A 72,089-nucleotide genomic window follows, 5' to 3' on the forward strand; every position below is an offset into this window, starting at 1 on the left:
CTGAACTTGATGAGTTTCAAACGTGATCCATCACAGATTCATGTGTTTAAATGATTTTTTCTAGTGGATGATTGCAGGTCAATCAGCGAGCCTGGCTTTTCTAGGTTCAGGCAGAAAAATCCCATTGATCTGCACTAAAACAGAAGGATGATCAGGAACAAAAGATTTGACCCAAAAACAGTTCAAATGTAGTATTATGTAATTAATACGGTATAATCCAGTATAAAAGGACTTTTACGATTTTTCCTCAATATTCTTTTTGCTCTGTGATTGAGAAATACCAGACTGGAATGCCTTAAAAACTTACAACTCACTTAACTATTTCTTGATCTGATCTGACAGAGAGAGAGCATGGCCCTCCAGTAGTTATTCTTTAAAGCTGAGCTATTTGAACTAACGCACCGTAAGGAATTCTGACAGTGTCATATATATTTATCTTCTGAAAGATGGGCAGTCATGCAAACAATATATCATCTTAAGAAACAATCTATACGGTGGTGTTGGTTGTTAACAGCCATTGAGTCAGCTCTGAGTCATGGCAAACCCATTTATAACAGAACAAAGCAATGCCGGTCCTGTGCCAGCCTCACAACTATTGGTATGTTTGAGCCCATGTTGAGTTTATACATTAGGATGTTTTTAAAATACTATTTTATCTTAACTTTATGTATAAGCTTCTGCCTCTCACTACTGTGTGGTGTGGAAAAGTGATTCATCTCTGAGGTCCTCGTTTTCCTAATTTGTAAAATGAAGAGTTGATCAGGATCACACTTTAGCTTACTTCCCTCTCTAACTGCTTAGAGATGGCAAAGGAGCTTCAAATGTAGTGACTTCTTCAGAAATAGATGCTAATGTTTCTGGTTATATTCTTTACAAAAGATAAATTCAAACTTAGTTTGGTGAGGTGAAGAAGATAGTCTGGGCCTGAGTCCCAGCTCTGTCACTCACCAGCTGGGTGACCTTAGGCAAGTTGTTGAACCTCTCTGTCTCCCGGTTTTTGTCTGCAAAATGGGTTGATGATAACTTCTAACCTATGAGGGTGAGGTGAGGGTTAAATGAGGCAATATGTATAAAGTGCTTAGAATAGTGCCCGTCACACAGTCAGGTGCCCAACACTTATTCTATTGATTTGTCAGGCGTGAATGGAACCAGATAAAGCAGGTACCAAAGATTTGTTTTCTGGATCACTTTCTTTCTGCAAATTGCCCTCATGACCTGAAGGAGTAAACATATCCAAAACTGGAGCAATTCACAAACATCTCACTTGTTGGCTTAGGGCTTTCTTAAATCCCTGCTGTAAAATTCTACAAGAATTACTTTTACATTTACCACTTGTACAAAGTTTACTAAAAAAAAAAAAATCGAGAACGATTCATCAGCAGTGAAATGCCAGATGTGTATAATAATTATTTTTATGAGCAGAGATGATTTACATATATATAGAACATCAGTCCTGCAGACAGTCTATTAATGTTTTGAATAACGTCAAGGGAATTAATTGGTACACCATTGGGTTACTCTTATTGGAAACTAATGATGATAACATTATAGATAAGCAAACTATAGAGATAATTTTTAAAAAGTAGAAGAATTTGATGCAAAGTTCTCTGTGAACTATGAAATTACCTGTAAAGAAATCAAGTAAGATTTCTAGAATGGGAATAAAAGGAGAGTTTATCTGAAATAGAATGCTTTTTGTCTTTTTTGCTTCAACATCCCGAATGAAGTATGAGTCAGCATAGGAACACTCTTTGGGTGATAAGTAAATTACAGTAAGATCATAGTACTAAGATCATTTGGAGAAAACTTTGTCAACAAATAAAAGCCCAAACCTAGGGCATCCCAACCCCTTCCTCAAAATCAATTCCTTGAACTGCACCCTAGGGTCATATTAGGAAGCAAAGGATCAGAGTCTCACTGAAGACTCAAATTCTACTGTATTTCTTGGAAACCCTACGGTTCAAATGAGGCCCAAATTGATGTGGGAGGGAGAGATGACAAGGGACTTCTTAAATACTAATTGTTGAGCAGCATTGTCTCACTGGCTAGAGTAGATCAGACTTATAGACCTTTGTCACAACCCAAGGCTGAAGATGTATCTGAGCGTGGTAATAAGGCCATCATGTTAGGATAGCTGCATGATAGCCCAAATGAAGGTCTATTTGGGGGACTACATGGCCATGGGACTTTATTAAGAACATCAGACACCAAGCTTGGAAGTGAACATTTATTTCGTTTTACATTCCTTTCACAGCTAAGAAAACATAGAGAAAGGGGAAATTAGATATCTCTGACTCCAAAAACTATACTATCTTCCCACTGCACTACATTATATTTCCTTATATATCTTAGGCAATCTGTTCCATTTCCAAAACAATGTCGTTTTTATATCCAGATTCTAACTACTTCTGTAGGTGATGAAAGAGTTTCACTGGCCTGGTGCCTCAGTGGTTAAGAGCTCGGCTCCTAACCAAAAGATCAGTAGTTTGAATCCACCAGCCACTCCTTGGAAACCCCATGGGACAGTTCTACTCTGTCCTGTAGGGTCGTTAGGAGTCGGAATCGACTCCACAGCAATGAGTTTTTACAGGTGGTTAGGTTACACGGGAGGAACTTGCTTTGGGCTGATAATCCTAGAATGGAGGAGGGGGCAGTTTTTGTTTGTTTTGCATACTTGCTTCTATTGTCTTGTTCACTGCTACGTATCCAGCACCGAGAAGAGTGCCTCGTAGAACACTCAATCTATTCATTGAAAGAATCAATTATGATTTTTCTCTGATTCCTTTTAGGTCTCAGAGGTGTCAAGTTTATTTGCTTTCAAGACCGCCAGTGGCACAGCGATTGCTTTAACTGTGGGAGGTGCTCCATCTCCTTGGTGGGGGAAGGCTTCCTGACCCAGAATGAGGACATCTTCTGTCGCAAATGTGGTTCTGGGGTGGACACTGACATCTAGATGGAGACAGATGTCCCTACTCGGGCTTCACATTGCCTTTGTTCTCACTAAATCCAGAACTTGGTTGACGTAGTATGTTTTTGACTTTGGTTTTAGAAAATATTAATGTAGAGTTTAGAGCTGAAGAGTTTTTGCACACATTCTGATTGAACTGTATTATAAGGGCTAGAAAAAAAAAGCACAGTTCTAACAGAAATCAATATATACTAAATCATAAAAGCACATCTCCTTGTAAAATACTGCACTCTGCTGTTAGGAACATAGGACACTGTCTCTTCACTGGAATCAAGTATATGGCCTATAACTAGGAGTCATGGATGTTATTTCTGAAAAACTGATTTTTTCCCAAAACTTCAGAGTAAAGGAAAACTAAGATATCAAATTGAAAGGCATTTATGAGACTAATGTTTACACTCCTAGGTAGTTAGTTGTACATAACGTGATAGATTGGCTCTAACTGGTAGAACAAAACTGATTAGGGAAAATTGATTTAAGATTTCTGTCATCTTTATCATTCTTTTATTGTTCACACATCCTGATTTTGGAGTTGAAAAAGAAAGCTGCAGTTTTCCCTCATACACACTGCTTCCACAGCTGGTTGATTCCCATGTTTGAACAATAGAACTTGAAAATTGACGTCACTATGGTTCTCATACTCTACATAGGTATAAAAGGGATCATTTCTACGTAGGGATAGCCAAAGCATGGTTTTCAGCACATTTGGTATTAAATGTATATTCAAAGGCCACAGTGATTTTTCTAAATGCTTATAGTTTCCATGAAGTGAAAAGTCTATGCTTTAAAGTGGAGCTAACCAGGATAATCACTGTCCCTACAGGCAAACTTTTAAAATAAATAGATCATTAAATCATCTCTTGTGGAAATGAGTTTTAGGGAAGGGATTGAGTGCTGGAACATGATTTTCATCCAGATATCTCAAGGCGTAATAGAATGCATAATTAGCTCTGAGCCTCATGCATTTTGCCTTCTAAAATTACATAGATGATTAATGGATAGACATAAAAGTGAGCTTTAAAGAAGTCTAGTAATAATAAGAACTGAAAAAGAATAATTCACTGCTGAGAATTCAGGACCTGCAAAGCAGTGCAATAGAGTAATGTAAGCTGTAGATAATCTCTCCCTGCTTTCTTCTACACCTGGACCACCCACCTCTTCTTGAGTGAACCGTGCTCCAGAACTTTAATTGACTGCATGACCAGGAGGTGCACTCCTAGCCTTATTGGTCCCAAAGGAAGTAACAACGTTAGTGAAAAGTCTGTTACTATATGTTTATCTTTATATAGGAATAAACCACCAGATATCAACTAATGATGACCATATCTAGCTGCCCCTGAGCAATATTTTCCGTATTATGTGGAACAAATGGAAAGTAACCTCTGCTTTCTATAGTCAGTCATAATCCTTGGTTTAGTGTCTCAGGTAGGATAGGCGGAGGCCAAGAGGAAACCACCACAGAGACATGATATTTTTGTAAATGTCTACTCTCAGATTACTGCGTAGCATTAAAGTTTCTGATTGAAATCTAATTATATGCTGTGGCTGATTTTAATGATAAAATAACATCACCGGAGATGCCATTAAAATTATCGTGGAAACACAATTTTTGAAATAATTTAAGATGCAAAGACATTTGGAGATGCTAAACAATTTAGAGACGATAATAAAAGGTGAGGCTACATAAACTACTTGAAAAAGGTATTTGTCTTTTTTTGGATTGACAATGCCTAGGTATGTTCTGATACTTGTATTGTGAAACATAGGCAAAACTGTCAATATATTTTCCTGAATTATTTGAAATTGCACATACAGAACTAAATAAGCCAATTTTTCTAAGATCTAGAAAATGGTAGTGCATCACATATTTAGAAAACCAAACCATTTGAAGTCTGGATAGATTTACAATATGTAACATTTTCTCAGTTAACCAATTACAGATAGTTATACCACATGTGACTTTTTTTAGTTAACCAACTGGCAATGTTTGAGACATTTTGCTGTGTGTTGTAGGTGAGTATGCACATGGTCAGGCTTGCATTCAACCTTTATAATTAAATTTCACAGAATTATTTTTTAGGTAGAGATCTTGTTACTCTTTGACATCTCTATCTTAGCATATGTGTTTTCACATGTAAATAGTACCATATTTAGAAGGTAGCTTATTAATCAAATGTGTATTAAACATGTGCTGAGCCCTGGTGGTGCAATGGTTAAGCACTTGGCTGCTAACCAAAAGTCGGTGGTTTGAACCCCCCCAGTGGCTCCATCGGAGAAAAGACCTGGCAATCTGCTCCTGTAAAGAATACGTCTTAGAAAACCCTGTGGGGCAGTTCTACTCTGTCCCATAGGGTCGCTGTGAGTTGGAACTGACACGACGGCACACAACAGCAACAGCAACATATAAAGTGAGAGTTCACCCTATGTGGTTCTGGGGCGTTGGGTGGGTAGATCAAGGTATGGAAACGTGGGAGGGCCAGATGCAGAGATCCTTTCCTAGAGGTTAAAAAAAGTGTCATCATAGACATATCACAGACACGCAAAACTACTTGAATGTGTGTAGAATGACACACACAGATAAAAGTAGAAATCATATACTGCTGTTGATCACAGTTCAGTAAAGACAAACGCTTTCTAACTGACATATCCAAAGATAGAAAGGGCTGTCTCAAGAAGCATTGGGCTTCCATTGATTGAAGAGGTGACATCTGCATAGGCAGGAAAGCAGCAGAAGCAACTTCTGTGTGTTAATAACAACCAGATGGCTTGGAAGAATGAGAGAGACTGTGCCAAAGGGCAAGAAGAAATGGGAGTGGTAAAAGAGAAAGGGTCAGTTGAAGGAAAAATATTAACTTTTAGCATAAAAGGTTTTTATTTGATATTATAGACAATCGAAAGATACCAATTGTTTTTTAAAGAGAGAAGAAAAAGGATTAAGACCTTTGTGTTTAAGGTTTGAAGAAAATTACATAATGATTCTATATGGAAGGGAAGGGAAGAGGGCAAGATTTCAAAGTTTAGGGCTCTTGCTAGAGTAGCAAGTTTGGTTAGTGGCTACAGATGAGGAAAGAGAGAAAATGCAAAAGGTAATGCAGGCCAATGCTAGATTTGTTGATACAGGTGAGTGTACAAATAAATCAAAATATTTCATGTTGTTGATTAAAGATGGAAAACAAAAAAGCAGAAAAAAATTTCAATTTCAACTTAACAAAATTATTAAAATGTTACATCTGGGCAACTTAACTCCCCTGGTTAAGTGAAGTGTGATAGTGATATGGTCATGGGTTCAAACCTTGTAAGTCACTATAATGTTGAGAAAAGAAACATCCCATTAAACACTGGATTAAGAGATTGGCCAACCATTGTGAAAATATGTAACATTGATCACAAATGGAACTGACTAAAAATCACTGCAAAATTCAGTAGTACTAATGAGAATCAGTGGGAAAAATTTGACCCAAGTACTCTTTTCTCGTCTGTGACATGGATCGTAATTCTGTCACAGCAAGCTCTTTCCTTTCTTAACCACAGAGGTATCCAACCCAGTCATTCCAAATACAAATAAACCCTGTTATTTCTTTTATAGACTTTAACTTTGAGCATGAAACTTTTCTGTTTCTTTTCTCTGCTTCTTGATTCCTAAATTTAGAAATATTTCCCACTCTCCCATATTCAACAGAGTATCTGGGCATAAATATGGGCGGCATGGAAAATTCAGAATGGTCAGAATTCTGAACAAGAATTTATCTAATTTTCTCTGGATGATGCATTTTTTAGCATCATCTAGAAAACCACATGAATGTCTGAATGGTCTGACTCATTTCTAATTTCTCATGAGTAGGATGGTTCAAATGAATACTCTTGATATCTTTGCTCCTTGTAGCACTAATGGAGAAATCAACCAAACACATATGTCTGATGCTATTAACACCATTTTTGAATTTAAGAAAAAAGTATTTTTAATCTATTTGGTAAGTATTGATAATGATTACTATTTTTTAAATAAGAAAGCAATTATCACAGTGTATGCTTTAGATTAATTGAGCATTTGAATTATTCTCAAATATGTTTATAGATAGATGTTTATTATTGAAACAATACATATTTTTTCCTTGTTTTAAAAATTGTAGTTTTCAGTAGTTTCTTATACTGAAGAAACTTGCCTTTAAGAGAGTATATATATATTTCAGAAATTGATTTTACAAATTTTTTTTTCTTTAATTTGTAAAGAGAATAGCTGTGGCTTAACTTTTGTGCTGTTTTTACTTTTATTACATAAGGGGACATGATGACTTTTTTTTTTGGTCCCATTTATCACACCCAAATAAACTCAGATGATTCATATATCATTTCAGGGCATTCATAGAAAGACAACTTAATATTATTGTATTTCATCCAAGTAGTAATGCCACTCATGTTAAACTAGGAGGACCACATCAGTCACAGTGCCCACATTTTAAAACTTTCTAAAGTAAGAAGAATTATTTCATTTCTAATTATGATTTCAATGATTCTCAAAATATTCTATTAGAAATAGCCCGCCTTAATTGGATTTTCCTGCTTTGACTAAGGTAGTCTTTCCAATTTATTATTTACTTATTTTTATATTGGAGAAATTATTAAAACTCCTAATGGTTTTATACTCTTATTTATTCTGTCTAAAGCAAAATTTGTGTCAATAACACAAACTTTCATGAAACTTTAGCTAATCTACACTATAAGCATCAGTTACTTTCCCTTTGGAGATATATAAGATTCTCAGTTCATTCAATGTTTTGTGTTCCACAAAAAGTTATTTGGAAGAATACCTCTCACCAAAGATTTCTAGTTCATCTCTTAAAATCACATGGTTTTGGAAGATAATAAAATTCTTGTGCATACTTAAAAGATAAATTTCATGTTTTGGAGTAGAGTTTCTCCAACCGAAGGGTTAGAACATCACTGGAAATTACAGTTTCCAGGATGTTACTTTTATCCTGAGCCTTTTCCCCCAAAAGCATGAGACCTTTAGATCTTCATTATTCTACCAGAAACATCCCAAGAGTCAGCATGGAGTCACTGTAAAGAAATATTTTGGGAATTTTGAGGTCCTCTTTCTGGGGAGAGGTAAAAGAGACCTTTCAGGACTTAGACTTGGCCTTACAACTTCTCAGAAATTGCTGTATCTGAATTTGTTATGCCAGTAACAAATATATAACAAAGGGATACCAAGGAGCAAAGATATCAAGAGTATTCATTTGAACCATCCTACTCATGAGAAATTGAAATGAGTCAGACCATTCAGACATCCATGTGGTTTTCTAGATGATCCTAAAAAATGCATCATCCAGAGAAAATTAGATAAATTCTTGTTCAGAATTCTGACCATTCTGAATTTTCCATGCCGCCCATATTTATGCCCAGATACTCTGTTGAATATGGGAGAATGGGAAATATTTCTAAATTTAGGAATCAAGAAGCAGAGAAAAGAAACAGAAAAGTTTCATGCTCAAAGTTAAAGTCTATAAAAGAAATAACAGGGTTTATTTGTATTTGGAATGACTGGGTTGGATACCTCTGTGGTTAAGAAAGGAAAGAGCTTGCTGTGACAGAATTACGATCCATGTCACAGAGGAGCAAAGAGTACTTGGGTCAAATTTTTCCCACGAATGGTAATAAACTTAAGAAGTGGATTTCCATAAAGGGTTCTCTGAGTGAGGAACGTTAATGAGCGCAACAGACTTCCACTCAATGACTCAAACAGTGACATTAAATGCTTTTCCCACCAAACACAAAAACAAAAATCAAGTTTGATACTCATGGAAGTCCATACACTGAATCCCAGAGGCTTTTTTTGTTTTTTTTTCCTTAAGAATAGCCTATCAGCCTGTTCTGGCTTATCTCTGTAGCATCATTGATGAGACCGTTTATCTTAGCCAAGAGCTCCAACCCAAGCTCTTCACCAGAAAATTAAGAAGTGCAAATAGAAGAGAAATGGAGAAAGAAAAGAGAGTATTGATAAAAATTGTCATTCCCAAATAAATAGGTAACTAAAATGAATTTTTAAAACGTTTGCATTCCCTATGTAATAAAAATTTTCCCAAACTAGAAGGCATTCACAGGAAGCAAAATAAATGGACAGAAAAGAAAAAAACTTGATAAAATTTTGGACTTGATATTTGTTATCTGTCTCCTCCACTCAACGGGAATTACTCTCTCTGACGTCACCAATGGATGTTTAGTTGTCAAAGCCAATGATCTTATTCCTCAACTTTCTATGCTGCTGTGAGGTATTTGCTACTGTATACCTCCCCTTGGTCCTTCAAAATCTTTTTGCCAATATTATTGTTATTAGGTGCCATTGAGTCGGTTCCAATTCATAGCGACCCTATGGAACAAAACACTGCCCGGTCCTGCGCCATCCTCACAACTGTTGTTATGCTTGAGCCTATTGTTGCAGCCACTGTGTCAATCCATCTCATCGAAGGTCTTCCTCTTTTTTGTTGACCCTCTGCTTTACCAAGCATGATGTCCTTCTCCAGGGACTGATCCCTCCTGATAACATGTCCAAAGTTTGTGAGAACAAGTCTCACCATCCTTGCTTCTAAGGAGCATTCTGGTACTTCTTCCAAGACATATTTGTTCATTCTTTTGGCAGTCCATGGTATATTCAATATTCTTCACCTACACCATAATTCAAAGGCATCAATTCTTCTTTGGTCTTCCTTATTCATTGCCCAGCTTTCGCATGCATATGAGGTGATTGAAAACACCATAGCTTGGGTCAGGCGCACCTTAGTCCTTAAAGTGACGTCTTTGTTTTTTTTAACACTTTAATTAGATCATTTGCAGCCAAAGGCATCCATGATACCATTCCTATATCTCTGCCTCCCTCACTGGTACTTCATCCTATACCCATTTCTTTAAAAAAACAGATATTCCTAAATAGTCTCTCCTTAAGCTTGTTGCTCTATATTCTCTCCCTCTATAAACGCACCTAGTTTCATGATTTCAACTGTCTTCTCTGTGTAGATGAGTCCCAAGTATATGTCACCTGTCCTAAACTCTCTTGAGTTTAAACTCCCAGGCTCAAGTTTTTTTGTTGTTTTTTTTTTACCACTTTTTTGACATCTGCAATTCCATGTCATGCATACAGCTTACAACAAGTTTATTATCCTTCCTACAAATTCCACTTAATTTCTTATGTTTCCCATCTAGTTAATGCATTATTCAAACAGAGCCTTTAAAATTCATGTTAGTCATTAGAAAACTGTAGATTAAAACCAAAATGAAATACCATTTCACACCCACTAGAATGGCTATAATAAAACAGATAATAAATGTTGGCGAGGATGTGAAGAAACATGAATCCTCATAAATTACCAGCGGGGATGTAAAACGATGCAGCCACTTTGGAAAACAGTTTAGTAGTTTCTCGAAAAGTTGAACATAAAGCTATCAGATGATCCAGCAAATCCACTTCTTGATATCTAACCAAGAGAAATGGAAACATACGCCTACATAAAGACTTGCACATGATTGTTTACAGCAGTCTTATTATAATAGCCATAAGCTGGAAACAACTCAAGCATTCAACTGATGAATGGATAAATAAAATGTGGTATGTCCATATAGGGGAATATTATTCGGCGTCGATACATGCTACAACATGGATGAAGCTTGAAAACAGTATGCTAAGTGAAAAAAGCCAGACATAAAAGTCCGCATATTTCATGACTGCATTTATGTGAGATGTCCAGAAAGGGAAAATTTATGGAGACAGAAAGTAGATTAATGATTGCCTACAGCTTGAGGGTAGGAAAGGGGATTAACTGTTAATGGCTGTGGAGGATGAAAATGTTCTAAAACTAATTTACGGCGATGGTTGCATCGCTTGGTAAGTTCACTAAAATTCATGAATTGCATATTTGAAATGAGGGAATTGCATGATATGTAAAATATATCTCAATAATTTTTTAAAAAATAATCTGTCTTGGCTCTTCCCTTTCCCCAACCCCTTACATCTAAGTCTTGTAAGAATAGCCACAACTTTTCAATTTTCCTTTGAAACCTGCTTTTGTTGCTCCCAAAATACCATTTATTTTCATTTTTCTGTGCTCCGTCCATACTATTTCCTCTGCCTCAGATTCTCCTCCTCTCATCTGCCTGTCAAAATTTTAATGAAACTTTGAAGTCCAGATCAAAGTAGCCTCCTATGTGAAACCTTCACTAATATACCTCTGCAAAATTTAATCATTTTCTTCAACTTCTTTTATAATTCCATCAACAGTTTAAACATCTTCATTCATATTACAGTTAGGAATTAGAGGCAATCTAGTTAAGAGAAGATAGTCTTAGTGCCAAAAAAACGGGTTGAGATCCCAGCTCTGCCACTTGTTGGTCATGTAACATTTGGTAAAGATACTGAACTCTCTGAACTTTGGCTTTTTAATAATTTAATTGAGGGATCTATAAAATAAACTTCAAAAAGCTGCTGTGAATATTAACTAAAATACATGCAAACTGCTTCACATCTACCTGGTACATACTAAACAGTTTAAAAACATATTAAATGCCAGTAATCTTCATCTTCCTTCCCACTTTCACTTCGCCCCTACATCACGAGCTTATCCATCTTTTATAAACCCACTGCTTGGTGAAATGTCTGGCACTTGGTAGACTTTCAATACTCACCGAATTAAATTCTAGTTGTGAATGTATTATTATTGCTATAATCTCTCTGTGTTGACTGAGTCAATAACTAGATTTAAACATGTAAATTCTTCTTGCTGCTCACCCTTGATCGTGCTATATAGAGTTGCCCACGTGAGAAGCGGCTAGGTTTCAAATCGATGCCTGCAATTTCAAGCATCTGCTTTGAAGTTTTTAATTTGACACCACTGTTTTCTCTGTCCATAGACGCTTAATGTGTAGGGCAGGTCTCTCTCAATCAGCATTCACATGGGTGTCTCGAGACACTTAATTTTCAGGTGCTCTAGAGAAAAACTGCCGATATTTGAAGTTTCCTCTAGGGCCCTCAAAGTGGAATTTGCGTATACTGCATAGCTGTTATGTTAAGCCAGACCATCCCAAATAAGCCTGCCAAATTTGGAGACAATCTACGCAGCAAGTTTTGTACCATGTGCTAGAAATGTACTTACTTTGCTTCTACTGCAAAATGTATTTTCTCTGTCCCTCAAAAATGTAGACAATTTTACTTTAACCTACTGCTGAATATGTGTAGCTGTGGGTATCTTAAATTCTCTTATCACACCAGAACAGCACTCACGGACTGCCTCAGCCCTGCCAGCATGCAGCATTTCTCTCCTTGCTCTTTACTAAGCTTCTCCTTTTCTCGACACTTTCACCCCTCATTTTAGTGTTCTCTTTCTCCTAGTATGTATTAATTTCCTTGGGACACAAACTCAGACTATTCACATAATTACTTCCGATGGAATTCCAGAAAATAAACATCTAGACACATTTTTTAGGGGGAGTGGTATCTGGTTTTGAACCAGCACCCACACTCCTACTTCCTGAAGCCTCTATAGAAAACTCTGTATGTAGCTCCTAAGGATGGGATGATGCAAGGCAAAAGGACCTAGCAAATGGTCAAAGACAGATTCTGAGGTTGGGGAAAATAAAACACTCTGGATATAGACACTGTAGTTTAATTCTCATTCTTTGTCTTTTTCATGAAATCTCTCTTTATTCCTCATAAGAGAGATTTTTTCCAGCTGCCAAAGTGAGGTCTTTGCCAGTTTAGGAAGAGAGTGATACTACAATCCACAACTACTTTGATTCCCAAATGAAAAAAATTAAGTCCTTTAATTATGCTTCACATTTTAATGTGGAATAATTGTTGAAAATTCTCAATTAATTATCCTCTTTGTGGATTACTATCAACCTTTTAAGCTGAGAGTGACCTCGCCTTCAAATACTTTTGATGTTAATTGCAGGCAAGTGTAGGGGACTCTGCCTTAGCCATCTTTAAACAAACAAACAAAAATGGTGCGCTCTAGTCGATTCCAACTCACAGAGACCCCACAGGTGTGAAAGTAGAACTGTGCTACATAGGGCTTTCGATGGCTGATTTTTCAGAAGTAGATCACTAGACCTTTATTCCCGTCCTTCTTCAGAGGTACCGCTGGGTGAACTTGAACCGCCAACCTTTCCTTAGCAGTCTAGCACATTAACCATATGTGCTACCTTCCCCCAACAACCTCCAGGGTTGAAGACTCACCATGTTCCCTGTAATACGGGAAATGCTTTCCTTTATTTTCCACAACAATCTAGCAAGGTGGTATTTTTAATTATTCTCATTGCAATGATGAGCAAATTGAGGTTTAAAGAGACAAAATATCTGGCTCAAGTCACTCCAATACAGTTGGATCTGACTGCAGAATCTACGCTGCCAAGGATGCTGGTAACATACCATGCTGCCTCTCTGCGGAATCCTAGTGTCACCATTTCTCCTTCCCCACGTAACTACTTCCTGTGGTTCCAACCCTACTCCACCTGTTGGATGTTTTATAAGTCTATTTTCTCCTTTTCTCTTCCAAGGTCCAAGACGTCCTTACCTCTTACCTGGAATCTTTAAATTACCTCCCACTGAAATATGTTTCTGTGCCTCCACTTCCTCATTCTTTAATCATCTTACACACTTCCCCCACCAGATAAATATTTATCCAGTGCAGGCTTTCCTGCTCAGCAGCCCTTGTTGGCTCCCCACTGAGCCCTCTCCAAAACCTGGCCCCACCCTCTCTCCCCGGTCTGCTCTCTCAGTACCCCTGATGGATTTTCTGTCTATTCTTAGCGTCACATCTGTGTCACCTAGAACAGAGTGTGGCACAGAGTAGGTGTGTAAATCCATGTGAGTGAAAGAAGGAAGAAGCCTTGACCTTTAGCAGGATCTTATTACTCATTGCTTCCTAAATAAATAAATCTTAGATTTTTTCCACCTGCCTTCCTTTCCTCCAAATAGTTCCCTACCTGGGGCACTCTCCCTACTGTCTCCACTTATGCAATTTAATTTCCGTTAGTATATATCTATTATTCAAGATAGCAGATCATAAGTCAACTCCTTCAGCTGGAAATATCCTCTCCCTCCTCTGCACTTTGTTTATAATAACTCTGCTCTCACACTTATTGTATTTGTTTTGAGTTATAGTTAATTATCCCACATAAGTTTGTGAGAACATTGACTCAAAGACAGGGCCATGTCGTATTCAGAATAGCTTTGTATTTTATTCCCTATAATCTTGAGTATTAAATAGGCCTAAATAAATGCTTGTGGTTCTTAAAAATGAATTGTGTCACTGTATAAGTCACTTCTGAACCACTTCCTTGTAATTAGTAAATACTAATAGATACACATGTAAACAATGATAAAAGCAATTAAAAAAAAAAAACCCCACTGCCATCGAGTTGATTCCGACTCATAGTGACCCCCTAGGGTTTCCAAGGCTGTAAATCTTTATGGAAGCAGACTGCCACATCTTTCTCCCTCGGAGCCAGTGGTGATTTCGAACTGCAAACCTTTTGGTTAGCAGCTGATCACTTTAACAACTGTGCCACCAGGGCTCCTTGATAAAAGCAGTAGTGACATTTATTGAACAGTAAGTGCTTTGCAAGGCTATTTTGGATTTAATCCTTCCAGGTACCCTATGAGGTTGGTATTATAATTATCCTCATTTTATAGATAGGGAAACTGAGACACAAAGTGCTTAAATTCTCCAAGTTCCCACAGTTAAACACAAGGCAGAGCCAGTATTTTAAGCCAGGAGGTTTGTCGTTAGGGACTATGCTCTTAACCTTGGATTCGGCTGCCTCCAATGTTGGTTAGGAGAAATTTTTAAAAGAGCCACATATAGGACTTATAGGCACATTTTTCTGTACCACAAGTCTCTAAGTATGCAAACACCTAGAAATTGAGCATATATGATTTCTATTTCATGTAAGTGTCCACATCTTCTAGCAATATTAAGAAAAGCAATAAGGCATAATGAATTTTTTTACATTAGAGCAAATAAATCAATAAAACCTCTGAAAGACTACCTTTGAGGCACAGTTTATAGAAAACTAGTTGCTTTTCTAACACAAAAACATTTCCTTCCAGCAGCAAGATACTTAGAAGTCATATAGCTTTTTGATAATACTTTTTATTGTTTGTTTAAAGACATAGTTTATTTTTTGAAATGTCCACTAGATGGCAGAAAATTGTTACTGTCCAAAGCAACGTTACTGGATTAGTCCAGGCTCATTTCTGAACTCCAGAAATTATACAAATTGCTTTCACCTCTTACCCCTAGCAATGTTGGCATTTTCACATAAGGCATTCAAAAACAAACCACTATTTTAAAGTTGGAAAAAAAAATCAGAGGTTTTCACAGTAATAAATATTAGGTATGAGCATACTAATTATATGTTTGTGTTGTTCTGCTTTAATGTAGTAGGAACAGATGCACAGGCAGTTGGAAGAAGGGCTAAGAGCCCACATAGAACGATCTTCCCAGGTGTCAGATATTAAAGTTAAGTTGAAAAGCCTCCAGCAGGACAGTTCTCTGTTACTAATGACTTTAAAGTCATAGTTCTCATCCCTGCTGCTAATTAGACTCAAGCTACCAGTTTGTGCTTGACTACTAACCTAAAGGTTGATGGTTTGAGCCCACCCAGCAGTGCTGCAGAAGAAAGACCTGGCCATTTGCTTCCGTACAGGTTACAGCCAAGAAAACCCTATGGAGCAGCTCTACTCTATAACACATGGAGGTGCCATGAGTCAGAATCGACTCGACAGCAACGGGTTTGGTTATTTTGGTTTATCCCAAACCCCAAATCTCTGATGGTAGAGCCTAAACCAAACCAAAACCTGTTGCCATCGAGTCGACTCTGACACATAGTGACCCTATGAGACAAAGTAGAACTGCCCCATAGGGTTTCCAAGGAGCAGCTGGTAGATTCAAACTGCCAACCTTTTGGTTAGCAGCCAAATGCTTAGCCACTGCAACACCAGGGCCCCATGGTGGAGCCCAGACATCAGTAATTTTTCAAGCTCCCCAAATGAGTCTAATGTGCAGCCAGGGTGGAGAGCCACTGCATTAGAAATTTCCTCTTTATAGATTGCCTAGCTCCAAAAGAGATTTAAGGTGGATTTAAAAATATACAGCAAGATAAAAAGAAAAACAACAAGCAAATAAATCATGGAAATGAGAAAATAAAGTTACAAATCAGTAGTTTCTTTACTAAATTAAAACCTTCACTAAAATCACACACAGACTTCATGTTCTTAATAGAAGCATGGGCTTTTAAGTAAAATTAAGGTTATATCTACCTCTCTGAAGCAGGGGCTGTTGTGCTAACTTGGAGGCAAACTGAGAATCATTTCAATGTTTTTCATGCTCAAGAATGACAAATTAAAAAAAATATTAGATCTCTGGTTTAAGACCAGGGACGTTTTCCCCAGAATTTGTTTGCTACTTCAATGAAGATGCAGAGATATCAAGATTCAAGTCAGAAGACAAACATTAAAGTGCAGTGACAGCGTAAAATTAAACCCTGTTCTTTGTTTAAGTTTACGACTCACCTCTCAGGGCTGTAGGGAGGGAAAGGAGGAGGGTAAGTCATGTTTTGTAAGCTATAACAGACAAATAGCTCAGGCTATATCCCAAGGAAACTCTCTAAACATCCCAAAGGAGAGAAATAACTTTCTGATTCATCAAACTCCAGAATTTCAGTCTTAGCGGCCAAAGCAGAAGCTGAAGGTAAACGTGCCTTTTTCGTGGCTGTAAATCCCTAATGGTACTGTGAGAAAACTTGTCATTATTGTGTTGATAGTCTGACTTTCTCTGAAGATTTTTTAGTAATTTTCTTAGCCTGCTTTGTTCTCTCAGGATGAGGGCCAAGCAATGAGGTGTGAAAGTCAGAGTGCAAACCCATTCCACTGGAAAAGCTGCCCTGAAACATGAGCTGCATTAATGATAAATCAGTGGTGTTTTTCTGTTTTTGTTTTTGTATATGATAAAAACTGCATTTATTTGAAGTAGAGACCAGAAATCTCTTCCTTAATTCACTGCTGAATTACTAAAAATTTTTCCACAATAAGTCTACTAAGTGATTCCTTATTTCCAATTATTTCTTAAAATAAATTTAGAGTTACATTCTACTGGAAAAAAATATTGGCATCTAGATATTATACCAAACTCAAAAAATCCATAAAAGCTTTAATACAACGTAGAAAAAAATTAACAACATAGTGTCAATGCTAAGAAAATATTACATTTTCCCAAGAATTTGTAACTATGCTTTATTCAAAGTAAGTTATAAAATAACAATGCATAAGCACCAGATGAAGTCCTTGGGGGGCACAAACGGCCAACCACTTGAATATTAACTGAAAGGTTGGTGGTTTCAACCCATCCAGAGGTGCATCAGAAGAGACCTGGCAATCTGCCTTGAAAACTCTATGGAGAGCAGTTCTAGTCTGAAATACACAGGGTCACCATGAGTTAGAATCGACTCGGAAACAACTGGCTTGGTTTTTGGTTTTGTTTTAAGCACCAGATGGTCTAGGAGCATGAGCATCTATATTACCAACAATCTTAGGCTGGGTTCTCTAGAGAACCAAAATCAGTAAAGCGTATAAATATATATAGAGAGAGATTTATATCAAGGAAATAGCTCATGAGGTTGAAGAGGCTCGAAAGTCCCAAGTCACACTTGAAGCTTCCCCTAACTCACCTACCTGCAGAGGCTGATGAATCGAAGATCGACAGTTCAGACAGCAGGCTCTGGCTCACAGGCTGCATAGTCCAAAATATCCCCAGATTGGCAAGGAAGACCACAGGTAAGCTGCTAGCTGAAGTCCAAACAACCAGCGGTCAGACGAATAGAAGCCAGCTGCAGGATCAAGAGCAAGCAAAAGCCCATGAGCCTTGCCAGAAAGTCCACCTATATTGAATGTAGGCCACACCCCAAAGGAAACCCCCTTTCAACTAATTGGCTACTCACAGCAGATTCCATCATGGAGATGATGACATTATATCAGATCTCATCATAGAAGTGATTACATCATTATATGACTACAAAACTACATCATAACTGCCAAACCACTGAGAATCGTGGCCCAGCCAATTTGACACACAACCTTAACAATCACACCAACATAAAGAGAAAATTGTCTATGTTTTTCATGGTGACACAGTTTAAAGCCCTTATTTTATACATACTGTTTAATGAATGCATTTACGGTGTAAAGCAATACACCCCAGTAAACTGAGCTTAGTACTGGAAACTCATCCTCTGCCACATGGGACATATGGATATTGTCCTGTGTTGGGTTCAGGGAACTAAATTCTAGTGTTTTTACTACCAAGTCAGCATGTAACCCTGAGGAAATCATTTTATTTTTCTGGTCTTTGAGATTCCTCACTATAAAGTAAGAAGATTAGACTAGATAAATCTAGTCTTTTTTTTCCAGCTTTAATATTCTAGAATTGGTACCTAATAACATATCTATTACTATAAGTAAACTCCATGAGTGTAAGAGCTATTTCTGTTTCAGATCCTTTATGAACATTAGCTTACTTAATCCACAACACAGTGAAAGAGCTGGAAAAAAAATGAGTCAACAGAAGAGTTACATAACTTGTCCAAGGCTACACAGCAAAAGGGAAAGTTGAGATCCAACCCAGGCAAGCTGGCTCCAGATTCTAGATATTTAACACAATGCCATAATTCCCTCATAAATAGTTGATTAAAAAATTAACTATCTATCCATCTCTGTACATATTTATCTATTTATATCTAAAAATGTGCCAGCACCAGCAATACTGGTCCCTACCTTGTTATTGGAGCCCTGGTGGCACAGTGGTTAAGAGCTCAGCTGCTAACCAAAAGGTCAGCAGTTTGAATCCACCAGCTGCGCCTTGCAAACCCAATGGAGCAGTTCTACCCTGTTATTTAAGTTGTAGCTGATGACGTGGTTGGAAAATTTGCATGCTATATCTGGGAGCTGTTGTTGTTGTTAGGTGTCATCTAGTCTGTTCCAACTCATAGCGACCCTATGTACAATAGAACAAAATGCTGACTGACCCTCTACTTTACCAAGCATGACGTCTCTCTCCAGGAACTGGACCCTCCTGATAACATGTCCAAAGTATGTAAGACGAAGTCTCACCATCTTTGCCTGTAATGAGTATTATGGTTGTATTTCTTTCAAGACAGATCCGTTCGTTCTTCTGTCAGTCCGTGATATAATGGCTTAGGTCAGGTGCACCTTAGTCTTAAAGTGACATCTTTGCTTTTTAATATTTGAAAGAAGCCTTTTGCAGCAGATTTGCTCAATGCAATTCGTCCTTTGATTTTTTGAGTGCTGCTTCCATGGGTGTTGATTATGGATCCAAGTAAAATGAAATCCTTGACAACTTCAATCTTTTCTCTGTTTATCATGATGTTGTGTATTGGTCCAGTTGTGAGGATTTTTGCTTTCTTTATTTTGAGGTGTAATCTATACTGAAGGCTGTGGTCTTTGATCTTCATCAGTAAGCGCTTCAAGTCCTCTTCACTTTCAGCAAACAAGGTTGTGTCATCTGCATATTGCAGGTTGTTAATATGCTTCCTCCAATCCGGATGCCCCATTCTTCAAATAGTCCACCTTATCTGATTATTTGCTCAGCGTATGGATTGAATAAGTATGGTGAAAGTAAACAATCCTGATGCACATCTTTTCTGACTTTAAACCATGCAGTATCCCCTGGTTCTGCTTGAATGACTGCCTCTTGGGCTAATTACAGGTTCCTCCTGAGCACAATTAAGTTTTCCGGAATTCCCATTCTTCTCAATGTTATCTATAATTTATGATCCACCTCGTCGAATGCCTTTGCATAGCCAATAAAACACAGGTAAATATCTTTCTGGTATTGTCTGCTTTCAGCTATGATCCATCTGACATCAGCAATGATATCCCTTTTTCCACATCCTCTTCTGAATCCAGCTTGAATTTTTGGCAGTTCCCTGTTGATATACTGCTGCAACTGATTTTGAATGGTCTTCAGCAAAATTTCACTTGTGTGTGATATTAATGATATTGTTCAATAATTTCCGCATTCTGCTGGATCATCTTTCTTTGGAATAAGCATAAATACGGATCTCTTCCAGTTGATTGGCCAGGTAGCTGTCTTCCAAATTTCTTGGCATCGTCAAGTGAGCACTTCCAGTGCTGCATCCGTTTGTTGAAACATCTCACTTGATATTCCGTCAATTCCAGGAGTCTTGTTTTTAACAAATGCCTTCAATGCAGCTTGGATTTCTTCCTTCAGTACCATCAGTTCTTGACTATATGCTACCTCCTGAAATGATTCTTTTTGGTACAGTGACTCTTTGTATTCCTTCCATAGGAGCTGTGCTATGGCAAAAACCAACTCTAAAAAATCAGTATGTTTGAGAGTGCTTTTTTTTTTTTCTGGGTGAAATTGTAATTTAACTTCTTAATTCCTGGCATTTTGCAAAGCAGGAGCATTTGAACTGCACTTATTAGAATTGTCGGGGAAATTCGAAGTAAGTAAACCTTATAAACATTTATTGACATGGATTTGACTCTGTGGTCACGGAGATTAATAAAAACAGAATTCTACCCCCTCTGTCCTCTCTTTTTAGAACTAGGGCTTTGAACAGTTCAGTTCTGTATCAAACCCCTGCTGAGAATTTGTGTTTCTAACAAGTTTCTAGGCAATGCTAATGCTGCTGGTTAGGGACTAAATTTGAGAACTATTAGTAGAGCACCTCTCAGTATTTATTATACATAAGAATCACCTGAAGATCTTGTTAAACTGTAGATTCTGATTCAGCATATGGGGGTGGAAATGCAAATTCTCAGCAGGGGTTCCAACTGGAAATGAGCTGATTCAAAGCCCTGTTTAAAACCACTTCTGAACATTTTTTCTTGCATCTGAACATTTAGGTCCACTGATCCAGCTGGGAGGGCTTCCTTAGAAACACAGGTGGATGTAGTATAGATTTGTCAATACTTGGCTTATCAGCTGGATTCCCGGGTGTTCCTCCTTCTAAGTCATTAATAATTTTTGCCAACATTACATGCTAGATGAAGACATAGACGGCAGAGGAAAGTAGTAAGTTGCTATGAACTTTTGGATGATCTGTGCTTGAAGAGAGTAATGATGTTCAAAGAGCTAAAGGGTACAAACTCCTCTAAGAGAGATCATTCATTATATGATTCACTGTATGATAACTATTTTTTTAACTTTTTATGATGGAAAATTCCAAACATATGCAAAAGTAGAACAAGTGGTGTAATGAACACCCAGGTGACCATCACCCAATTTCAACAATTATTAGCTCCCAGCCAAATTTCTTTTCTCTACCTCTTCCCACCCTTTCACGCATGTATTATTTTGAAGCAAATAATACTATTTCATCTATAAATATTTCATCATAGCGACTCGATGGCAGCAAATAACAACATAAATATTTCAATATCAACCTCTAAAAGATAGGGCTATTTTAAAGAAAACACAACGATCATATGATATTTAAAATAATAATTATATTTCTGGAAACTGTTTTATCTAGACTCATTCATTATTGAATGTCCTGGCCCTGGGAAGTGTGGGTTATCATTGATGAATTGCATTTTACTTCTAGAGAGTAACTTAGGCAAATTGTAATCAGAAAGAACATAAAGGACCTCAGTACTACACAATAATTTACCTAACTTTTCCCTAGTACTTTGTCCAAACTTTAGACTGCATTTTGTTCTTATCAAATGACCATTTACTTAACCATGTCCTCTGTAACTTTTTATTTTTGGAAAAAATAGTTTCTTCTGAGTTAAAAGTGATTAGCATGTGTTGTGTGAGATATTGGAATACAATGATTTAACAAACCACAGAAGTCTACTCTTTGTCCCAAAGACTGTAGACCGAGTGATAATTTTTAAGCTGTGAAGAAATTTCCGTTGTAACTGGTCAATGCAATGAAGGGAGATTGACTGGAGGAAGGGATACTCAAGAAGGAGATAATCTTTAGAACAGATCTTTGGTCTCAGACTTTCTTTCTTGAAGACACCTGGCTTAACATGGAGACTATCTCCCATGCAGAGCTTCCATATGTGCAGACATTTGGTCCATGAAATCCCTGAGCTACACAGATGTGGGCCACAAAACCAAACCAAAAACCAAACCCGTTGCTGTCAAGTTGATTCTGACTCACAGCAACCCTACGGGACAGAGTAGAACTGCCCAGTAGGGTTTCCCAGGAGCAGCTAGTGGATTCAAACTGCTGACGTTTTGGTTAACAGCCGAGTTCTCAACCACTAAGCCACCAGGGCCCCAGCAAGGAGTATTTCTCACATGGTATGTGAAAACTCCCTGAAATCAGCCATTGTCTTAGCTAGGATTGGCAGCCACCCAGTAATTATCTGAGAAAGAGTGGCATAAATTTGGGCCTCACTGAGAATACGAGCGCAAGGAGGAAAGGAGACAATTTAAAATAGAAGACTCTGTCTCCTTTGAGTTCCCCAAAGGGCCATAATGGTTAGTTTTAGAATTGGAATGGGACTTGGCACTTGGTTATAGCTCTGGTCCCTGGAGTACACTTTCAGCAGAAGCAATCCAAACATGAAGAGAAGTGAGCTATAGCAGAATAAACGAAAGTGATATTTCTATCAGCCTAAAATTAACTGATAATTAAGCACCAATAGAATTCAGCTCAGTGAAGCCTTCTATCTTAAGCAAATATAAATCTTATGCAATAAACATCTGATGTTTTAGTTCAAAGACCTATATCAAATCTATTGATCTGTTATTGAACTGTTTCATGATCAATTCTCTGAGCTTTACCTTTTCTTCTATGATTTTTGAGTCTGGTTTTACTAGTCTTTGTTCTGGAACTGAACTTTTGTAACTGTGTTACCAAAACAAGCTTAGCCCCAATTTCCATATAGACTTCATATCACTTATCTCTCCCTTCTGTCAAATAGCTATTCTTCTTCTTGTTTCTCTCTCTGGATTATAGTCTCACTCATCTAAGCAGAACTGGGTAATGGATGCATTTCTTTTTTTTTTAAATCAAGCTAGCTCTGCTACCAGAGTTCCCTAATAACGTGCACAACCATGTCCTTTTTCCCAATACATAACCTCAAATCCTCTTTTCTTTTCTCCTACGTCAAATTTTTTTTACAAAATGGTTTTCATTCTTTCTATAAAGTATGTGTTTCCTTCGTAATGACCCAGTCTTTCATGATATTTCATACTTTTCAATTACAGACTGTTGTAATCTGCTCGTGTATTACCCAATTCTTACTTCTCTCCCATTGACTATTCTGGAACTGTACTACATATGGTTCATCAGCGCATCTATCTCTGCTCTCCTAAGGTTCTTACTATGACCCCTTAGTCTTATAAGTTGCTGTTGTTGTTGTTGTTAGTAGCTGTTGAGTCAGTTCCGACCCATGGCGACTCCACATGTGCAGAATAAAACTGCTCCATAGGGTATTCAAGGTTGTGACCTTTCAGAATCAGATTGCCAGGCCTGTCTTCTGAGGTGCCTCTGGGTGGGTTCAAACTGCCAAGCTTTTGGCTAGCAGTCAAGAACTTAACCATTTGTGCCACCCAAGGGCTCCATGTCTGATAAGAAGTGTCGCAAAAAGTATAGACTAAGCGTCAGATAGAACTGGATTTGTATCTTGGTTCTATTCCTTATTAGCTATATGATTTTGGGAAAGTTGTTCAACTCTTGTGGCCTTATTTTCCTCATCTATAAAATGGGTATGATAACAATTTAATCTTCTTCATAGTATTGTTACAAGGATTAAGTTAAATAATGTATGTAAAGCACTTATACAGTACCTGCTATGTGTTTAATACATGTGGTTTCTTTGGGATACAGAGTGAATTGAGAAAGGAATAGCAGCTCAAAGACTAATGACAGGGTAAGTCATATCTCCTTCCTCCTTGCCCCGCCCCTAACACACACACACACACACACACACACACACACGCACACAGTAACAGAGATTAGGTGTTTAGTCAACAAAGCAGAGAAAACAAATGTTCATTGATCCAAGAGTTAGGAAGTTTAGTAATCCAGCAGTTAGAGCTGATGGGAGAGACAGTTTTCAGAATTATAATAGTTCAAGTCAAATGAGGACAACGTGAATGGAAAAAGTAATTGATTAAAGTTCACAAATAAGAGGTCGCAAGTAGGTTTACTTCTCATATTTCTTAATATCTCCTATATTCCTGCTCAACTTCCAGTTTTGTCTAATCCACTTCCCTCTTCTGAATTTTCATCCAAGTAACTTTGACCTATTGGTTAAAACTTCTAATTCACGTTTATAAGTCAGTTAGCAAGCATAAAACAAATTATTAAATAACTAATTGCATGGATAACTGTGCAGGTTACCCATGAGAACACCTATGCTTGGACCATAGGAGTTAACAATCTAAAGCAAAAATACACACAAAACATATTACATACACAAATAGACAATAAACTTGTACATATGTTATTTTGCCTACAGGTATATTTGTTGTACAAACTTCCCAAAAGTGGAATTGCAAGATCAAAAGGTATATGTGTTTGTAATTTTGTTAGTTACTGCCAAATCAGCCTCCATCAGAATGGTACCAATTTACATTCCAACCAGTTAAATATGAGAGTACTTGTTTTCCTACAAAATGTGTTTGTTATAAATCATTTTCGCAGTCTGATTGGTAACAAAAAAAAAGCCTATCTCATTTTAATTTGCATTTATCTTATTCTGAGAGGGATCTAGCATCATTGTGTATTTTTCAGAGTCATTTGTGTTTCCTCTTCTATGAATTCATTGTTGATATCCTTTTAATAATATTCTGTCAGTTGGACTTTACGTGAATTTATACATGCTACTTTATGTATTAGAAGCAAAGTATAATTTAAATATATTAAAATGCATCCATTTAGAATATTTAGTTTGATGTGTTTTGATAATAAATATGTAGGACATTTCCATCACTCAAAATGTTCCCTTCAGCCCCTTTGTAATCAATTGCCCCAGCCCAAAGTATTCTCAAATATCATGTACTTAACAAGAACAACTGGGAAAGGTATTGTTTCATTCAAAGCCTAATTGCCCCTCTCCTGTGGGTCCAATGTGTGAGTAAGGCAGAAGGGGAAATACATGACTATCTTATCATCTTAGATTGTAAGCAGTTAAGAGGACAGGACACATAGCTTTTGTATGTTTTATACTGTATTTAGCATTTAGAATTTAGCAAGTGTTTAATAGATATCATCATCAATGATCATTTACTTCTAACTTGAAACTAGTCCTTAATTGCTCATAAAAGGAAGTAATTGACTCACAGTTTATGGTATACATTACACATTCCCCTTCTTACCTAACTAAACTATTGTGAGTAAATACTTACATTCTTCTAAAGGAAAAGGGATGGCAACAATAGTATACAGGCAAAGGCCCTCTGACTAAAATGTGTGAACATTGAACTGCTGAATTTGGGTAGGATTCATCATCCTCACGTTGAAGCTTTCTGCTGCAGAGCTGATGTGTAATCACTGAGCTGCAGCCAGCTTTGCAAGGCTGAACAGAAAAGCCATTATGCACCCACAGACCAGAATGAATGACAGGTTTCAATCATTGTAATTTGATGAATTTTTTTAGGTTGTATTTATCAGTATGGGAAGAATGGAATCCATAGCATCTGGAGACAGACAGAGGTCAACTGAACTCATTTTCTATATACTACCGTTCATAGAATAGAGAGATACTTAACCTTTTGTATCAGCTGTGACGGCAAATAAATGTGAACCTATAACAAAGTGCTGTGTTTCCAGCACCAATAATATTTCAGAGAGGTTGAATGGGGCCATTGCCAAACAAATAGCATTTTTCTATAATTAAAAAATAACATTTTCACTAGCAGTACCTACATATGATTAAGGTGTTACTTATAAGCATATTTATAGTGAAGTTCTACATCAGTGTGGCTTTTGCCATCTACAGTAACAACTTGCATATTCATGTTAAACTTCCTCTAATAGAGGGTCAAGGCTATTTTCTAACAATATTACAGAACAAAATAAAGACTCAGTGTATCTTGGAGAAAATAGTTCCCCAAGCAGCAGAATCCTTTATTTGGGCTAGACACAAAAGTTAAAACAAGCCCTAAATAACCAGACTCCGTGTTAACCCTGGGTAGTGCCTCCCATCCAGTACACTCTTTTCTCCACCTCAAAAACCCATTTTCATCGAGTCAATTCTGCCTCATAGTGACCCTATAGGCAGGTTAGAACAGCCCAATAGGGTTTCCAAGGCTGTAATCTTTATGGAAGCAGATGGCCACATCTTTCTCCCACAGAGCAGTTAGTGGGTTCAAACTGCTGACTTTTCAGTTAGCAACCGAGCACTTAACCACTGTGCCACCATGGCTCCTTCCATCTCAAATAACCCCACCTATTTCCCTAAGCCCGTGAAGGGGCCCGATCAAACAAGAAGACACTCCACATACGTTTTCTATATATCTTCTGATCTAAATTTGAAGTCTTTCCAAACTCAAACTTTCCTCTAGGTAATTTTTTTTTTCTAGGAAGTTTCACAATTATTAAATTCCTGTTGTTCAGTCTCCGAACTATTACACATATAGTTTTCTGGGTACAATACCAGTTAAACCTCTCCATGCCATCTTTGTCCAATGAGAATGTTAGAAACAATAGTAGTCAATAGATTCACTTGTGAGAGTGAAGTCTATGCCCAGAGTCATTTGGGAGCATAAATTTGTAGATTTCTACACGTGCAAATAAGATCTAATTTTGAAAATACTATAAGGTAACATTTTCAAAGAGAGACTGACCAGAAGGTAACCCAAATGAGATAGACTTATGAAGAGCCCAAGTAAATAATCATGTTATAGTTGACTGCCCTTGAGTCGGCTCTGACTTATGGCCACCTTAGTATATGTCACAAGTCAAAACCCACTCTCCCACACAGGCTTTAAGATAGATCTTATGTAAGTAGATGCCAAGAAAAACAATTCACCGTTCTGGATTCACAATCCTACTTATCTGAGAAGGCAAAATAGAAAAAGTAGAAGAAAACAGAACCTCAGGGACCTTGCTCTTTCATTGTGTGCTATTTCCCCTGTATTTTTCTCTTCCTTCCTCTCTGAAGTCTTAATTATTTGCATGTGCAAACATTCTCAAATCTCTCCCAGTTCTCTCATACTTGGGAGACAAGCTTCTAGTATGAGTAGTACAGGCTCAGGGTCTCAGTATGCTCCTCTCTACTGGCATTTGGCAGTGTCTCTGCTTTCTGCCCTCCGACTCTTGGGCTCCTTGGTCCACCAAGCCTGCCACAGACCGGAGTTGCTATAGCCAATAGGCAGGTCTACAGCCTTGTCACGTTTGAGTACACTGAAACTCTCCTTGTCAGTGGAGACAAGTTTGCGTTTAGTGTGCAAGCACAGTACAGCCTGACAGAGGCGTTTCCTTTGGTAACAAACAAACGTGTACTCTAGGAGGGTGTTTTGGAGTTGTTACTGTGGTTTATCAAGGGACCCACAAATTCCAAAGAATTCTCTTCCAAGAGAGTAAAAATTTGAGATGCCAATGGATCCCAAGACTTTTTTGGACAATTTGGGATACACCAGGAAAAGGAGATCCAGAAAAAGTTTATGGCTTTCAGTGGAGGCATTTTAGAACAGAATGCAAAGGGATATATTGAGATTGTTCAGGTGGAGGAGTCAACCAACTGCCAAAGGTTACTGACACAATCAAAATAAATTCCAATGGCAAAAGAATCATTACATGTTCTTAGCATCCAAAAGATCTCCCTTTGATGGCACTGCCTCCGTGCCATGCCCCTTGCCAGGTCTGCATGATGAACGGGGAGCTGTAAAAGCATCAGGAGACATGGGTCCCCAGGTGTTTTTCAACATGACCTATATGATCATTCAAATCACAGGCCAAGTGATTGTGTACATATTTTAGGAGATACTTGTGTTTACCTAAATCATATTGAACTACTGAAAATTAAACCATTCCCCAAGTTCAAAACTTTCAAAAAGTTGAGATAATTAATGACTTTAGAGCTGAAGATTTTCAGATTGAAGGCCACAATCCTCATCTAACTATTAAAATGAAAATGTCTATCTGAAATGCCTTTGAAGAAGTTCTCTTTCAAGGATATGGACAGTATTTAGGGGTTGGTCTGGATGCCAGGTGAGAGTTTTGTTTTCTTTTGTTTTGCCTGCTCTAAATGAAAAAGGAACTAGGTCAAAAACTAACCAGTTACTATGCATTATTAAGAATAGCTTCCTTTAGGGGATAGTTTTTTTGTTTAGTCTAAAAAAAAAAAAAAAGGAGTGGGGTTGTCTTGAGCTTGATTAACTTGTTAAGGATGTATGATAATTCTAAGAATATGAGTAAGACCAGGAGACTGAAAGTTTATATACTCTAAGAAAAACAGGTGCATGCATTTCAAACCTACAGTTGTATGAAGGTCAGTGAATTTCAAGTATTATATAAACACTATCAATATGTTGGAGCCCTGATGGTACAGTGGTCCAGAGCTACAGCTGCTAACTAAAAGGTCAGCAGTTGGAATCCACCAGCCTCTCCTTGGAAACCCTGTGGGGCAGATCTACTCTCTCCTACATGGTCACTATGAGTCAGAATGGCCTTGAGAGCAATGAATTTGGTGTTTTTTGTTTTTTTTTGTTTTTTGGTTTATCACTATATCAGAGCCCTAGTGGCACAGTGGTTAAGACCTCAGCTGCTAACCAAAAGGTTGGCAGTTCGAATCCACCACCCACTCCTTGGAAACCCTGTAGGGAAGTTCTACTGTGTCCTATAGGGTTGCTATGCGTCAGAATCTACTCCATAGCAATGGGGATCACTATATCAGTATATAAACATTATCAATCATAATATATATATGGTTATAATCATTCAAAATTGTATTTGTTTCATATACTGCTGCCCATGCAAACCGCAGTCAAGAAATCAAACGACGCATTGCACTGGGCAAATCTGATGCAAAAGACATTTAAAGAGTGTTAAAAAGCAAAGATGTTACTTTAAGGTGTGCCTGACCCAGGCCATAGAGTTTTCAGTCACCTTATATGCATGTGAAAGCTGGGCAATGAATAAGGAAGACAGAAGAATTGACGATTTTGAATTATGATGTTGGCGAAGAATATAGAATATACCATGGACTGCCAGAAGAATAAACAAATCTGTCTTGGAAGAAGTACAGCCAGAATGCTCCTTAGAAGCAAGAACGGCGAGACTTCATCTTACATACTTTGGGCATGTTATCAAGAGGGACCAGTCCCTGAGGAAGGACATTATGCTTGGTAAAGTAGAGGGTCAGTGAAAAGGGGAAGATCTTCAAAGAGATGGATTGAGACAGTGGCTACAGCAGTGGGATCAAGCATAACAATGATTATGAGGATGGTGCAGAACCAGGCAGTGTTTCATTCTGTTGAACATAGGGTCGCTATGAGTCTGAACTGATTCAATGGCACCTAACGACAACAACAATATAATTTTAATAAAGCAGCATTCTGTATTCTAAAGAAAACAGCAAAATGCCCTCACTATAGTATTAGGGAGCAAAAAAGGAAATAACTTATAATAAATGAGTATACGTCAATATGTAAATGCATGGGCAGTAGAAAACCTGAAATAGGTGTTTGCATCTATATGAAGAATCACATTGAATATAGCAGCTACAATGAAGACAGGAGTGTGGTGTAAGAGACTCAAATACCTTTTCCATCAGTGACTTGACTTTCCAAAATGATGAAGAACTCTTGGTATGTTCTGAACAAAGCAAAGTACAATCTTATTGTGATTTACACAGTAGTTGTATTCATGGAAGTCAACATACACAAGTAAAATGGAGTTAGGCGCTTTACTCAAATAACTACACAGACAAATCTTTCACCTATCGTCTCTACATACAATTTTTGTCCCACATTTTAACCTCTTTGAAATTAAGATTCATCTTATAGTCAATGACTTCTTACAGCCTTTCAACCAGGTGACAGTGAAGATGAGCAAACTTGATCAGCTGTTCATATTGTCATCATTTCAGTTGATTTATCTGCTTTGCGGATACTACATGTGTTGAATTTAATTGCTATTGAAATGTCATTTTAAAAAGACTATACTATGATTCATCATTAAACAAATGGTTATTTACAGGCATGGAAATAGAGCACTAGGCCATCACTTAGAAATTAACAAATATTCATTATTGGAGGAATGACCATCATTCACTATTTTTTCTTCCAAAAGCAACATCTGATTGCATTAAGAGTACCTAGAGTACATTCCTTTCTCAAGAAGGATGACACTGTAAATAGATGAAGTTGTCTTATGTATTCTTGCTGAAATATGTGCAAGATTGCTTATCACATGCCACTGAATGCAATGGAAGGCAGGAGCATTTGTAGGTCCCTTAGAGAATTTGTAGATCTCTCAAAGTATGTTAAAGAAACTTCAAAGGAACAAGAGCTATTGTGACTGATCTATGTGTTGTGCAGAGTTATAGTTAAGACATTGTGTCATAGTTTAATTTGCAGCATTTCTTCCCTCTCAAATGTACATAAAATAATGGTACATCATAAAATCAATGATATTTTATATAGACTGAAACATGGTAAATGAATGTCTGGCAAAATATTTCAAAATCCTGTAGAACATGAAATAATTATTCATTGAGAAGAACTGTCCTACAAATTGTAAAATGTCTGAAATCTTTGTCCCCTGACCACTAAATATTATGATTGTGACAACAACAACAACAAATCCCATAAATTTCCAAAACACCACTAGGTGGAAAGGGGGGTTAGATTCTGCTTCTGTTGGGAATTACTACCCTAGATCTTATTCCAGTAACTAGTACACAGTAGGTGTGTTGAATAAATGCTTTTCAAAGGATGACTGACTGAATTATTGAACTGTAGCATTTTCCAACAGATTGAACATTACAGGTTCAACAACTGACCCTTGATTGAGGATAGATAACTTGATTATTCCTACTTTGGGCTTTAGTTTCTCTTATATAAAATAGTTGTCCAACATTTAACAGCACATTGTTTTAGTAGCAGAGATTACAGTGTAAGATTAATTCATTCATTCACTCACTCTCATAGTCAATAAATGCTTATTAACTATTTACCATGAGCCACACATTGAACTAAGTACTAAAAAAGAAAATGTAAACTAAAACATATACAGATACTTGCCTCACTTAATTTACAACGTCATGGACAGATAATTAAACAAGCAATAACAATAAAATATGACATGTCCTGTGAGGGTAAAGAGGAGGTAGAAATAAGAAATATTTGGGTTTTAGTCATACTAATTCATTTTGCCAGTGATAAATACATTTTTATTTGGGATTAATGCCTTTGAATTATAGTGTTGGTGAAGAATATTGAATGTACCATGGACTACCAGAAGAACAAACAAATCTGTCTTGGAAGAAGGACAGCCAGGATGCTCCTTAAAACTGAGGATGGCGAGACTTTGTCTGGCTTACTTTGGACATGTTATGAGGAGGGGCCAGTCCCTGGAGAAGGATTGGTAAAGTAAGAGTGTCAGCGAAAAACAAGAAGACCCTCAACGAGAAAGACTGACACAGTGGCTGTAACAATGGTCTCAAACATAGCAAAGATTGTGAGGATGGCACAGGATGGGGCAATGTTTCATTCCGTTGCACATAGCGTTGCTATGAGTCGTAACTGACTGGATAGCACCTAACAACAACAACAACAGGAACATTTGGGATATAGATATCACTGTCACTGTAGTATCTCTGGAGGCTACGACAAAATTCTATTTCTGTGAGATTCTTTTGCTTTGGTGGAGAAAATAATTAGCTGAATAAAAATGTGTATATATCTTCATTGTGCTGATAAGCATAAAGGATACTTGAAATGATAAATATTGAAAATGATAAGTTTCTACATTGTATCTTCACCCCCTTTATTTTCTGAAAAGCTCTATAGTTCCAGACTCAAAATGGAACCAGTAGAATTGCTTGGTAGTGTGTCTCTAAAGGCTGTTCAGCAAAACAGGTTCAGAACCCACCTCAAATTGAACATGGAAAGATAATTTACACTTGCCATCCATTCTGTCAAGCTTAATATAAAGTGGAAGAATGATTGAATCTTCTCATTTTCTCAATCTAGTGAACAATTTGATGATATACTCCCAGAGATTTTCATTTGAATAGATCTCTTAAAAAGTATGTTATTAGTGTCAGTCAGTTATAAAAAGAAACTACAAATTATGATTGATTTAAAAATAGATTTTCTCTTTCTCTTCTTATTTACACATATACAGTATATTAAGTATTCTGAAGAGGAGAAAAAATGAAAGATGACTAGACATCAAAAATAGTAATTCAATTATTAAGTAAAATAAATTTGCCTCAAGCCCTCTTACTGAGTTACGATTGTGACTGGAGAGTTTTTCCTAAAAGTCACAAAAACCTAGTTTTATGCTACTATATTTTCATCAGTAAAGTAGAAGGTCAGTGAAAAAGAGAAAGATGCTCAACGAGATGGATTGACACAATGGCTGCAACAATGGGCTCAAACATACCTACTATTGTAAGGCTGACACAGGACCAAGCAATGTTTCATTCTGTTATACATAGGGTGTCTATGAATTGGAATCAACTCGACATCAATGGGTATGCTTTTTTATGAGTCAGAACCAACTTGATGGCACCTAACATCAACATATTTTCATTATTAAAGTGCTTCTATTTTTTATAAAAATCATAAAAATAAAAAAATAGCTTAATCAAAACTGAAGTTCTGGGTCAAAAGACATGATTATTGATCCTTCAGTGATCCCAAACAAATCTATTTCTTTTTTAATAGAGAGAAAAAGTCAACTTTTTTTTTTTTCTTAAGATTCCATATATTCAACATTTATTTGGGAGACATTTAATGCTTGTATTAACACTCATGTTACCCATATACTTTATATAAGGAATGTATGAATCCATTTCAATGGCTCTGTTTGTTTAATTACAGGACATTTGTGAAATCAAATTCCTACATTTGAAGTAAGTCATTTTAATCAATCACTCATGCTCTAGAAACAGTTTAGGATGGATATTTCTTTCATAAAAAATGCAATAGATATTATTTTCTTTAAAGCAACCATACTTACATCATTTACATACATACATTCATAGCATAAGATACTTGTGAACCTCAATTCAACCAGTCTTAAAACATAAAAATTTTATTGAGTGAAATCAATTAACATATTTGCAGAAAGAGAATATAAAGGGTATTTGTTTAGACGCTTCAAGGATGTCCACTTGGCTCTCATCACAACTGTTTTTATTCGTTATCTGAATCTGTCATCTGCACAATCAAGTGAATCATTATTAATTTGCAGTATGAAGATAAGCACACAAAAACCTGGACTGTTATTAAATCATTAAACTCAGGGGAAAAGTTAAAAGGGACAGAGACGCTCACACTAAAATTAAATGATATAATACTACTATCCCTATTTTAAACTTCTTTCCTATATTATTTCCCAAGCAAACTACACTCATTATGTTCGAGGAAAAATACCATATGTATCTGATGGCATGTGGTTGCTTTCTTACTTTTACTAATTTCTGAAGTTCTGTATTCTGCTGAACCAAAAACCAAACCTATTGCCGTCGAGTTGATTCCGACTCATACAGACCCTATACCTTGTATCCATGGACTCAGCTTGATACATATGGTGCCATCAAGCACGTAAAAATTAAATGGGTCAGGCAATAAAACAACAGGAGAGTAAAAACAACATGATATTCACTTTGTTTCCTTTCTAGCGAAAGTGTTTTCAAAAATTGCCATCGGCTCATGGAACTAGAGAAAGCATATTAGAAGCTCAGTATTCTTAACAATGATCTTCCTTGGCTATTATTTGTCTATGAAGCAATAAGCCATATAATTTACAGGAAGAAAGTCACTGATTCTTTCAGAAAACACAACCTGGCAATGTGTCTTCAATGTAAAATAATCAGGTGGCAGAAGTGCGATGGAGAAACCAGTCTTCTACAACATCATGTAAGGGAATCCAGCTGTGCGTGTTAGAGAAATCAAACAACTCCTTGTGACTGAATTCCATAAGAACTTTCTGCAGGATCTTTGAATCTTCAGTGTCCACTCCTAGTTGTAACACAGTTTGAGGAGATTTTAATTTTGCTTGAGCAGAGAGAACCATTTTGAAGGTTAAGATGCCATTTGACCATCTCTAACTTGTGGGGAGCCAGAATCCTTTGTCTAAACTTTTCAGTTGCTTTTTGACCCATTGTAGACCAAGCATTGACAAATACTTCTGCTTTGTCTTGTCTAAGATGAATGTTCTCTAACTGCTGCTGCAAAGCTGCTGGTTTCACATTGTGATAGACTGCCTGTTCTAAAATGAATGATATTGTTTCAAGAACTAGGTGAAGGTCTTGTTTCTCTAGAGAAAATGCAGCTTGAAGTTTTTCTTCCTCTTCTTCACTGTAACTGCTCTCAGCCTTTAGATGAAGTTTTTGAAGAATTCGGGAGAGCAACTGTGGAAATCTTGCTATATCTATCACATTTATCAGCGACACTGCTTTTTTCATGCTGGGGGTCTCCTCAGGATCAACGCCTGGATGCAGCCATCCTTGCAGCTCACCTGCCGGCCCCGCCTGTCAGCTGATTGGATCCCTACAAATTCACCTTTTTAAGGTACTTAAACAATCTTTGAGAAATACATGTTCAATAGAGTTGGAAATATTCTTCTTTTTCTGAAATAACTAAAAAATTTAATATTGTGAATTAAATACACTCTGCCCCAATCACTAGAGAATTTATGCATTTTGATCTCTCCAAATTGCAGGCCCATTTCTGACCACTGAAATATTTTCATGTTGATATTTGAACATTAACATCTGGCCTCTTTATTCCCTGTATTCTTTGTCTTCTTCTCACCTTTTCCCCAAACTTTTGTTACACATTTCTGAGTCATAAAGATAAGAAGTTCACTGCCTATCAGAGTGTTAACAAGATCATTCTAAAATAAACCTAGTGGGTAGCACTTACAGATAAAATGCAAAATCATGAATATGAATATGAAAAAACAGTCAAGCTGGAAAGCTTAGAAATTCACAAGTGCTATAGTTAAACTTAAAAAAGGAAATTTAATATTTTGCAGCTTCTGTCTTCAATGAGCTAAATACTGTTCAGTTCTGTTATAGTGACATTTCCGTACATTTAAAAATGACAGTTGAAAAATCTCAACACACAATAACCTGACCCATTATCATAAGACCCACAATCACAGGTGCATCTGTATATACTCTGAATTAAAAACTTGTGATGAACATTATTTTAAAAATAATATTTTCTACTCCACATTTGAGTGGTAAAGCAGTGGCAATGTGGTTCTGACACTTATTGTTCTAATCCCAGTGTAAAGTTAGAGCAACTATGAGTGACTTTCAAAGTAGGCATGGAGTCGTAAAGGTACTAAATCTCAGAACTTTCATTTCACAGATAAGGAAACCAATAACCTAAGGAGTCAATTATTATTTGCTGTTGTTGTTGTTAGTTACCGTCGAGTCAATCCAAACTCATGGCAACCCCGTGTGTTACAAAGTAAAATTGCTCCATAGAATTTTCTTGGCTGTAATCTTGACAGAAGCAGATCGCTAGGGCTTTTCTTCCGCAGTACCGCTGGGTGGGTTCCAACCACCAACCTTTAGGTTAGCAATAGAGTGCAAACCATTTACACCACTGTCATGGATTGAACTGTGTCCCCCAAAAACATGTGTATCAATTTGGCTATGCCATGATTCCCAGTATTGCATGATTTCCACCATTTTGTCTTCTGATGTGATTTCCCTATGTATTGTAAATCCTATCACTATGATGTTAGTGAGATGGATTAGCAGCAGTTATGTTGATGAGATCTACAAGATTAGATTGTGTCATAACCCAATCTCTTTTGAGATATAAAAGAGAGAAGTGAGCAGAGAAATATAGGGACCTCCTACCACCAAGAAAGCGACACCCGGAGCAGAGAATGCCCTTTGGACCCAAGGTTCCTGTGAAAAAAGGCTCCTAGACCACGGGAAGATTGGTGAGAAGGACCTTCCTCCAGAGCCAACAGACAGAGAATGCCTTCACCTGGAGCTGATGCTGAATTTGGACTTCTAGCCTACTAGACTGTGAGAGAATAAACTTCTGTTTGTTGAACACATCCACTTGTGGTATTTCTGTTATAGCAGCACTAGATAACTAAGATAGCCACCTAGGCACCTTCAGGAGTCAATACATTGGCCCAATAAAAAGCAGCAAGTTTGTGGCTAAAGATTACCTTATTTTTACACAAATAACGTGCACATTATACATTTTTTGCAAACTGCACAACCCCCTCACACCTTATTTTCCAAGGTGCGCTATGCACGTTATTTCTGTGGACACATTATTTGCAAAAAACACAGTAACATATTAACAAAAACTGACTTGATTTAATGAACCTCTCATTAGGTCCTTATTCCACTCCCAAGTGATCATATTAGCTCAAAACAAACAGGATTTTTGCTTGAATTCTGTAGACTATTATCAATACTCTGTCATCCATACATGCCAAAGAAAATAAGATGAATTAAAATACTAAAAAATATTTTCCATCTCTGAAATTCCATAAATTGGTGAACTACATGTATCACAATTTTAAGGGCAAGATTTTTATACATAAGGAAAATGACAACAAAACTAAGTAGTTAATTCATGAATTTTTTTTACCCTTTCCTACACAAATGCTAGAGCTCTTCATTAGAACCACAAAGCAGTCTATGTTTTTTTTTTTCCAGTTCAGACTAGATTGACTTATATCAGTTTCAAGCTGGTTATCTGTGCCTGTTGTAGGTTTGCCTCAAGCCTTTGATTTATTGCCTTTCAGAGCCAAACCCACCTGTCTTTTCCCTCTTTTGTGGTACTGGATCTGGACTCTGTAAACGACACTTTTTCATTGCCAGCTGACTTGATGTTAAGCTCTGCCAATAGAGGGCATTGGAAGGAGAAGACAAAGCTAGAGGGCAAAAAGATTGGCTTCAGCAATATCTGCCCTGTAGCTTCAAGAAATTAGAGCTTCTTTTTAGGGCTGTGTTGTGGATTGAATTTTGTCCCCCAAAAGATATGTTAAAGTCCTAACCTCTGTACCTGTGAATATGACCCTGTTTGGAAATAGGGAGTTCTTTTGTTATGTTTATGAGGTCATACTGGAGTAGAATGGGTCTTAAACATTCTGAGTGGTGTTGTACAAAAAGAGAAAGTAGACCAAGAAAGAGAGAGACACACATAGGAGGAAGACAAATGCCATGTGAAGATACATCTACAAGCAGCTAAGGAACACTAAGAAATGCCCAGGGCTACAGAAGCTGAAAGAGATAAAGATCTTCCCCTAGAGCTAACAGAGAGAGAGAGCTTAGCTCCCTGAATTTAAGCCTCCAGAACGGTAAGAAAATAAATTTCTATTCTTTAAAACCACCACTTGTGACATTTTTTGTTATGGCAGCATTAGATGACTAAGACAGGCTGCTATTGACCTCTCTTGTCCTCAGACTGTGACTTAAGACGAACTTTTCATTTTCTTCCTATAAGAGTTCAAGTGCACTCAATAGAATCCATCACACACCACAGTCCATGTTGTTTGTCATTTCTACTATAATATCAATCCCCTAACTGGACCTTGACAAGTACACTGTCATTAAGTCAATGTTTTAGCAAAAATTTCTACAATTCATGTTCTGTATATGTCAGAATCTGGTTAGGAGACAGGGATTACTCCAATAATTTGAACTGCAAAATTTTTTTATTTTTATTTTTTTATTGTACTTTAGATGAAGGTTTGCAGAATAAATAGTTTCTCATTAAACAGTCAGTACACATATTGTTTTATGACATTGGTAAACAACCCCAAAACATGTCAACACTCTCCCTTCTCGACCTTGAGGACCTTTTTTTTGGTGAAAATATACATAGCCAAAGTTATACGATTTTGAAAGTTTCTACATGTACAATTCAGTGACATCAATTACATTCTTCCAGCTGTGCTGCTATTCTCACTATCCTCTTCCAAATTATTCCATCACCATTATCTTCAACTCACTGTCCCCTAGACTTACCATCAAATCTTTTGAGTTGCTATTGTCAATTTGATCTCACATAGATAATTCTTTTTCTTTTTTTTTTTTTTTTGTACCTTAAATGAAGGTTTACAGAACCTATAGTTTCTCAATGAACTGGAAAATTTTAATATAAATAATTGTTAAACAAAATCACATATGAAGTTTAATATGTTGGGTTGCAGAATTACAAAGACAGTTGAATTTGAAGCCTTGACAATTTTCTCATGTAAAAGTGCATTGATTGGTAAGGAATGGGTGTTTGAAACTTGGAAATATCTGTTTGGACTCAGACAAAACAGAATTATAAAACCCTCTTTTGTCGGGAGAATTAGCTTGCCCTCTCTTGTCTAAGGAGACTAGCCTCCTTTGCTTATAAACCCTATAATAACCAGTTGAGACAGATGCTTTACTAGGGAATGCCCATTCTGCTTCAGATGTATCCCAGCCATATCTTTGCCACTAGATCTATAACAAGGGTCAAATCTCAACTTACTCCAAACCAAACTAAACCAAAACCCATTGCCATTGTGTCAATTCCAACTTCTAGTGACCCCTATAGGACAGAGTAGAACTGCACCATAGGGTTTCCAAGGAGCAGCTGGTGGATTCAAACTACATTTTGGTTAGCAGCCAAGCTCTTAACCACTGTGCCACCAGGGCTCCAACTTGCTCCAGGGGGTCAAATATAAGTATAAACCAAAAAGAATTAGTTTATATGCCAAAAAAATTGCAAAATTTTGCTAATATATATTGTCAGAATCCTGAGGAATATGTATGAGAGTAGATTTTAAGAGTGTCATACCAAGGAGGACGGAGCCTTGGTGGTGCAGTGGTTAAAGCGCTCAGATGCTAACTGAAAGATCAGTGCCTTGAACACACCAGCTGCTCCATGGGAAAAAGGTGTAGCAATCTGCTTCCATGAATATTTACAGCCTTGGAAACCCTATGGGACAGTTCTACTCTACTCTGTCCTATAGGGTCTCCATGAGTTGGAATCCATTCAAGAGCAGTGGTTTCTTTCTTTTTTTTTTTTAATATCAAGAAGGACAGATTATAATACTATATCAAGCCAAATTATTTGATATGTGTGCATTCACTAGAGATATTGGATTTAATGTGTTAGCTTGCGCAGCTAGAATTCGTTCTAGCAATTTAATTGGCTGATTGTCTAAAACCTGGACTCAATAATAGCCTATGTTTAATGAGGTTGAGATGCTAGAGGTTCCCTGGTATCATATAGGGGAAGGAATACAAAGACTTAGGAATACAGGAATGTTGGAGTGAATTTATCACACTCAATCATTTCAGGAGGTTCCGTATCAGCAGGAACCAATGGTACTGAAGGAAGAAGTCCAAGCTGCACTGAAGGCACTGGCGACAAACAAGGCTCCAGGAATCGATGGAATACCAACTGAGATGTTTCAACAAACAGATGCAGCACCGGAAGTACTCACTTGTCTATGCCAAGAAATTTGGAAGACAGCTACCTGGCCAACCGACTGGAAGACATCTATATTTATGCCTATTCCCAAGAAAGGTGATTCAACCTAATGCAGAAATTATCAAACAATATCAAGAGCAAACCAGATATTTTGTTATCAAGAGTAAACTGCGTTGCTGCAATGAGGGTAAAGGAGGCACATGACTGCCACATCTTTCTCCTGTGGATCAGTTGGTGGGTTCAAACCTCCGACTTTTCAGTTAGCAGCCAAGCACTTAATCACTATGCCACCAGGGCTCCTCAATTGTTTTGTAGCCATCCTTAATCAGGTAAAGAAAGGTCCGTTCTATTCTGGTCTGCTAAGAGTTACATCATAACTGAGTGGTTAATGTTATAATTTTTTTTCTCCATCTACTGAAAGGATCATGAGGTTTTCCCCCTTAATCTGATAGTTTAGCCCTTTTCGAGTTGTTTCAGTTAGATAATGCAGTCATAACTGCAGTAGAAGCATGACCTTTATGCTTGCATGAACTTTACTCTAAGACAGTACTGAAAGAATGTGCCCTAGGTCCCCATCCCTAGTGTCTTAGTGGTAAGGTATGTAATTAACTATATAATTGCATGCTGGCAAAATCTAATCTTAGATCCCGAAGGAGAGGGAATGTTCTTCCCTTGATGCCGTCAAGGCTGGGGATAATGACCGCTAGACTGTCAGCACTCTGAGCCCAGACTGCATCAAGGGACGCCTTCCTCTCTCTCCTATTCCTCTTTTTGTATGCACCCCAGCACGTAACCCCTCTGGTCTGAGGTACATAAGCCCATTGTCCCTGTGTTCCTTCACCTACAACACATGACAAGGTGTGCGTAGAAGAGATTACCTTGTCATGTCACCCTGAAATGAGGACCTATTCAGGGCAATGGGTCTGAGATAAATTTTACCCTGTATCTCTTTGTCCTTTATTACTGTGTAAGTAACAAAGCTTGTGATCACACCACTGGGTAATGTCACTTATTTGCTGAGAACTCACAGCCCTGCATGAACTCATTTTTCATCCTCAGCTCAGCACAATAATGCTTCAAAAAAAGTCATCACCAACTCAGTGTCTTCAAACAAAAGTACCTTTTCTGAGTTCACACATTTGCAGGGCTGCTGGGGTGGCTCATCTGATCTCGGCTAGCCTTGAATGGACTTGGCTTAGACTACCAGGCTGAGGGATTTGTTTATGTCTGCTCCATGTGTCTCCCATTCTTCTTGGACCAACAGGCTACCCTGGCAGGTTCATCTCTTGACAATGAAAGAAATGAACAAATGGAAACACACAGTGCCTGTTAAGGTTTGGCCTAGGAACTGGAATGTTTTCACTCCTGTACATACTCTGTTGGTCAAAGTCATACAACCAAGCCTAACATTAATGAGCATGGAAATATACTCCACAAAACAGAAACCACAAAATTCATGCATTGTAAAAGGCATGAATATAGGGAGGAATGAAAAACTGGGAATAATAATGCCATGTACCAAAAAACTCTTGGCTATATATGGGTCACATTTCAAATTTACTCTTAAGTGTCAGCCCTATGCCTAGTGCCTTATTCCAGTAATCCATTAAACCTAAACTTGTTAATAAATATCCCCAGGGCAGACAAAGCATCATGCTCACCACCATAATCTTCAGCTGTTTCTAAATTTTTGACCCCTGAACTATTCACACAAATGACTATGTATTCATTATTATCATGTATTTTGGAAATGTCTGTGTTCCACTGAGGCAGGTTTTTCAGGATATGCAGTCCACTGTATTGACAAACACAAATGTATCAATTTTCTTAGGACAGAATCCAGAACTCCTTCTGGATTCATTTTTTTCTTACTAAACTATAGCCTTTCATAGTTCTTTTAAAAAAGGGATTAGTACTGGTAGACTCTCTTAGTCTGTCTATGAGAATATCTTTATTTTGGCCTCACTCTAACTATAGGTTAGCTGGGTTGGTATAGGATTAAAGGTGAAAAGCTTCTTTCTTATCAGCACTTTAAATATATCATTTCCTTGTATTCAAGCACCTATTTTTATATAAGAAAATTTGCTATCTATCTACTTGTCATCCTTTGTAGTAAACTATCTTTTCTATCTGGCTGGTTTTAATATATTTTCTCTGATATAGATATTCTATAGTTTAATACAATGTGTCTAAGTATGAACTTCTTTTTATTTATCCTGCTTCTTCAGTCTGAAGATTCACTTCTTTCTTTAGTTCTTGCAAATTCTAAGCCATTGTCTTTTCACATGAAACCCTCCTCTTTTTCTCTTTATTTGCTCCTTCTGATACTTTTCTTAGATACTTACTACATTTTCTCATTATATCCTGTATATTTTCAAACCACTGTTACCTATTTAATATCTGTGATGGATGGTTAAGATTGTGTGTCAACTTGGCTGGGCCGTGATGCTCAGGGTTTGGCAGTTATGTGATGATGTAATCATCCTCCATTTTGTGGTCTCATGTAGTAATCTGCCATTTTGTGATCTTAATGTGAGCAGCCAATCAGTTGAAAAGGGACTTTCCTTGGGGGTGTGGCCTGCATTCAATATATACAGATATTCTGGCAAAGCTTGTGTGCTCTGGATCCTGCATCTGACTCATCATCCTCTGACCTCTTGTTCTTGGGATGTGAGCCAGCAGCCTGCTGCCTAACCTGCAGTTCTTGGGATTTACCAGCTCTCACCACCCTCTGAGCCAGCAGCCTTCCCCCTGACCTGCCGATTTTGGGTTCATCAGCCCCTGCAACCATGGGAGTCAGGAGAAGCCACCAGCATGATGCCTGAACATGACACCAGACTGGGGACTTGCTAGCCTCCACTACTGCGTGAGCCATTTCCTTGAGATAAACCTCTATATATATATATTTATACATAAAAACTTCACTGGTTTTGTTCCTCTAGAGAACCCAAACTAAGGAAATATCTCTTTATACCTTTGGACTTTCTTCTCAGTGATTTCCTCAAATATATTTCCCAGTTTACTATCATCCTCCTCTGCTATGTTTAGTATACTATTTATTCTATCCACTGAGTTTATAGTTACAATAACAACCTTTATCATTTCATTAAATTCCATTTGATTTTTTTCAATTTGCTTTTTCTCTTTTCAAACTGTGATTTTTCATCAAAATTTCTATTTCTTTTATAATAGTAAATTTAATCATCATTTTAAGTACATGGTAAAGGAGGTATACTATAATTAAATCTATACCATAGCAGTAAGGCTGAGAATGTTGAAGATTATACCTAATGTTGATAGTAATAAAATTAGTTTCTATGTGACAAGACAATAAAAAAAAGCAATCACTTTGGAGCCAGTTTTTTAAGTAAAAAGTAAATTTACATGGTTTGTATATGGTATATACATCTTACAGCATACACATTTCTAATTTCTATCATCTATAAACTAAGGTGGGGTCCTGGTGGTGCAGTGGTTAAGCATTTGATTGTGAACCAAAACGTTGGCAGTTCGAATCCACCAGCCACTCTGTTGGCAAAAAATATTGAACATATTGTGGACTGCCAAAAAAATGAGCAAATCAGTCTTGGAAGAAATACAACCAAAATGTTCCTTAGAAGTGAGGATGGCAAGACTTCAACTCACTTACTTTGGACACATCATTAGGAAAGACCAGTTGCTAGAAAGGGACATCCTGTTTGGAAGAATAGAGGACAACAAAAACTAGGGCATCCCTCAATGTCATGGACTGACAAAATAACTGCAAAACTGAACTCAAATATTCCAACAATCATAAAGGTAGTGCAAGACTGAATAATGTTTCATTCAATTATATATAATGTTGCCAAAGTCAACAACAACATAAACTAAGAAAAATGAACATTTAAACTAATAATCAGTTTTACAGAATTTAATGAGAAAAAAATCAATTGTGTATTTATCGCTTGGAGAGTATATCTGTAACTGACAAAAACTAAAATTGTTTACAATGGAATAAGGAATTTAATTTGATAAGGAACACTATTCTTGACAATGGAGAAAATATTTCATTTTTATGTTATAACCAGTAACTGATTTTTATTCAATAAAATATGAGGGGTGCACAAACACATTTAATTGTGAAAAAAGACTGGTACACATTATAGCTTTTAAAATGAAAGCCAGAAACTTGTATTAAAAGTTCCACTAGGCAGTGTTAAACTTACCTTTTTCTCATCTGCTTGCTTTTTCATCATACCCTTTAGTGATATTATAAATTCTTCAAAATTTTACTTTTTTTCCCTGAAATCTTAAAAATACAGAAAGAATACATAACATTTGTTTGCATTGTCTATCTGCAATGCAGACAGGCTGTGCCTCAAACTTCCAGGCAGCCATAAGACTGCTAGGAATGAGAAACATATACCCACTGCATCAACAATTCTATGGGTGCTACATTCATCTGTGATCGAGCCAGACACATGAGATACTTAGACAGTGTTGGCAAAGTGAAAGCTATTATTATTATTTATAAAAACAAACAGTATACAATAGCAACAGATCTCAAAAGAAGAACCACTCACCCTTCCCCGTGTCCATTCTTATGTCACTAGGCAGGTGCACCATGGTTCAGCAGGTCAAATGTCAGATGCTGTCTTCATGTCATCACTGCCTCCAGTTACCACCATGCTGCTGGGTGAGTGTGGCGGGGGCAGGCATGCATCTCCTGCATGGGGTACACTGAGGCCTCTCTTGCCCTGCACAAGTGTTTCAGCTCTTTTAGCTCCAGTGGCAAGCCTCCTGCCTGGAGGCATCCGACTTCTTCCTTCTGCAGGAAGACCGCTGCACAGGATCCTCCAAGGCAACCCCTGCGTGGGGCACACTCAGGCCTCTACCCTGTATGGACAAGTCTTACAGCCCTTTTAGCTCCACCAGCAATCCTCCTGCCTAAAAATGCTCAACTCTAGCTCCATAAGCTGGCAAACCCACAGCAGCCATCTCACTCCATGAGCCCAAGCCCATAGCAGCCACCTAGCTCCATGGACTGGCAAGCCCACCACCACTGTTCTCTCCATCTTGCACCATTTTCAGTGTTACAGTTCTCTTTTCTGGGTCTAGGAGGTTCTCAGCTCTGGAACACCAGATCCAAAAGATGCACTCTGCTCCAGGCTCTTCTTGATGTAGTGAGGTTCCCCACGCCAGCCTCTGTGGCCCTTATATTAGTCTACTCCTTGCAGATTTCAAGTCATAATCCTCTCAGCAGGACCATGAACTGACCATTTCCCTCAGTAGACCATAAGTCACTCAAATTGCATAGCCCCAGCCAATTATTTTGTGGGAGTTACAAGACTTTGGCTAGAAAGGCAATATAAAAGCAATTGATTGCACCACAGCATTTCTTTCTTCCACATTCATCATAGCACCTGCTTTACCAAATTCTTCACAATAATTTGGTGTGTTTGTGAAAGTTCATTTGCATCTTTAACCAACTGAAAGGCTCTCTGTATAAGTTCCAAATCTTACTTATGGTAGCATTTTACAGCTATTTCTGAATTGAATATGAAAAAAAAAAAAATCCACCACCAATGTTACCCGTACCTAGACATCCTTCCAGGAAATACCACAAAGAATTTCATCTGGCACATAAGTTGGTTACACAATTTGCAGAATCTTCCCCATAAACTTTTAAAGATGTGGTAGGATAAAAACTTTATGATATTGGGAATTTTCTCATCCATAATAGCAACACTTAAAAACAGCTAGCTTTTAAAGTTTTCTGTAGTTTAATATTGTATCTTAATTAATAATTGATTATAAAATTCATAAATTTTATTAATATTCACAATTTTCATTAAAGAAAAAATGTCTGTATAGTTTATGAGCCCTGGTGGTGCAGTGGTTAAGAGCTCAGCAGCTAACCAAAAGGTGAACATTTCAAATCCACCAGCCACTCCTTGGAAACCTATAGGCACTTCTACTCTGTCTTATAGGGTCACTATGAGTCAGAATTGACTCAATGACAACGAGTTTGGTTTGGTTATAGTTTATTTTATAGGCCAGTAGTAGACTGATAGTGTGTAGTAACTGCAATGTGTGTTTATCTTATAGTGTCTAAGAAACAGTAGTTATTTCTGGAGGCAAACCAGCATACTCAAAAAAAAAAAAAAAAAGAACATCACCACATATTTTGAGAGCATTCAGGTTGTAGTAAAATAGCCTGACTGAAACAGTTTCCAAGACTTCATGCTTAGGCCTCCAATTTCTTCCTCCTGTAGTTCATTATTTTTATCAGACTCTGACCTCTCACTTCCAACAGTCAATGGATGCTGCTGTTGTCATTGCTGAGTTTATCCTTGTCTGCCATTTCCTATCCACTGGCACCGCCTCAAGCAGTCTACATGCCCCCACTGGCTTCTTATACTCACACCTTCATCACATCCACTCCAGCTCAGAGGAGCAGTGAGGCAGCAATGACACAGCATCAAATGCACCCCCGCTCCCTGCTTCCTCTTTCTAGTCAGCTTCCCTAGTGGAGTCACAGAAAGCCCTTTATTTCTATGACAAGCTTAAATATACTTATTTTATAGTTTCACTAAGATTATCCAATAATTTCAATTTTCTCTCCCTCTATGGTTCATTTGCTCATATGGCTTCTACTTTAAATTGAGAGCTCATCTTCCATAGAGGTTAAATATTTTCACACATTTAAGGCACATAGCAAGTCCCTGGGTGGTGGAAGCAGTTAATACTCTCAGCTGCTAACCAAAAGTTTGGAGATTCAAGTTCACCCACAGGTGCCTCAAAGGAAAGTTCTGGCAATCTACTTCTGAGAAATCAACCATTGAAAATCCTATGAAGCACAGTTCTACTCTTGACACACATGGGGTTGCCATGAGTCGGAATCAATTCAATGGCAACTGGTGGTTAAGGAACACAGGCAAAGTCAGCTTAGATGGTGTGGGATATGCAATATACACACGGCTCTGAAGACCTGAACCTTCATGAGTGAGGGAAAGACAAGAGGCTGGAGATAGCTAGAGAGAAATATGGGTGAATTCAGAGGCAAAGCAAAAATGGCTTGAATAAGTCAAAGAAGCTTTACAGAGAAATGAGATTTCAAAAGAAGATAAGGAACAACTGGCATAAAACCTAAAATTCCCTGTTTACAAGTTAATAAATAGAAGCAATTTGAAAGTAATTTGAGGACAGGAAGTTTATGGCCTGAGCAAAGCTTGGTGAAAATTATTTTGGCAGCTGTATCCAATACCAATTATAGTGAGCACGGGGTGGACATAGGAAGTCCAGCAAGAAGACAATTGAAGTAGGGGAAATGAAATGTGATGAGCACCTAGACAATTTGACAGTATGTTACCAAAAAAAAAAAAAAGAGAGAGAGAGAGAAGAAGTCAGTTCACAGAGTATTATTTCAATAAATATGTGTTGAGTGTTTACAACATGCCAGGTTCTCTACTCAGTCCTAGGGATAGAATGTTGGAGGACAAAAAAAGCCAGAGTCTCTCTGCTCATTAAGCTTACAAACAAGATGCTGTACTTGTACACATATAACAGGTGACTCCTGTGTTTGTTGACCAACCACACCCTCCCCCTTGCTTTTTTTTTTTTTTTTTTTTTACAGCAACGAGTGGAAAAGAATTGTCATAGTGGCACTTGAAAGGACGCCTCGTGGGGTGGGGGGAGGGCACAGTTGGCAAAGAAATATAGAAGGCACACACTATTTGTGTAAAAAAACAGTGAGAAGAATGAAAGAAGACTTCATTGAGAAACTGATATTTATCTGCAGGATAAGTTGGAGTTGACCAGGGGAAGACCAGGGTGGAGGTGGGAAGAGCATGTGCAAAAAATATTAATTACAGGCAGTCCTCAGATTGTGAATGTTCGATTTACATACAATCCGTAGTTATGAACCAACCCGGTAAAGCCTATTATATTAAAAATTCAAGGTGCATACAATGGTTTGTAATAACAAATGGGCACTACTTTGTGACACACATCAAAACATTATTTTTATTACTGTATTATTATGTTAAAGACATTTTAGTGTATATGGAAGTGTTTCTTTAATTTTTTTATGCATAGAAAGGTACACTACATACTATATATTAAGACAAACATTTGACTACCTGACATTAGATATGAACCATACCTAACTGTTCTGACTTAACATACAAATTTGACTTAAAGACAAACTTAGGAACAGAACTTGTTTGTAATCCAGGCACTGCTGGTATTATCAGACTACGTCTATAAATTTTTGGCCCCATCACTATCATTTTTGTCCCACTACTTGCATAAGCTCTCATCATTCACTCATTCAGCAAATATTTATTGTACAATTTACTCTGTAACCAGGCATAGTTCCAGGTGTTGGGGATACAATGGCCAAAATAAATAAATAAATAATAATAATCTTCAAATATGGTAGAAGAGAGAGAGAAGTAAATGGATCATTTAAATACAGTATGACAAGTGCTATGCACTTCCAGGAAAGAAATAACATTAAGAGCAGTAACAATATCTCTGATTACAAAATCATGACTATTATTTCCAAGTTCTTGAGAATCATATAAGAAAATACAGTTGCGGGGATTGGAAAGATCATTAGAACATTCGGTGCTCCTATCTTGCAAAAAGCCCATAGTCACAGTTGGTGCCCAAACAGTATCACCTCAGGCAGAAAGAGGCCCAGGTAGGACTAGATGTGTCAGCTCCTTGTTTCAGCTTTGTGACTAGCTCCTGCTGTCTTCATTTCAAACACAGAGTAAAATAACATAATACAAAACCCTTTCATAAACAGCAGCAAAAAACGTGAGGGGGAACTAAAAACTAATGTAAAGTCATGGCTACCCAAGGCATTAAATTTAAGCAGCTTATCCTCTGAGAGAAGCAGTTGTTTTACCTCCAGTAACTCTTGTCATGGTGAGTGGACGTGCTGAATAACCACAGGCTTTGTGAGTGATTGGAGGCGGGAGGCAGCAGTCTATTTCCGAAATCCATCCCCTGAGCCTCCACAGAGCTCAGAATGGGAATTTTTGCATCTTTACTGGGTATCTTCCATCACCAAAAATGGATATAAAATATCTCACATTCTCCTTATTTAGCAATAACACTTTTAAGGTGCCAACTGCAGGCTTCTCAGGAAACTGTAGTGCTCGCTTGTGGAACTCTGCCAATAGCCTAAGAAGGTTCTGAAGGGCTTGGCTGAGAAAAGGAATCATCTCTGTAATTTGATCCAGCATGAAAGGTCACACAAGTCAAGGTCTGCTGCCAAAATGTTGCTACTGAGGATTAATTAATATCAATTGAGCATCCATGAGTGTCTGGCATGTTACCAGGACTGCCTTTCTCAGCCCTCCCTCCACTGAAAACAGTTGTGGAGAGTAAAGCAAGCAGGGCCAACAGATGCGCAACACTTGAGCCACCATAAAATGGGAAAGGGCTAAAGTTATTACAATGGCAGGACCCTCACTCCTTTCAGGGAGCAAAGATCAGTTGTGTAATCTTTTATCTAGGACTGTTTTCTCTTTTTTATTCAGAGGAAAATAAGCAAAACAACAAACATTTATTGAGTTCCCACATATGCCAGGCCATCTTGGGCACTTTTATATGTTTAATCATTTAACTTTCACAATAACCCTGCAAAGTATTATTTTCATTTTTTAAATAAGGGAACTGATCCTCAGAGACGTTAAGTACTGGCTGAAGTTACATAGCACAAAGTATCAGAGCTATGTTTCAAACTTTGAATTCTCTGCCTCCAATGCCAATGATCCTTCCCAATGCCACATAAGTCTTGCTGGATCTAAGCAACGCATTACTTGCTGTGGAAAACTTTGCATAGTACACAAACATTGCCTGTTATTGGAGGCCACTCTGATCCTGTTGAGTAGCTTGGGACTGCATATAAAACCTTGAGAATCATGAATTAGTACTGTATTGGTTTAACGCTAGTGAGTTTACCTAGAACCAGCTGAATTCCTACCAGTAGAGTTAAACCTAGAGGCTGAAATTGAGCATAAATCCCACAGCCCTGCTGTTATACTGCGGTTTACTGGAAATGTTGTTGTTGTTAGTTGCCATTGGGTGGGCTCCAACCTATGGCAACCCTATGCATAACAGAATGAAATGTTGCCCACATACTGGAAATAGGCAAGTGCAAAACTTACTGTTTTGGTGGGCAAGGAAATAATTTTAAGTACCTCTTTTTGTCCGCATCTATTTTACTCTTAGACTGGCCCATTTACTGCAACACATCTTGGAGGGCATGATGAAGAATTTTCAGTTCTCTCTTTCTACTTCTGGAAAGACACAAATTCAAAGCCCAGGGTTATGATTACATAGACACTCTAGAAGGTGCAAAAGATACAGTCGATCCCCATTCTGTGGATTTCACATTGGCGATTTTGTCTACCCACTAAAATTTAGTTGTAACCCCAAAATCAATACTCACCAGGCTTTCCTGATATGCCTGTAGATGTGCGGAGATGTGGGGGACATGTGGATGTGCTGGACATGTGCAGAGTGGCAAAAATATTGTGGGTTCCAAGCAAACTTATTCTTAGCTGCGGTCGAACTAAGCAACAAAACTCTACCTTTTTGTTTCAGCTCTCATGCTGTAAACAAGTGTCCCTTATCTGTCCACTTAGTGCCATGTTTTTCGCATTTTTTCTGCGTTTTCATTGGTGACTTTGCTGACTAAAATGGCCCCCAAGTATAACGCTGAAGTGCTGTCTAGTGCTTCTAAGCGCAAGAAGGTTGTGATGTGACTAATGGAAAAAGAGAAAATAGGTGTGTTAGATAAGCTTCCTTCAGACATGAGTTATAGTGCTGTTGGCTGTGAGTTCAATGTCAATGAATCAACAATAAAGTACCTCAGAAAAAGGGAAAGAAAATTCAAACATCTCTACCTGAGGCTGCTCTGGAAAGTGCTAAAGTAACATCTACATCTATAGTGGGTGATGAAGCTATGGAAAATACGGAAAAGTGGCTAAATTTGTGGATTCATGAGATGATAACTGATACAAAGATGTAGTGGACAGCATTGTTGTGAGGTTGAAAGCCAAAGAAATTCACAGGCAGGTTACTCAGGTCAGGAAAACTTTAAACCCTTCTTGGCTAGTGCTAGTTACCTCACACAGCTCAAAAGGCCGTACACCGTGAAAAATGTTAAACGTGTAGGTGAGGCAGGTTCTGCAGATATGGAGGCTGCAGAAGAATTTCAAAAATACCTGCAAAGTGTTATACAGGAAAACGGCTATGGGGAAGAGCAGGTTTCAACACTGATGAGATTGGCTTATTTTACAAGGACACTGGCAAATGAATCCATATAACAAATGGCTTCCAAAGCCCCGAGCTTTAAATCATTCAAAGACCATCCCACCTTGTTATTGTGAATCAATGCCAAGGGTTGTTTAAGTGAAAACCCCTAATGCTGTACAAAACTCAAAATCCATGAGCCCTTAAAAGGAAAAACCTGAACAATATGCCAGTCCACTGGAAACTGTTTTTGTTGCTAGCTGCCGTTGAGTTGGTCCCCAACTCATGGTGACCCCATGTGTTACAGGGTAGAACTGCTCCATAGGGTTTTCTGTAATCTTTACAGAAGCAGATCTCCAGGGCTTTCTTCCAAGGAGCTGCTGAGTGGGTTTGAACCAACAACCTTTAGGTTAGCAGCCAATTGCAAACCACTATGTGCAGTAGTTTAGTATCTGTTAATTCAATTTAGATGCAAACATAACTACCACAAATAAGGAGAATCAAGTGTATTTTGTGAGTTGTGTTAGATTTCTTGTATACATATAAAAAATGTAGACGCATTATAACATTTTTGAAGAAACATGAAATGCTCAGAGAGGAAGGAAATGCTAAGATGTTGATTATGATGGGATCGTGAATATGCCATAATAATTATTTTCAATCTGTACTGTCAGTCCCTAACCGGTGGTTAATTATCCCGGTGTTACTCTACCCCAGGGATTATGTTTATTTCTATTTTGTTGTCCGTTTTTGATTTGCTCTACTTTTTTTTTTTACACATAGACCAATGCTTTGGATCGTAGACAGATTGGGAATTCAATTAGACAAACACATATTGAGCTCATACTTTTATCCTCTTGTTTTTGCAACCAACCCCAACAACTAAACCCGTTGCCGTCAAGTTGGTTCCGACTCATAGCAACCTTATCAGACAAAGTAGAACTGCCCCATAGGGTTTCCAAGGCGTGCCTGGTGGATTCGAACCGCCAACCTTTTGGTTAGCAGCTGTAACTTTTAACCACTATGCCACCAGAGTTTCCGACCAGCCCGTAAACCGCCCCCCCCAAAAAAAAAATCTACTGCCATTGAGTTGATTCTGACTCGTATGGACCCTATAGGACAGAGTGGAACTGCTTTATAGGGTTTCCAAAGCTGTAAATCTTTACTGAAGCAGACTGCTACATCTTTCTCCAACCCCTAGTGATTTTAAATCCTGCCTATCAAACCTGACTATAAGCCAGAAATGCTATTTTCTGCACTGTTTTAATTACTGGATATAACAGTATCAGGTCAACCTATTATTTTCCAGGATTTGAATTTCCTTCATTTTTGTATCATACAAACCAGACGGCTCTCAAATCCAGCCATGCTCTGGAGAGTGCAATGATAGCATTGGACATTAACCCAGTATGCCAATGAAAAATACTGTGACCACTTTATAGATGTTCCAGGGTACCTGGTCATGGATCTATGAACTAGGTCATTAGTTGACCTTATTTACAAAGTAGACAATAGATTAAGATCACTTATTAGAAAGTTATGGCCTCACAGAGATGCTAAGAGAAACGTGGACCTATTGATGGGAGAAGAAACCTAGATGAGTGATGGACAGGGGAAGGAAACAGCTCCACTACCAAATGACGTGGACGTAGATGTACCCCAGGTATATACAAGCTCAGAGTCATAAATAATCCCCAATCAAGTGTGTAAACCATCTCTAGGCAGTAGAATATCTGAACGCCTTTTCTAGGCATTCCTTTATTGGTTACTTTGCACATAATATGTAATTTAATTCATACAAAACTTTTAATGAGTTTCCAGGCTAGGGTAGAATGGGTTTAGATAGGATAAATAGCTCTCCAATTCACATGTCATGAGAATCAATATTCAAACCTTGGTCTGCCCAGGTCTAAGACTCAAGTATTTTCCCCCTCTGTTTATGGCACCTGATGTCCACCTGGAGAAATTCTACTGATGTTTCTTCATGGCCTCTTCCCTATTTTTCAAATTTAGTCCACTTACATTTCATGGTAAATCAGGTACTTTAGTTTATACTGTCAGTTTTGTTCTCTGGAATTCTTGATCTAATTCACACTCCTAGCTTTAACAATCATCTGTAATCAAAAAACTTGCAAGTTTTATTACCCTGACTTTTCTCCCAAATTCCAAGAGTATATTTCTAACTGCTATGGTCTTTTCCCTGAATGTTCTACTGGCACCTCAAATCCAACATATCATAATATGTATTCATAAAAAACCTAGATGTGGAATGGACATTAGAGATCACCTATAATAAAAATATCAAACTCTAATATGGCACTTTTTGTTTCAAGTGTTTCATGTATTCATTTATTTAATCCTCCCAATAAACATATGATGTAGATACTATTATCCCCATTTTACAGATGAGGAAACTGAGGCACACAGAGGTTAAATAAATGGCCCAAACCCCTGTAGGGGACAGGGAACTGCTGCTGTTTGAATCCAGTTCTAGAGTCTTAGTTCTTCGCCACCATGCTGTACTTCCTCTCCTGTTTTATAGGTAAGGACGCTGCAACCCATGAAGGTTAGGTGGTCTGCCCAAGGCCACAAGGACAAAATGAAAAATCAGGACTGAAAGCTGGGTCTTCACACTCCCAGGTTCTTGTATTTCTATCCTTTCCCATTCTCTCCCATTATCTGGCCCCACTATAACCATGTCTGCTCTAGATTTCCACATTCTATTAGTGACTTTATCATATTCTGAGTTACCTTGGCTAAAACCCCTGTCATTCTTTTCCTATTCTTTCTTTAGCCAACCAATTGCCCAGTTCTATAAATTTAATTTCACCACATCTCTCTCATCCAGCCTAAATCTTCTTTCTTGGTTGTTTCTGCCTTAACTTAGGTTCTCATTTTCTAATTTTAGACTCCTTCCCACTTCCATTTCTTAATTCCCCAAGCCAACTATTGTCTACTCTTTTAAATGATTTTTTTGGTATACGTCCTTTTTTCTAAATAACGTGTATATTGATACTTACTGAGTTTTAAATGTTAGGCATTAATTATTGATTTCTCGCTATGCTAAATAAAGATTTAGCTTTCTTTCTCCCCAGCTCCTACCACACACTTCACAATATTCATTTCCAAATACAAATATACTATAATTTTGATTGAATCAGTGTTTACATTGTTATGGCTAAATATTGAGTTTTTCTATTGATTCATGTAGTATAATTTGATGCACTTCCTTTTTCTACTGAACAGTTTGTTTCCCCTGGAGTTTCACTTGCTTAATTTTCTATCATGAATTCAACTCTAAATTCTCCCCCAATGTGTCAATATCCTCTCAATACACCCAAACACCTCAGGTAGCCTTTCAATCTCATCTCAGCAAGATCTATCATGGAAACTTCATACTTGCCCTATGAAGATTTTTTTTTCTTTTTCTAGGCCAACTACACTGCTTCCATGTTAAGATCTCCCTTCTCCATCATCCCAATGGACCCATTTCTTCTTTCTAGCTACACTCTCTCATTTTGCTGAAGTAGCATTCTGAGAAAAGGCCCATGGAAGGTAAATTTTTGAAACTTTTGTATTCTACCCTCACATTTGATTGATAGCATGGCCAAGTAAAGAATTTTAGGTTAGAAAACACTGTCTTCTAGTCTCCAGTGTTGCTGTTGTCTGTGACATTTTTACTCTTGATCCATTCTATGGACCTCCTTCTCTTCTTTCTTCTTCGTCCCCCTCTCTCCTTTCTCTTACTGTTTTCTCTTTGGAAGCTCTCTGTCTCTAGTGTTCTGAAATTTCACAATTATATGCTTTATTATGAGTCTATTTTCATCCATTTCCTGAGCACTCAGAGAGCCCTTTCCATGTGGAAACATGCTCCTTAGTAGCAGGAATTATATATAAAAAACCAAAAACCCATTGCCATTGAGTCAATCCCAACTCATAGCGACCCTATAGGACAGGGTTGAACTGCCCCATAGAGTTTCCAAGGAGCAGTTGGTGGATTTGAACTACCAACCTTTTGGTTAGTAGCCAAGCTCTTAACCACTGTGCCACCAGGGCTCCATATATAAAAGTAATTGAAAATTACTCCTCTCCATTTTCTCTTTCTGAAATTTGTATTGTTTGGATGTTGAACTGCCTAACGTATTCCTTTTTTCTTCCTGTATTCTGGAAGATTTTCTTGACTTTTACTTCCAATTATTCTTTAAATGTAGTTTTTTTCCCTCATTTCTTCTGTCATAATTTTGATTTTCAGTTTTACACTGTTCCTTTCATAGCATCTGTTCTCGTTTCATGGATGAATCATCTCAGAAGCAATCAGCTTTTTTGTTGACTAAAGCAACCATGTTCCATTGACTAGAGTCCTTGTTCTCAACCTATTTACTGTCCCTGCCACTATTCACATGAGCAGGTTTTCCATCAGGATTACCTCTCATTCCAGTGATTCACTTGCTTACAACTCCTGAGGTTATGACACTCGAGGCATGGCCTTATCCAGTTGTTACATCTTAATATATATGATTCCTTGTGCCCTTTGGTTCAGACAAAACTATCTATTTCTTGTTCCCTTAATTTGCCATGTATTTCCTTCTCTCTCTCTTACTTTGTTTATGCCTCTTTTGGCATGCCCATTTCTAACATACAATCTACTGAGCCTCTAAGTCCAGGTCAAATGTACCTTCTCAGTGAAGCATTTCCTCATCACCCCAGCACCATAATGATTCGAACTGCACATATGGCAGGCACCTTGTACATTTCACTGGATTTTTTATTAAGATACTATTAGTATCATTATTTTCATTCCTGTACTATAGAATAAGCTCCTTGAGAGCAGGAATTATGTCTTAGTCTTGTATCTTAGACAATTCAATAAATAAACTCATTTAATTGAATTATAACTATCCAAATCATAATATGCCAAGGCATATAATAATTTCTAAAATCTTTAGAAAAATTTTTTTCTAACTCTTTCATTTATTGATTTATTTGCAAAGACAATAAGATTTAAAACAAATAAGCAAAGAAATAAAACCCCAATCACTTTTTCATCTCTGCTTGTTTAATTGATTCACAGCAACTGTATAATTCTAAGCATGGTCTTAAATTTAGCTGCAAATTGCATATCTTTGAGAAAAAAATTCATTATCCAAAAGTATAATTTTCCCATAAAATATATTGATCAATATTTCTGTGCAGCTTACTGTTGAGAATTTGCACATGACTCACTAAAGCAATTTCCTCAGATAAGAGAATATGGTTGGCTCAAGGGGTTCATGGGTATTATTAGAGTAACTTCAGAAAGATGGTCAAATATCCACAGATTTCCCTGGACCATTTTTAAAATCTACTTCAGCATTTAAAATATTGTGTGGATTTTTATTTGTGTGGGGAAATGGGATAGATAGTAGTACCTGCTGCAATAGAAATGGCTACAAAGCATTGACAAAATAAATCCAGTTTTAGACTCAACACCCCCTAAATTCTTATTTTCAGAACCATATTTCTGATTACTATCCATTCTTCCATATTATTTAAATTGACATAAATAGTTCCCAGTTATTAAGCATTTATTCTGTTCTAAGCACTTTGTATACATTTTCTTATTTAATAGTTACAAAAACTCTTCAGTGTCATTATTCCTGTCTTAGCCATCTAGCGCTGCTATAACAGAAATACCAAGTGGATGGCTTTAACAAAGAGAAATTTATTCTCTCACAGTCTAGTAGGCTAGAAGTCCGAATTTAGGGCATCAGCTCCAGGGCAAGTCTTTCTTTCACTGTTGGCTCTGGAGGAAGGTCCTTGTCATCAATCTTCCCCTGGTCGAGGAGCTTCTCAGGCGCAGGAACCCCAGGTCCAAAGGACACACTCTGCTCCCAGTGCTGCTTTCTTGGTGGTATGAGGTCGCTATATCCCTCTGCTCACTTCTCTCTTTTATAGATCAAAAGAGATTGGCTTAAGACACAATCTAATCTTGTAGATCTCGTCAACATAACTGCTGCTAATTCATCTCATTAACATCATAGTGATAGGATTTACAACACATAGAAAAATCACATGAGATGACAAAATGGTGGAAATCACACAATACCGTGAATCATGGCCTAGCCAAGTTGATACATATATTTTTGGAGGGACACAATTCAATCCATGACAATTTCCATTTTTATAGATATGTAAACTAAGACTTAAAAAAAATTAAGTGAATTTTCTCAGGTCAAACAGCAGATAAATAGTTCTTTTTCTCTTGCTAAATGATTTTATTCTGGAGTTATTTTAGATTCTAGCTATGAGTTTGTTTATATAATTTTGCTACTAAATGGCAAAGGAATCTTTGCATGAAAGTTTGTTACCTGGGACAAACAGCTAAAAGGTGATTGTAGACAGTCTCTAAAATGTGTGCCATTTGCACAATATTTGTGTTTAACTCTATCATCTGCATATACACAAGAGTAGCAGAAACTATGCTCTTCAGGATGTTAAAGCCTGTCCTTCTTTGCACTTGCTTCTAAAGGACATCATGCCTCACACTTCCCCTATATACAGGAAAGAGCCGTATTACCCAAATAAGTTTTAATCAGCTCACAACAGTCTATCTAAACTCTCTGCTTTCCACTAGATGCTTTTTGGATACATATGTTGTAATATGAATCATATTTTTCCTTAAGACTAAAGCTAAAGGGGACTTAAACTTTATTTTTCATTTGTTGTTTACTCAGCACTATGCTATATGTTTTTAAAAGCTACTTTGTTTAATGGTAACCACAATCCTCTATCTCCAAAGTTTAAGCCCCGTCAACATAATTGGAGGTTATGTTCACGATCCACGACTCTGCATGACATAAATGATAGATATAACAAACAGCATGCACTTACTAAATTATTATTTATTGGACACCAATTATTCACAATGGGATAAGTACTGATTACTATTATTGTTGTTGTTGTTGTGTGTGTTGAGTCAATTATAATTTCTAGAGATGTATAGGACAGAGTAGAACCGCCCCTATAGGGTTTCCAAGACTGTAATTTTTACAGAAGCAGATTGCCATATTTTTCTCCTGCGGAGCAGCTGTTGGGTTGAAACCATAGACCTTCTGATTAGCAGCTGAACACTTAACCAATGTGCCTCCAGGGCTCTGAAATGACTATTACTGTACTGTATATATGCAGGGAATCTTGATATTCCCTAGAGTGTACACAACACATAAAATCAATCAGCTCTATCCTAAATCTGGCCTGAAACAAATAAAATACTTTTAATAAGCAATAAATAAATCACTTATTTTCTAAGTTCTTTCATTTGTAAAGGGTCATTTGGATGCACTGTAGCCTTCTTCCTACCCTCTCCACTCCAGTTCCCAGGAAATTTTTCTCCAGCAATCAGAGGCATCAATAATTCTGCATTAAAGTTTTAGATTATTCATTTCAAAAAATGTCCATGGTAACATCTACATGATTGAAGTCTCAGCTGAAGATCTCAGATGTGAGGATGTGGAGAAGGAGGGACCTTTAATTTTGTCCATTTTCATACAGTGTTCTTGCTCTTTCTCCCCCTCCTCATACCTTGTACCTTCCTGTACCGTTATATATATGAAGATTCAGAGGCAAATTTGATGGGAAAAGAAGTCACTACGGGGCAATCTGAGGAATTAAAAAAAAAAAAAAGTTGCTGTCAATCCACCCTGACTCATGTTGTCCTGTATGTGCCAGAGTAGAACTGTGCTCTATAGGGTTTTCAATGGCTGATGTTTTTTGGAAATAGATCACCAGAACTTTCTTCCAAGGAGCCTCTGGGTAGACTCGAACTTCCAACCTTTCAGTTAGCAGCCAAGTGTGTTAACCATTTGCAGCACTCAAGGACTCCCAAGAAGGAGAAGAGAGGGTAGCTTTATTCCTTTGACTTAGCAATGGTTTTCAAATTCCCAGCAGATTTGTCCAGGGTGATTTCCAACATGTAGTTCCAGGGTCCTGTCCCTTGGAGAGTCAGTGTGTCTGTTAGTCCCAGATTTCTGTATTTTAACAAGCATTCCCTAGAAGATTCTAATGCAAGAGGCTGGGAAAGATCACATTTTGAAAAACCCTGCTTTAGAAATACGGGAATGCTTGGTTTGTTTCTTGATTTATTAATATAGTCTCAGATACTGGAGTCAACTGTATCCCATCTACATCCTCTGGTCACATCCACCTCTAGCAGAATCCACCTTATCAGTGGATAGATTCTTCCAAGTACAATGTGTAGACATTAGTCACTGTGGGAGCTGTCTCAGGAAGAGATGTGTGTTACGATGAGGACGCGAGATTCAGGAAAAGGCCGGATGAGGAATTTCACAGGCTTGGTTGGAGAATGGGTGTCCGGGGAGTCTAGGAGGCTACAGGCTCTGCAAACTTGCATCCCACATGCCTGTGATCATTCCAACTACTCAAGTAATTAAACTTTGCTTTCCAAATGTTTTCAGTTGTTTGTATCAACATTTATAGGTCCCATGACATAGACTTGGCCAGAGCAAATCAATAAGCCTGCTGTATAGAACGGCTCAGGATATCTAAAACTTAGATCCTTCATAGCTGTTTTCAACTCGAGTCTAAATTAAGTCTTCTTCAGTTTGTGGGTTCTCATTTATTGACTCTGTATCCCTAGTTTGCATGTGATTATGGCCTGGCTTTGCAAGTTGCACTGGGGAACAGCACAGAATAAAAATAGAAATGTTTGAGCTGCCTAAATGTGAGTCTGGCTCTCACAGGACATTGCATTAGGTGCCAATAGGCTCCTCTGAGGATTGCCTTGTCAAGCTCTACAGCATCTTGCATCACATGACTTGCAAATGTCCACCCAGCTGCAATTGGGGGAGAGTCAGGTGAGCCACCTCTGACTTGTATGCAGAAATAATGTGTGTCAGGCAAGAGGTAAAGAATGGAGATCTGTAATTTTGACTGGTTTTTAAAAATATATTCTTGCAAGTGTGAGGTTGGGGAAGTTTTGGGTAGGGAAAAACATAAAGAAGTATGGACGAAAGCTTACTTGCAAAGCTATTTTAGAGAAAGTCAAGTCAGTGTTTTCCTGTTATGTTTTCTTTAAGTGCCTGTATGCAGTGAGTCATTTATAAGAGAGCTTAGAATGAATCCTCTGAGGCTATGGCACCAGAATGTGCTTCTGTGAGTGCCCTATTCAGACTGCAGAGGTACACTTGGGTGGAACAGAGTTACAGCTGCTTCCCTGGTTATCTTCTGGAACTCCTACCTCAAGAATTCAACCACGGTTTCTTCGACTCCAAAGCTGTGCACTTTCCACTGGGCAATGCTTTTATCCTGTCTTCATAGATGCAACCCTTTCTACTCTTGTCTCCCCACCCTCAAGTCCTTTTCTCCAGTCCTTTGAGACGGGCATTCCAGTAGGCCAAGCTGCAGTACACTTTCAAGCTTCCACTAGGCTACTCCTCAGACTAATTTTCACCTCACTTCTACATCTGCTCAAATATTGCAAGATCCAGGTCAATTACCTTTCCCAAAACCCCTCCACAAATCCCCGCCTATTTCTCTGTCTACTTCATCCCTGTGGCACTTGGCTTGAGGAACTGTATTTGGCCTGTGTATAAATGTCCTTATTTCTTTTCTACTAGAGTGTGGATGGGGGTTATTTTTATTCTTATTCTTTCCCAGTGATGTTATAATACCTAGCACCATACCATGTACATTGTAAAAACACAATTGATATTTTGTTGAATGAATGCGTGTTGAAAACGTATTTTCAAAATATTTTTAGTTTAAAGTTCATGAATTATATTATTGAAGTGTTCTTAAAGCTTTGTTATACAAGTAATATAAATCATTGCAATGAGCTTTAAAATACAGATAGCATAAAGAAAGTTAAAGTAGCTAAAAATTCCAATTTCCAGAAATTACTATTATTAATATGTTGGAGTATGTCTTTCTGAAAAATTTTATATGCACATACTATATTATACATAGTAGACTATAATATATAGTGCATACTGTATTATTATGCAAATAATGCTCACCTTCTACGTTTGTTTGCTAGCTGCGCCTCTACCCACGAGGTATTTTCATAAGCATGCTTGCTAATGTTTTTTACAGTAACATGTAAAAAAAAATTGGCATTGCAGCGCTTATAAAAATATCTCATGGTCGGGGGACGGCAGGATGGGCAAACAAACATAGAAGAGGCACCTTATTTGTGTAAAAATAGGGTATAATATATTAAAGGAGCCCTGATGGCTCAGTGGTTAAAGCCCTCGGCTACTAACCAAAAGGTAGACGGTTGGAACTCACCAGGCGCTCTGCAGGAGAAAGATGTGGCAATCTGCTTTCATCAAGACTTACAGCTTTGGAAACTCTAGGAGGCGGTTCTGGAGACAAGAAATGCAGAGCATGTGGGGAGAGATAACACCAGATATCCTCACGCGCAAATGGGGAGGCACAGCCCCACGGAGAGCATGGCGACAGAGCCGGGGAGGTCTCGTCTCTCTGGAACCTTCCGTCCTAGCCCAGTTTCCTATGGAGAAGCTTCCCCTGGGTCAGTGCTTTGAGGGCTGGAATCAGTGCAGAGGCCGTTCTGGGTTGGCGCTGATGGAATCTGCATGCAGCTTTCAAACTGCGTCTGGTCAGGATACAGATATTCTTCTGCAAAGTCGGGGTACACGTCTGCAGACCTGATGAAGTCAGCAAAGGATATTCTTCCCTTCTCGTCTTCACCGATGGCGCTAAAGAGGTCTGTCACAGGAAGCTCTCCACGCCCAAGGCCGTCTTCGGAATGCAAGACAGGTCTTCGCATTTTTGCAGCCGTCCTCCTGAGATGCGTGCTCTTGAATGCCAGCTGGATGGTGTCCAGAGTCTTGGACGGTCTGCAGACAACGGACAAGGCGATCACATAGTGGCGCAGGTCCATCTCGCCACCGCTCCTCACTTCAAACAGTGAGAACATGCCCTCCAGCGTGTCGGAAACGGAAGTGTGCGGGAGCTCCGACCGGCGGATCTTCTCGCCCTTCTTCGGTTTAGCGCTGAGTATTTATCCAGATCTTTTGTCAAGTTTTTCTGGCTTTAACCGGAGGCCTCTCACGAGCCTGGCAAATTCTAGAAGGCAAGCGTCCGAGGGGAGACGGGTCTGTCTTTCTGCCAGGGCCAGCTGTCAGTCCTCAAATGTGTATTCCTGACGGAGATGCCCAGGGCCTCTGCCATGATGCACCTCACGTTGCTGGCGTACAGCGCCGAGCTTCTCCTCTCCTCCTCTGAAGGGTGGTACACTGGGAGAAACTCAATTTCCATCTGATTGTGAAACCGACACAGTATGACCACAGGATTTCCAAAGGCTCCGGGTCCTTGCCATGTCCACGTGATCGCGTCCAGCTTATTTGGGTATAGTAAAACCATGTGGCTGTTCCTGCGCGAATTTTTTTTTTTTTTTTTTTTAATGTAAACAGTTTTATTTAAAAACAGATAGATACCTGCTTGCATTATAGAATATAAAACTTGGTTTACACTCTATAAAAAAAAACCAGTATCCAAATTCAAGAGAGCTAGCATTCACAGAACACACAATTTGGGTGTGTAAGCTACTGTTCATCAGCCTCAGGCTTGATTTAAACCAAAAATATAATCCAGGGAAATCATGAGAGATTAAATGCTTGCTGCTGAGCTCCCAGCATCCAGAAGTTGCTGTCTTGGCAAAGTAAGGTCTGCTTTCTAAGTGGGTAACTTTAACTAAGGCCTGGCTTCTAAGTACGTAGTGAGCTGTGGGCTGTCTTGCTGGATACTTCATGATGTGCCCTCTCAAATAAGTCAGTATGGGTGGCATGGATCTATTATCCTGGTCTTCTTAACAATGAAAGTAGGACTCTGGAGGGCAGAGAACTTTCATTTCCTTTTCCCTATATTGCAGTTAAACTTTTTTTTTAAAGGATATAACCACTATCAAGAGCTCAGTTCAAAGGCTGTGATGAGGTTACAAGTCTCCAGATTTTTTTTTTTTCCATGATTACAGGGTTTATTAGGGGAGTAACAGTTTACAATTCAGGCTCAGGAACACTGAGGATACAGTTCTTCAATCTGGACAGCCTCTTAGACCCAGCCGTGCTCTTAGGCACGCCTCTCCTTTGGCCTCAGCCTCGCCCCAGAGGCACTCAGCTTTCTCTCTCTGTGGGCCAGGAAGCCCACCACATCATCTCCTGCTGCTAGGTCTCTGCTGCCGGGTCTCTGCTGCCACCACTTCTCACCTTCTTCAGGGTTACAGCTGTCTTTGTCCCCTGCTTCTAGGAGCTTTTCAGCACAGGGATCCGGGGTCCAAAGGACATGCTCTCTGCTCCTGGCTGTTCTTCCTTGGTGGTGATAGGATCCTCCTCTATAAAACTGGCTCGCTTTTAAGGCAAAACTGACCAATCCCATTGGTAGACAACAATAACCCTATCACACAGTCACCTGGGTGGGAATTACAAGACCATGGCTAGAAAGGCCACACACAAAAGTAGTTAATCCACCGCAGGACACCCCCTGGCTTTTCTAGTCATGGTTCTTTCCTATTTGGAGCATAACTTGCCCTCCCAATCATTTTACCAGTCCAAAACAGTCATTAACAATTGGTCCTGCAGTGGGACAAGAGAGTCCTGAGGATGAGGTTATTCAGTTACCAATCATTCAGGGCTGCTGCAGGCGTCCGTCTGATTTGGTCAGGCTCTTCAACAGTTTGTCTTATTGTTACCCTTTCTGGCCTAATTATGGGGTTTATTAGGGAAGTAACAGTTACAATTCAGGCTCAAGAAGACTCAGGGTACAGTTCTTCCTTTTTTTTTTTGCTGCAAAAAAAAAAGCTTTATTGTTTCGATTTGGTCCAGGCTTGGGAGAGGGCCTCCAGGGTGGTTCACCTAAGTTCTGTGGGTAATGATATAACTCCACTGTACTGATAGACAGAAAGCTTTACGGAGGGACTATTTTTGGCAGCCCAAGGATACAAGGGTATAGAGTCGAGAAGTGAAGAAGGTTGGAGGAGGATTGTTTTTACCTTTGGCCACTCAGACCACCTACACCTGTCCTGACCAATGGAGGGTTTGGGGATCACCAAGAGAGCAGTAGGCTGGCAACTAGGGAAACCAGATTGTTGTCTGAGTGGGAAGGAACAGGTAAACAACACTAGGCTTTTCCAGGTGGGATATCACACCAGAGCGATTAAGCATGCAGAGTCAACCAGTGCTGAACTTTAAATGAGCATTTGCTTACTTCCCCTCACTGAGCTAATAGGCCCAGAATTTCTGGCAGAGATGTGAAATAGCACCTCTCTACTCTAAGAGCAACCGTATTTGTGTTAACAATTAAAAGCCAGCTCTTTTGTTCTTATTTGCTTGATTCCTTTTCTCTGCATTTCCTACACATTATTTTTCTGTGCTATTTCGTATTTCTCCAAACACTGCCAACTCTAAGCAATTGCTCTGCCTCGTTTTTTTTCACAGGGGAGGGATGGGCTGAACAGAACAACGAGAAGGCATCCAGATTCTGCCCGGGCTGGTAAACCCCACAGTGGCAGGGGCCACTCACTTGTTTACCACCTGCTATCTTTCCTTTGTTTTGACTGAAGCCCCAGTGTTTGTCACCCGGCTCCTCCCCTTGCTGTGCAGAAAGGGTGTTGGGAATCCCTTGCCAAAGGGCAGCAGACGTTAGGGTTTCCACATTAGGGTTTCCATAGTGAAGGGAGTGATCACTTGTTAACACAAATTTCACATGTTCACGCTATTTGTACTGGGATAGGTACCCAGGACAGCCTCTGTCATTTGAATCCCTAGTTTTGATTTGTAGTGAGCTGCCCTGTGCCTGCAGCATCCCTGTGGGCTTTTAGAAACGATGGGTGCACTGATTAGAGAGTACAACCTTGAAGCACTCAGAGAGGGAAGATGGATTTCCAGTCCCAGCCATGCTACACACACACACGCGCGCACGTGCATTTTCTCAAGTTAGAAAACAAGAAACACTACTTTTATCAGTGCAAAACAGCTGATTATAAGCACCTTTTCACCACTTGACATTTTAAACAGAAAAGGCATTTCCAAAATATAAAACTTTTCCTAAATCGTTATCATGACTGCTAGTTGTTGAGATTAGATCCCTTAGTTTTATTCCCTAACTTGGGCTAAAAGTTAATATCCCACTGAATGGAGCATATCTAGATTTGTGACAACCAAGGCTCAGGGCTGAGGATTTTAAAAAGATGGTGCCTACTGCATTCTCTTGTCTGGTATTCCCGGAATCTTTTTCTCCTGACAGCTTTCTTCCTCATCTGTATGGAGCATCTGAAAAGTCTGAGCAGGTACTGAAGACCAGAGGCATTCGATTAGAACACAATTGCACCGCAGCAGCACCAGCCACCCCCAGTGAATTCCTGGTACCCTCTAGTGGATGGGGGTGGGGTGCAGCTGAGCCCTGGGACACTGACCCTGATCCTAATTGCATGGCAGGAAATGCTCTGCTAATGGCTAACACATCCTGATGGCAGCATTGCTTTTGGCTGAGGCCATTGCTAGGGCAGGACTGAAGGTCAAGCAGCACAGATCGTTGCTTAATTAATTAGGTTAATTAATTAATTAGTGGTTAGGCTTCTGATAGGAGTGTTTTAACCAGGTATGACTAGACTTTTAATTACCCTATTTTTTTCTAGGTTGGACAGGAGAATAACTAGGAAGACAGGGTGGTAATGTAGCTAGCAGGGACCAGTGCTGCTGCATTTGGCTGACACAGTAATACCAAGTCATGAACTCTTCAAAAATGGAACGAAAAGGCATGAAAAACATGGTGAATTTCTGTTTCAGGACCCAATTGTCATCCCTGCATTCTGTTTATACAAAATCCTGTTTCCTTCTTTGTCTGCTGTGACCACTATTTACTTTGTTACAAGCTCAGTGTGTCTGACTGATACTAAATATTGATATTAAAAATTCCAGACCTCAGATATCTGTGCTGTTGTGAACAGGCAGCTTATCTGGCATCCCCCTGAATGTAAATGTGCGTGTGTGCATTAAAATATGTCTTCTGCATACAGTAAAAAAAAAAAAGAGAGAGAATCAACTTGATGAAAATGGGTTTGGTTTGGTTTTATACTATATCAATATCTTGAATGTGCTATAATCAAACCATAGATAAGAATGATTCTGTGAAGCAGGATTGTTAAATCTGAACTCCTTAGAACGTTCTTTCTTAACATACCCTCCCGTAGCAATGACCGGTCTCTGGACAACTCCAGCAGCAGCTCATGAGTGTACATGTGAGACAGTTGCAGGCAACCAGTTTGTCGTTACTGCTTCTTTAGAGATCATGAGTCAGTGAAAATTCACTATTTACATGAAGCTGCACTAGACTAATACTAGAAAGTAAATAGGTGTGTGTCCAGTGCCCTGAGGAGTGTGCAGATATTCATTCATTCATTCATTTGTTAGTAATTTACTTTTCTGTAGAATTACATCTAGAGTAACTGATAAGGGAATCTTGATAATATCCTGATAATATGGGAATTTTTCTGGCCTGTTTTATTGAAGCACTCTAGCACTTCCAGGTTACTTATGAAATGTGCCAATTAAATCCTGAGATGAGTGCTCAGGTCACTGTTCAGGTTTGTCTTTTTTTACTTATTGTTAATCTGCTCCCTACACCTCCATACTGGACGGCCCACTCTTCTCTGTTCTGCAGTCACTGCTAACATGATGTCCTAGAAAAGAGGTCTAAATAACTTAAAAACTCAACATTACATCTACACATGGCATATATGAGAACGGTTGTTTAGGTTACGCAGCTTTACTTGTCAATGACTCCTCTGCCTCTCTAAAGTTTCCGTTAGTTATTTTCAGGAGACTCTGTGGAGTCCTGGTATAGCCAAGTCCTTCACCTATCACATGCCATCCATATTTTTCCCCTCCTCTCCTACTTTGCCTTTCCTCCACTGGATGCCATCTTGTACACTCTGCTGGTCTGCCTGCACTGGAAGCTGCTCTCTACCAGGCCCATCACCATTCCATGTCCCAGAGGCCTTGATGGTGTAAAGTTCCAAGGGGACATGGGAGGCCTCAGAGAGAGATCTGTCTCCCTAATCTGAGTTATAATCTCCTAGAGCTAAAAAACAAATGAACAAGCAAAAAACAGCCCCTTAATTTTGACTTTAACTTCCTGCTTGTTATAGAACTCAGACACGTTTGGGAGGCAGGCACCACTCTCTGAACTCCGGGGCTTCTTAGTCGGATAACCTCACTGACCACCTCTCTTCCCACAATATGGTGTCTTCCTCAGGCCAAACCCACCAGTTTTGAGACATGTGAAGATGTGTTTGATTTCCAGACTTGGAAACTACTTAAACTCAAGCGAGGACTCTTTCCTCCTTATGAATTGAAATGGAAAATACCATCACATCCCAATCCAGCCTCTTCACTCAGGATAGCTAGTCCCAGGGAGCCCGCCTGAGGACCTTCATCCTGTATTGTGCTGCTCAGGCTCCCATTGCTGGCCCCCTTTCTACCCAGTTGTATTAGTTTCCTATTGCTGCTATAACAAATTACCACAATCTCAACTACGTATAGCAACACACATTTATTACCTTATAGTTCTGTAGGTCAGAAGTCTGACGTTGGCCTCACTGGCCTAAAATCAAGGTGTCAGAAGGGCTGTAGGTTCTAGAGGAAAAGCAGTTTTCTTGTCCCCTACATTCTTGGCTCATGCTTCACTTTCTCCATCTTCAAAGCCAGCAAGATCAAATATCTCTCATAACTATGCCTGCAAAGTTTCTTTTGCCATGTAAGGTAACATATTCTTATGTGTTCTATCTGGTTTGGCTGTTGCCATATACATTCTGACACCTCAACTGTGGTAAAATCTACTGTGTAACATATGTCAGTTTGAGCAGAAAGAGAAGGAAAACTTGCATTTCCTACCTGTGTTATTCACAATTTTGTCCATTTTTCTCCCCACCCCATCCCTATACTCAGAGTTGATCATCAGTTTCTGGTGGTTTTTGCTTTATGAAGTTCTCCAAAATAAATATATCTCACATCCCACTGGGAGGCACAACAAAGCGTGCACAGTTACCATAGGTGACATTAGAAATAAAATGAATAGTATGGACTTGAGTCAAAGACAAAAGTGAATTTACAAGGTACTGAGGTTAAGACCTAGGCTATGTTTTTAAAAGTTACTGTAGCTCACATTATTTTCCCAAGAAAAGCTGGCCCAAGTGGCCCAATGCAGGTCGTTGTCATGATCAAACCCTACAAGGACAGTTTCTTTCATTAGATTGTGTACCTCTACCCTTCATAAACATGATACAAGCTGGCAACACTCACTGTCACCAATATCTAAGTGATTATTTCATTCTTCAGCTCCATTTACTTTAAATACACCTGCTCTACTGCTTTTAACACATTTGGAAATGCCTATGGAATTTTTTTTTTGGAGCCCTGGTGGCATAGAGGTTAAGAACTTGGCTGCTAACCAAAAGGTTGGCAATTTGAATCCACCAGCGACTCCTTGAAAACCCTATGCAGCAGTTCTGCTCTGTCCTATAAGGTCGCTCTGAGTCAGAATTGACTTGACAGCAATGTCAAGTTTGGTTTGGTTTTGGGGTTTGGTTTATGGGTTTTATGGAATTTTTTAAAATTATTTTTTAGATTTCTTTCACTTTGAATTACAAAAACTTAATAGCGTCTTTGGGAGTTTATGGAATGGTTAAAAAGGGGAAAAAAAGGATATATTTTATGACTCCCATAAATTTATTCGTGTTACTTTCTGTAATGGCTAATTAATCTTACTTTGGTAGTCTAGTTACAAAGCATATATCCTTCCAAGCATTAACTATCCTCATTGTCCTTCTCCAGATTTTTTCAGATTAAATAACTATGGTCTGTCATAGCAAAGTAGAAAAAATGAGAATAAATTATGACTATTTAACATTCATTAAGCATACACAATGTTCTGACCACTGCATGTTCTCCGTAGTAAGATAGCGGATGTATTGGGCTAAATTACAGCATTCTAGCTGCTAACAGTTCCTGAGTGCACTCCCTTAGCCACAGTATTTTTACCTACTCACTAATCTCAACAAAAGACTAGTTTTAAGTAGTGACCTTGTATAAGAATATTATATTGTAAGATACCATGGATAAAGCAGAGAGAGACAAATATAAACATCTTTTGAAATGAGTGGTTGCTTGTGTGGTATACAAAGGGAAACAACAAAAGTGTTTACTTTCTTCCCTTCAGAAAAAAATTTCCTTGATAAAACCTAAAATCCCTCTATTAACAATTGTTGTTAGTTGCCATCAAGTCAATCCCAACTCATGGCAACCCCATGTGTTACAGAGTAGAACTGTTCCATAGGGTTTTCTTGGCTGCAATCTTAATGGAAGCAGATTACCGGGCCTATTTTCTGTGGTACAGCTGGGTAGATTTGAGCCACCAACCTTTAGACTAGCAGTTGAACATAAACAATTTGTGCCATCTAGGGACTATATCTGTTAACAATTGCTAGGAATTAAATGATCCTTTGGTCCCTGAAAGAAGTCACAGGCTCAAAGGACTTGATGTGAAGGTGCTATTAAAATTCTTCTCAGTGACACCAGAATAGAGGCAGCATGAGGATCCCAGGGGAGAGGTATTGACCAGAGAATAGGGTGCCAAAGACAGAGAAGGAAAGATGGGGTGACCAAAGATAAATGACTTCTACCTCATAAGTGTGCCTGGTGATCAGCCCCATCTCAGCAAGTACGAATCTTGGAAAAGGGAGTGAAGGATCAGGTGGAAGGAAGAGACTTCTGCTTTAAAATTTATCTCTTTATGCTAAATCGGAAAACTGACTAATAGTGTTGCAACCTAACATAAGGTCTAATATAAATTTCTTTTGTTTCAAAGTAAGGCCTACTGGGGAAGGACTTACTGGGTCAAAGATTAAAATTGAATCGAGAGGTACTGAGGTTAAGACCAATGCTGTCCTTTTTAAAGGATACCTCCACCTTTCATAAACATTCATTTTTTCTGAAGCTTAGTTTTTATTTTTAGCTTCCCTCCCTCTAAGTAGCAGAAACTTAATATATTAGTCAATTTCCCCATGTTTTGATGGCCAAGGCATAAGGGTGTTGAGTGAGAGGAAGGCCTTGGGTGAGATCAGCCTGTCCTTGATATCATTCTCTCTATATATTAAGGTCTGGTGGTGAGATGGATTTACTCCAGTCTGATTTTAATCATCCATCCCTTTCACTGCTGCATCTTCCCTAATTTCCATTTGCAAGTTGTCTAAGACAGCATCTTGGAAATTAAGGTTTTCTCTTTAACAAGCTTATTTAGTAACAAGCGACTTTTCGAGACTGGGAAAAAATGAAAATTATTTTCTTTTTTTGAATGACTGAGAATTGACACCATCAGTAAGTATATAAGACGGGGAAGAGGTTGGGGGGGGGGCTCATGTAGCACAAGATTTGGCTCATGGATTGCATTTATAGCATTGTAAACCCTGTAATTTTTACTAATGTAAAGTATTTTGGGGAAAAAAAGAGAGAACCCAGTATGAAGTTGTCAATTACAACAGACTGTAAGCATCTATTTCTCCTTAATGAAATATCATATGATATGAATTTCTCTTGTAATCAATGAGCTATTAAAATATATTATATTCATCTGCCTTGTACAGCATTATTTCTGTGAGCAAGTTGCTATAATTAATTTTTTTAATTAGGGAGAGTAATGGGCTGTCATTTATTTTATTAAATTACTTTTTTTTAATTAAATTTTTTTTAAATTACTCACAAATCATTCTGTATTGACAATGTTCTTTAACACAATGAAAGAAAAGACCTTCCTTTATTTTCAGACCGCAGTTAAATGGCATATTAAGGGATCTTTAGTAAGGGGCATATGAAAGCTCAGGATACTGAAAGTTTATAATTTTTTTCTTTATATTGTGTTGTTTTACTCTATAGTTATTACTAACAACATTTGATGACTCATTTTTTAAGCATGTTGGTGAAGATGGAAGACATATATACTCCTTCAGCTCTGGAAGTTGATTTTCTTATATCCAATTCTCTCTTAGAAATAGTCATAATCTAGTTAGATAATAATATTTACAGTAATGCAATTTGGTCCTCTAAGTAGCTTACAGCATTATCTCTTAAACCAACCTACATAATAAAACACAGTGTTCATGATGAATCAAAATATTAAGTCCTTAATAAGCAGCAGTTTGTGTCCCAAGATGCTACACAAGATACAGAGCAAAGCTAGCCTCTTAGTGTAACCATCTCCCTAATGCATAAATTGAGTCTAATAATAATAAGCAAGAGAAAGAGTTTTCTTGGACTTTGGATTCAGATATTCTGTAGTCTGAGTCTTGCCAAATTTCTGAGGGCAACACAATTCGTGTGGCAATAAAGGGATTGTTGCATTAAAAGTAATTGCAGGGGAGATGGAGCAAGATAGCAAAGTGAGTGGAAACTCCTGTTTACTCCCCCAGCAACTAACCCAATAAAAATAATTAAAAACAAGCACAGACTGAGTTTGCAGAACTCTGGATGACAGCTGAGGTGTTGAAGAGTCTGGGTAAGTCCAGAAGCAGGGGAGAGGAAGAGTGGGGAAAGCACAAAAGCTGGGAGAACCTACTCACTAACATTGGGAGTGCTCACTCTTTACAGCCATTTTGAGATGGGGCTGGGTAACACCCCAGACAAGGAACACAGAAAAGGAGCTAATCTGAGGATGCGGATGCTGTAGCCCATTTTTTTTAAGGCAACGCAAATTGGCTGTGGGTGTTCTTGGGTGGTGCAATTGGGAGGGGGCAAAGGGAAACTATGGTGCTGCGAGAGAGTGCTATTGAATCTCACTGAGGCCCGAGATGGAGGCACTGGGACCAGAAGGAACAGCAAGGGCAACAGGGTGAGAAGAATACTTCAGACTGGGGCCACACAGACAGAAACGGCCCATAGTGGGACATAGTGGGGGAGCCTGTGCAGGGGCACACATGAGGGAAAGACATAGAGAGCTCCCCACCTTTGCCACAGGAAATTTAAGCCCCAATGTTTACATCAGCATCTGCACTCAGCTAAACTCTCCCATCCACACATGCAGTTGAATTCCAGAGATCAAACATCCAGAACTCCTGAATCAGCACTAAAGAAAAACCTATGGATAAGAGTGCCCTCTAGTAGTTCTCAGGAGAAGATGCAAAGACCACTGCTGCAGGTCAATTCTGACTTATAGTGACCCTGTGGGGTTGA

At 38.4% G+C, this 72,089-nt stretch overlaps 1 protein-coding gene and 3 pseudogenes across 1 annotated transcript in view; 2 read left to right on the top strand and 2 right to left on the bottom strand.

Moving 5' to 3' along the window:
• FHL5 (four and a half LIM domains 5) overlaps positions 1-3,014 on the top strand; it is a 36,641-nt gene extending 33,627 nt beyond the window's left edge. The window contains exon 6 of the mRNA XM_004372406.1: positions 2,790-3,014. Coding sequence (XP_004372463.1) covers positions 2,790-2,953 — 164 coding nt within the window. The 3' untranslated portion in view covers positions 2,954-3,014. The remainder of the gene's footprint in view (positions 1-2,789) is intronic.
• A 7,771-nt stretch (positions 3,015-10,785) lies between these two features.
• Positions 10,786-28,112, top strand: LOC111819745 (thymidylate synthase-like; annotated as a pseudogene).
• Positions 28,113-34,012: 5,900 nt separating this feature from the next.
• LOC101347145 (COMM domain-containing protein 10 pseudogene) lies at positions 34,013-34,628 on the bottom strand (annotated as a pseudogene).
• A 26,732-nt stretch (positions 34,629-61,360) lies between these two features.
• Positions 61,361-62,235, bottom strand: LOC101347400 (lysophosphatidylcholine acyltransferase 1 pseudogene; annotated as a pseudogene).
• Positions 62,236-72,089: the final 9,854 nt, after the last annotated feature.

The sequence above is a fragment of the Trichechus manatus genome, unplaced genomic scaffold (genome assembly GCF_000243295.1).
Source record: "Trichechus manatus latirostris isolate Lorelei unplaced genomic scaffold, TriManLat1.0 scaffold00017, whole genome shotgun sequence".
NCBI lineage: Eukaryota > Metazoa > Chordata > Mammalia > Sirenia > Trichechidae > Trichechus > Trichechus manatus.